This window comes from Ranitomeya imitator, chromosome 3 (assembly GCF_032444005.1).
Source record: "Ranitomeya imitator isolate aRanImi1 chromosome 3, aRanImi1.pri, whole genome shotgun sequence".
NCBI lineage: Eukaryota > Metazoa > Chordata > Amphibia > Anura > Dendrobatidae > Ranitomeya > Ranitomeya imitator.
This window is the reverse complement of record NC_091284.1, coordinates 189,496,701-189,568,789: the sequence shown is the minus strand read 5'-3', so window position 1 is coordinate 189,568,789 and position 72,089 is coordinate 189,496,701. Positions and strand designations below refer to the sequence as shown.

At 45.1% G+C, this 72,089-nt stretch overlaps 1 protein-coding gene across 1 annotated transcript; it reads right to left on the bottom strand.

Moving 5' to 3' along the window:
• Nucleotides 1–36,977: 36,977 nt before the first annotated feature.
• ADORA3 (adenosine A3 receptor) lies at nucleotides 36,978–67,634 on the bottom strand. The gene is made up of 2 exons (XM_069761722.1): nucleotides 67,073–67,634; nucleotides 36,978–37,775 (listed from the first exon to the last, which is right to left on the bottom strand). Exons 1-2 carry the CDS (start codon nucleotides 67,420–67,422, stop codon nucleotides 37,142–37,144), a joined length of 984 nt encoding a protein of 327 aa, XP_069617823.1. The 5' UTR covers nucleotides 67,423–67,634; the 3' UTR covers nucleotides 36,978–37,141.
• Nucleotides 67,635–72,089: the final 4,455 nt, after the last annotated feature.

Sequence of the window (72,089 nt, the reverse complement as noted above, 5' to 3'; positions counted from 1 at the left end):
CTGTAAATCATTCAGCTGCTGTGACGAAAACAACCATATATACTCGAGTATAAGCCGACCCCCCTAATTTTGCCACAAAAAACTGGGAAAACTTAATGACTCGAGTATAAGCCTAGGGTGGGAAATACAGCAGCCACCGGTAAATGTCAAAAGTAAAAATAGATACCAATAAAAGTAAAATTATTTGAGGCATCAGTAGGTTAAGTGTTTTTGAATATCCATACTGAATCAGGAGCCCCATATAATGCTCCATAAAGTTTATGATGGCCCCATAAGATGCTCCATATTAAAATATGCCCCATACAATCCTGCATAAAGGTTAATAATGGCCCCATAAGATGCTCCATAGACACATTTGCCCAATATAATGCTGCACAAATGCTTATTATGGCCCCATAAGATGCTCCATAAAGATATTTGCCCCATATAGTGCTGCACAAACCTTGATTATGGCCCCATAAGATGCTCCATACAGACACTTGCCCTATATACCGTAATGCTCCACAAACGCTAATTATGGCCCCAAACAGACACTTGCCCCATATAGTGCTGCACAAACGTTATGGCCCCATAGATGCTCCATACAAACACTTGCCCCATATAGTGCTGCACAAACTTTATGGCCCCATATAGTGCTGCACAAACGTTATGGCCCCATATAGAGCTGCACAAACGTTATGGCCCCATATAGTGCTGCACAAACGTTATGGCCCCATAGAGTGCTGCACAAACGTTATGGCCCCATAGATGCTCCATACAGACACTTGCCCTACATAGTGCTGCACAAACATTATGGCCCCATATAGTGCTGCACAAACGTTATGGCCCTATATAGTGTTGCACAAATGTTATGGCCCCATACAGTGCTGCACAAACATTATGGCCCCATATAGTGCTGCACAAACGCTATGGCCCCATATAGTGCTGCACAAATGTTATGGCCCCATAGATGCTCCATACAGACAATTGCCACATTTGCTGTTGCTGCGATAAAAAAATAGATCACATACTCACCTCTCTGTCGCTCAGGCCCCCAGCACTTTCAATATTCACCTGCTCCTCGTTCCGGCGCCACTCCATCTTCAGCGTCTTCTCCACTGACGTTCAGCAGAGGGCGCACTAACCACGTCACCGCGCCCTCTGACCTGAGCGTCACTGCTGAAGCCTGGACTGAGGAGCAGGTGACTATCGCACAGCGCAGCGCTCCCTCCCCGTTATACTCACCTGCTCCTGCCGCTGTGCAGTCCCTGCTTCCCCGACGCCGCAGCTTCATCCTGTACTGAGTGGTCACCGTAATCGCTCATTACAGTAATGAATATGCGGCTCCACCTCTATGGGAGGTGGAGCCACATATTCATTACTGTAATGAGCGGTACCATGTGACCGCTCAGTACAGGAAGAAGCTGCTGGTGCCGGGGAAGCATGGACCTGCAGGGACCACACCAGGAGTAGGTGAGTATTATTAGACAGCCCCCGCTCCCCTTCCCATGCTGACCCCTGGTTATGACTCGAGTATAAGCTGAGAGGGATACTTTCAGCCCAAAAAATGGGCTGAAAATCTTGGCTTATACTCTAGTATATATGGTAAATCTCCGAGCACTTACAAATACTCGGAGACCACCCGAGCGTGCTCGGGAAAACCCGAGGAAAGAGTATAATATACTCGCTCATCACTATTCTCAACACCTTCCACTATGTAATGAATAAAGATTTGCAACTGGAATATTTAATTCAGTGATATCTAGGATGTGGAATTTTAGTGTTCACTTTATTTTTTGGAGCATTGTATATACAGTGCATTGCGAAAGTATTCGGCTCCCTGGAACTTTTCAACCTTTTCCCACATATGCTTCAAACATAAGGATACCAAATGTAAATTTTTGGTGAAGAATCAACAACAAGTCGAACACAATTGTGAAGTTGAACAAAATGTATTGGTTATTTTAAATTTTTGTGGAAATTCAAAAGCTGAAAGGTGGGGCGTGCAATATTATTCAACTCCTTTAACTTAATACTTTGTTGTGCCCCCTTTTGCTGCGATTACAGCTGCAAGTCGCTTGGGGTATGTCTCTATGTCAGCTTTGTACATCGAGAGACTGAAATTCTTGCCAATTCTTCCTTGGCAAACAGCTTGAGGTCAGTGAGGTTTGATGGAGATAGTTTATGAACAGCAGTTTTCAGCTCTTTCCACAGATTCTCGATTGGATTGAGGTCTGGAATTTGACTTGGCCACCTGAATACGTTTATTTGTGAACCATTCCTTTGTAGATTTTGCTTAATGTTTGGGATCTTCCCATCAATTTTAAACATCTTTCTTGTCCCTGCTGAAGAAAAGCAAGCCCAAACCATGATGCTGCCACCACCATGTTTGACAGTGGGGATGGTGTATTCAGGGTGATGAGCTGTGTTGTCTTTATGCCAAACATATCGTTTGGCATTGTGGCCAAAAAGTTTGATTTTGGTTTCATCTGACCAGAGCACCTTCTTTCACATGTGTGGTGTGTCTCCCAGGTGGCTTGTTGCAAACTTTAAACAACACTTTTTATGGATATCTTTGAGAAATTGCTTTCTTCTTGCCACTCTTCCATAAAGGCCAGATTTGTGCAGTGTACGACTGATTGTTGTTCTATGTACAGACTGTCCCACCTCAGCTGTAGATCTCTGCAGTTCATCCAGAGTGATCATGGGCCTCTTGGCTGCATCTCTGATCAGTCGTCTCCTTGTTTGAGATGAAAGTTTAGAGGGACGGCCAGGTCTTGGTAGATTTGCAGTGGTATGATACTCCTTCCATTTCAATATGATTGCTTGCACAGTGCTCCTTGGGATGTTTAAAGTTTTGAATATCATTTTGTATCCAAATCCAGCTTTAAACTTCTCCACAACAGTATCACAGACCTGGCTGTTGTGTTTCTTGGTCTTCATGATGCTCTCTGTGCTTCAAACAGAACCCTGAGACTATCACAGAGCAGGTGCATTTATACAGAGACTTGATTACACACAGGTGGATTATATTTATCATCAATCGGCATTTAGGACAACATTGGATCATTCAGAGATCCACAATGAACTTCTGGAGTGAGTTTGCTGCACTGAAAGTAAAGGGCCGAATAATATTGCACGCTCCACTTTTCAGTTTTTGAATTTCCACAAAAATTTAAAATAACTTGTGATGAGCGAATATACTCGTTACTTGAGATTTCCCGAGCACACTCGGGTGTCCTCCAAACATTTTTTAGTGCTCGGAAATTTAGTTTTTATTCCGGCAGCTGAATGATTTACATCTGTTAGCCAGCATAAGTACATGTGGGGATTCCCTAGCAACCAGGCAAGCCCCATATGTACTTATGCTGGCTAACAGATGTAAATCATTCAGCTGTGGCAATAAAAACTAAATTTCCGAGCACTAAAAAATAGTCGGAGGACATCCGAGCGTGCTCGGGAAATCTCGAGTAACAAGTATATTCACTCATCACTAAAAATAACCATTAAATTTCATTCAACTTCACAATTGTGTTCTATTTGTTGTTGATTCTTCACCAAAAATTTATATTTGGTATCTTTATGCTTGAAGCATAATATGTGGGAAAAAGTTGAAAGGTTCCAGGGAGCCGAATACTTTCGCAAGGCACTGTATCTATATGTATCATGGCTCAATGTCGAGATCAACCCCATATCTGCACAATCTACCTCTATAGGGTTTGTCATCTAAATGTCTTTGACTTCACATTTGAGGAGTCCCCACCACTATCCATATCTACACAAACACCTACCACATAGGGGCAGATTATAGCCTGGGCGATCAAGCACACAACATTGTCCCACGAGCAGCAGCTCATTCTTAACCTGTTTACCTCCTTCTGATTGACAGCTGTTGATTTTGCTTTCATGTTGGGATTGTACCAGATACATGGTTAAGTCATGCTTATTATCAAAATATCTTAAATGATAGAAAATACATAATGAAATAATAAAACAAATATATTCCTCTATAGCGTTTATAAAATTAAATATTATATTAAGAAAAACAAATTATCAAGAAAACACACTCTTAAAAAAGCACATAGGCCAAAATGTTATATAATCATACCATGTATTGAAATGTTAGAGTATATAACCTAAATGGCATTAGAAAAGTGCTGATCTGTCCTGAAATATAAGAGGCTGTGACAGAAACAGTACGAAAATTAGATGACTCAAAATATATGAAAATTGATTTTACAGTTGGCAAAGATCTCAGAAGTGGTGAAACAGTTTCCAGCACACTCTGAAACTGGACTAGTTCCAAAAGATCTTGCTCTGTAGTGCTTTAAGCCATTCTTGCCCTTTTGTAACCCAGGCTGTATGAATTTTAGCTTGCTGTTAGCTCTCTCACATGCTCCCTGTGTGAAATGGAGTCTGGAAATGCTCTTGTGCCATGGCAGAGGAAGTATTTTTTCATGACTGCATTATGTGTTACCTTCCTCTATATCTGCAAGCACACCCCATTTAAAGTAAGTCTGTCATGTTAAATACCACTATTAATCTGCAGATATGGGGTTAATCTGCAGATTAATAGCGTTATGACACCATAAGGTGCCGGCACTGAGAACCCCACAGATGGGAAGAAATTTGCTTTATTTCTAGCCCCTCCCCCTGCCATGTTCTGCTTCCAGTCATAGGGGCGGATCTAGCACGGTTTCAGTCACTGCTCTGTGTATAGAGACAGGTGGCTGTAACCACGCCCCTGGAATTGACTGACAGCCAACTCTAATGCTGATCCTGCTGTCAATCAGTGCCAGAGGCGCGGTTATGGCCGTCACCGTCACTGGTGCCACCCCTATGACTGGCAGCCGAACACTGTCGGGTGGAGTAAACTTTACTTCCACCCCGGGCTCTCAGTGTCGGAACTGCAAGTTGTCAGAGCGCTATTAATCTGCATATTACTAAATTTAGTAGCAAAGCCACAAAAGAGGACTAAAAATCCTCCAAAAATTCAAAAATACAGCTGAAAAAGGGCAGCACCTGCCCAGGTCTCTGAACACAAGGAACTACAGGATGCAACCGACCCATATAGCAAAGATGTTGCAAAACACAGGTGCAAAATGCTAACTAGAAAGCCACTCACAACATACCAGTTCATGGAGGGGGTGACTGCTTAGTATACATTTGCACAATAGAGGCCTGTATAGGGCCTGTTCACTTGTAGGTAATGTGTAGTGTCTGGTTCTCAGCCTATTAGTCACGCCCATACTATTCAAATAGGTGGGCTGGCCAGCACTCTCTCAAAGCATCCCATGTGAACACCCCTGTATACAAGACCCAAGCGTGTTGGGCTTGGCTGCACCCTGAAAAATAAAGTGCACAAAATACATTTAATTATGTGAGGTATTGGTCGATATTTTGGCCAAGGTATGTGTTATGATCAGGCAGCCTTGGAACAACATGAAAAAACCTTCGCTGGAGTAGTGGTAACTAGAGTTGAGCGACCTTGACCTTTTTAGAGTCGAGCCGGGTTTCGCGAAACCCGACTATCTCAAAAGTCGAGTCGAGTGGAATCGGCCGATTATCGCGAAAAGTCGGGGATCGACCGAAACACGAAACCCAATGCAAGTCAATGGGGGAGCATAGTCGGCAGTGAGTAGAGGCCAGGAAAACATGTACAGAGCCCATTGTATTGGCAAAAACATCCATTCTTGCTACTGAAGCTTGTCAATCGTAATTTAGCTTATAATAATTGGAAGGCATTTGAAATTGGGGGTCATTTGGCTAAAGTTGTGGGGGGTAGGGCCGGTTCAAGTAATTAGTGTGCCCATTAAATCTGTACCACGTCACGGCAGTGGAGCAGGGAGAGGTAAGCATTTCAGCTTTGCAAGTGCTCTGATCCTGAGCAAGCGGTGGGGGGGGGCACTTGTTGGCATTGGCACTGGCACAGGGCCCCTCAACGTACAGCGGTGTGTTTGCACGGCGGGGGCGCCTCCCACCGGCAGCAACACTTTTGCGTACTATGAGGGGCCCTGTGCCAGTGACGTCGCCAACGAGTATTCCTCCCCCCACCTGATGAAGGAACCTGCACCTTCATCTGCACCTTCCTCTTTGTCCCCGTGTAAGGTGGTATGGTATGCGGGAAGGGGGACCTGACTTTCAGCAGGGTCACAATCTTGCAGTGTAGCGTGCACGGGGAATGTTGCATTATGGGTCAATGTACCAGCAGACTCATCTATCACTGGATGGGCAATGGGCAGGATGAGGGGGAAACAGATATGGGCCCAAAGAATAAAGTGGGCTAAATGCAGTTCAAAATTGGTAACAGGACTAACCAGGGGGCATTGTTTTGTTCAGTGGAGGACAACTGGAATGAGAGGCTGGAATGAGAGGCTGACACAGAGAGTAGGCCCAAATCAGTAAGTATTCTAAATGCAGTTCAAAATTGGCAACAGTAGTAAACCGGCGGCACAGCTTTGTTCACTGTAGGAGAACAGCAAGGAGCGGCAGACACAGATAGAAGGCCCCAACCCAACTAGTAGGCCAAATGCAGTGTTGTTTTCAACAACTACTAAACGAGAGCCAGAAGATCGAAGCAATGGAGAGTAAACCTGGGGAACACCTTGGAGCGGCAGACACCGTTAGTAGGCCCTACCGAAGTAGTAGCCCCAATGCAGTTTTCAAATTCCTAGAGGCTGAAAACAAGACTATTGACGCTCTGCTTTTTTCAAAGGAGGACAGCTGTATTGAGTGGCGCAGACAGACACAGGTAGTAGGACTTAAACCAAAAATGTGGCTCAATGCAGTTTAAAAAAGGTTACAGGGGTACACAGGCAGCATTGCTCTGGTCAGTGGAGGACAATTTCAATAGTGGACCGCAGTCAGACTTTGTACGCCTACTATTAAAAAAAGGATGCTCTATGCAATTAAAAATAGGTTCCAGGGGTCCACGGGCAGCAGTGGTGTGGTCAGTGGAGGAGTATTGGAAGGAGGGACCGCAGACAGGCGTAGTAGGCCTAACATAACAAAATTAGGCTGCAGGCACTTTAAAATTGGTTCCAGGGGTACACGGGCAGCAGTGGTGTGGTCAGCGGAGGACAATTTGAATTAGGGACTGCAGACAGACTTTGTAGGCTGTCCCCTGTGGACCATGCATCCAACACATTAACCTAGTGCGCCGTAATGGACACGTAACTTTTTGTGGACATGCCTACTGGTCCATGCGTCTCTTGTCAGGTGCACCTTTCTACTGTTTGATTGCCTGAGTGCTATGATAATGCAGACTTTTTCATGCCGGTGGAGGGCTGGGATGGCTTTTCTCGCAAAAGAAATGTCGACTGGGTAGCTTGAACCGTGGTACAGCGTAGTTCATCTGGGCTTTCTAAATATAAAACAAAGAAAAAAAGGAGGCTCCATGCACTTTCAGCTGGGTTCCAGGGGTACACGGCCAGCATTGGTCTGGTCAGTGGAGAACTATTGGAAGGAGGGACCGCAGACAGGCTTCGAAGGCCTAACATAATAAAATTGGGCTGTAAGCACTTTATAATTGGTTCCAGGGGTACACGGGCAGCAGTAGACAGGTCAGTGGAGGCCTAGTGGAAGGACGGACCGCAGACAGGCTTCGAAGGCCTAACATAATAAAATAGGGCTGTAGGCACTTTATAATTGGTTCCAGGGGAACACGGGCAGCAGTAGACAGGTCAGTGGAGGCCTAGTGGAAGGACGGACCGCAGACAGGCGTCGAAGGCCTAACATAATATAATTGGGCTGTAGGCACTTTAAAATTGGTTCCAGGGGTAAACGGGCAGCAGTAGACAGGTCAGTGGAGGCCTAGTGGAAGGACGGACCGCAGACAGGCTTCGAAGGCCTAACATAATATAATTGGGCTGTAGGCACTTTAAAATTGGTTCCAGGGGTACACGGGCAGCGGTAGGCAGGTCAGTGGAGGATTAGTGGAAGGACGGACCGCAGACAGGCTTCGAAGGCCTAATATAATAAAATTGGGCTGTAGGCACTTTAAAATTGGTTCCAGGGGTGCACGGGCAGCAGTAGACAGGTCAGTGGAGGCCTAGTGGAAGGAGGGACCGCAGACAGGCTTCGAAGGCCTAACATAATAAAATTGGGCTGTAGGCACTTTATAATTGGTTTCAGGGGTACACGGGCAGCAGTAGACAGGTCAGTGGAGGCCTAGTGGAAGGAGGGACCGCAGACAGGCTTCGAAGGCCTAACATAATAAAATTGGGCTGTAGGCACTTTATAATTGGTTCCAGGGGAACACGGGCAGCAGTAGACAGGTCAGTGGAGGCCTAGTGGAAGGACGGACCGCAGACAGGCTTCGAAGGCCTAACATAATAAAATTGGGCTGTAGGCACTTTGAATTCTCTTGCAGGGGTACACAGGCACCATTGGTGTTGTCAGCGGCTGCCGATTGTAATGAGTGTCTGCCAGTTAGTAGTCCCAAACAATAAATACATGTTAATGTCTCGCATTACAACAAAACGAAAACACAAAAGGGTGCAATCATTAGGTACAGGGGTGGGCTCCTCTGCGTAGTTTCAGAACTAGTAATTTGGCACAAAGTATTTACTTGGGTAAATATAGGACACTGCCCCTGACTATGTTAAGTACCATCATACATGTCAACACAATGGTATTGTCAGTGGCAGGAATTCACGGATGTCAGCGCATAGACTAAACATTGGTGGAACTGTGAGAGATAATTGTGCAAGTGGTAGAGCAATGTTTGAGCTGGGGGTGGGGGAACTTTCTTGTGGCCAGCGGTACAGGCCCAGGGCCCCTCATGTTACAACAGTGTGTATGACGTTGGGTGCGCACCACCACCGCCAGAGACACTTTATTGTACTATGAGGGATCCAGTGGCAGTGCCGTTGACCAAAAGCGGGCACACCCACCTCTTCAGATAAACAGCACTCTCACGGGTGCTTGCGCCAAGTGGCGATACCACGGGCCCGTGTGGGGAGTTTGGCCATTTAGGGAGGTGTAAACATGTCGTATGCTGGACAATCAGCTGCTGCAAATTACGAGATTGGTAAAGTCATTCAGAGTAGTCCACAGGCAATACCTTTTCATAGGAAAGCTAGGTGTCGGCCGGGCAAGGTGGGGCAAAAGAATTCAAAATCCAGTTGTGGTTCATTTTAATGAAGGTTAGATCATCAACATTTTGGGTAGCCAGACGAGTCCTTTTTTCGGTTAATATTGAACCTGCAGCACTGAATACTCTTTCTGATAGGACACTAGCTGCCGGGCAAGCAAGCTCCTGCAATGCATATTCTGCCAATTCTGGCCAGGTGTCTAATTTGGATGCCCAGTAATCAAATGGGAATGACGGTTGAGGTAGAACATCGATAAGGGATGAAAAATAGTTAGTAACCATACTGGACAAATGTTGTCTCCTGTCACTTTGAATTGATGCCTGTCCTGTCTGCGGTCATAGCAAAATCACTCCACAACCTGGTCAGAAAACCCCTCTGTCCAACGCCACTTCGGATTTCTGCACCTGTAACACTTCTGGTCTCCTGCCCCCTGCTGCTCGTGTGAGAACGATCACGGGCGCTGTGTGCTGGGAATGCCTGAAGCAAACGGTCAACAAGAGTTGATTGTTTGGTTGCTAATATTAGTTCCAAGTTCTCATGTGGCATAATATTTTGCTATTTGCCTTTATAGCGAGGATCAAGGAGGCAGGCCAACCAGTAATCGTCATCGTTCATCATTTTCGTAATGCGTGTGTCCCTTTTGAGGATACGTAAGGCATAATCCACCATGTGGGCCAAAGTTCCAGTTGTCAAATCTGCGGTTGTGCTTGGTTGAGGTGCAGTTTCAGGCAAATCTACGTCACTTGTGTCCCTCAGAAACCCAGAACCCGGCCTTGCCACGCCACCAATTTCCAGTGGCCCCGGAGAAGCTTCCTCATTAAAAAAATACTCATCCCCATCATCCTCCTCATCTTCCTCCTCCTGTTCGCCCGCTACCTCGTCCTGTACACTGCCCTGACCAGACAATGGCTGACTGCCATCAAGGCTTTCCTCTTCCTCGGCTGCAGATGCCGGCTCCTTTATGTGCGTCAAGCTTTGCATCAGCAGACGCATTAGGGGGATGCTCATGCTTATTATGGCGTTGTCTGCCCTAAACAGCCGTGTGCATTCCTCAAAACACTGAAGGACTTGACACATGTCTTGTATCTTCGACCACTGCACACCTGACAACTCCATGTCTGCCATCCTACTGCCTGCCCATGTATGTGTATCCTCCCACAAAAACATAACAACCCGCCTCTGTTCGCACAGTCTCTGAAGCATGTGCAGTGTTGAGTTCCACCTTGTTGCAACGTCTATGATTAGGTGATGCTGGGGAAGGTTCAAAGACCGCTGATAGGTCTGCATATGGCTGGAGTGTACGGGCGAACGGTGGATATGTGAGCAAAGTCCGCGCACTTTGAGGAGCAGGTCGGATAACTTTTCAGGAAGCACTGCACCACCAGGTTTAAGGTGTGAGCCAGGCAAGGAACGTGTTTCAGTTGGGAAAGGGAGATGGCAGCCATGAAATTCCTTCGTTATCACTCACTACCTTGCCTGCCTCAAGATCTACTGTGCCCAACCACGACTGCATTTCTCTCTGCAAGAACTCGGACAGAACTTCCGCGGTGTGTCTGTTGTCGCCCAAACACTTCATAGCCAATACAGCCTGCTGACGCTTGCCAGTAGCTGCCCCATAATGGGACAACTGGTGTGCAACAGTGCCAGCTGCGGATGGAGTGGTTTGGCGACTGCGGTCGGTGGACGAGCTCTCGCTTCTGCAGAAGGACGAGGAGGAGGAGGGGGTGCGAACACCTACAGCCAACTGTTTCCTAGACCGTGGGCTAGGCAGAACTGTCCCGAAATTGATGTCCCCTGTGGACCCTGCATCCACCACATTCACCCAGTGTGCCATGATGGACACGTAACGTGCCTGGCCATGCCTACTGGTCCATGCATCTGTTGTCAGGTGCACCTTTGTACTCACAGATTGCCTGAGTGCATGGATGATGCGCTCTTTAACATGCTGGTGGAGGGCTGGGATGGCTTTTCTCGAAAAGAAGTGTCGACTGGGTAGCTCGTAGCGTGGTACAGCGTAGTCCATCAGGGCTTTGAAAGCTTCACTTTCAACTAACCGGTAGGGCATCATCTCTAACGAGATAAGTCTAGCTATGTGGGCGTTCAAACCCTGTGTACGCGGATGCGAGGATAAGTACTTCCTTTTTCTAACCAGAGTCTCATGTAGGGTGAGCTGGACTGGAGAGCTGGAGATCGTGGAACTAGCGGGTGTGCCGGTGGACATGGCAGACTGAGAGACGGTTGGAGACGGTATTGTTTCCGCCGGTGCCCTAGATGCAGTGTTTCCTACTACGACACTGGTGATTCCCTGACCCTGACTGCTTTGGCCTGGCAAAGAAACCTGCACAGATACTGCAGGTGGTGCGGAAAATGGTGGCCTTAGAGTGACGGCAGGGATGTAGCATTGCTGACTAGCTTCATTGGCCGAGGGTGCTACAACCTTAAGGGACGTTTGGTAGTTAGTCCAGGCTTGCAAATGCATGGTGGTTAAATGTCTATGCATGCAACTTGTATTGAGACTTTTCAGATTCTGTCCTCTGCTTAAGGTAGTTGAACATTTTTGACAGATGACTTTGCGCTGATCAATTGGATGTTGTTTAAAAAAATGCCAGACTGCACTCTTTCGAGCCTCGGATCCCTTTTCAGGCATTGCAGACTGAGCTTTAACCGGATGGCCACGCTGACCTCCAACAGGTTTTGGCTTTGCCACGCATTTTGTCCCATCTACGGGCCCGGCAGATGGAACCTGTTGCGATGTTGATGCCTGCTGCGGCCCCTCCTCCTCCGCTTCAGAACTACTGCCGCCTGCACCCTGTTCCCCCAATGGCTGCCAATCAGGGTCAACAACTGGGTCATCTATAACCTCCTCTTCTAGCTCGTGTGCAACTTGGTCTGTGTCACCGTGTAAGTCAGTGGTAGAGCGTTCGTGATGGGGCAACATAGTCTCATCAGGGTCTGATTCTGGATCAGTACCCTGCGAGGGCAATGTTGTGGTCTGAGTCAAAGGACCAGCATGGTAGTCTGGCTGTGGCTGTGCATCAGTGGACTCCATGTCAGATTCAACTTGTAATGGGCATGGCCTGTTAACTGCTTCACTTTCTAAGCCAGGGACGGTATGTGTAAAGAGCTCCATGGAGTAACCCCTTGTGTCGCCTGCTGCATCCTTCTCTGTTGTTGTTTTTGCTGAAGAGGACAAGGAAGCGACTTGTCCCTGACCGTGAACATCCACTAACGACGCGCTGCTTTTACATTTACCAGTTTCAAAAGAGGAGGCAAAAGAGCTAGAGGCTGAGTCAGCAAGGTAAGCCAAAACTTGCTCTTGCTGCTCCGGCTTTAAAAGCGGGTTTCCTACTCCCAGAAAAGGGAGCGTTCGAGGCCTTCTGTAGCCAGAAGACGAACCTGGCTCCACAGCTCCAGACTTAGGTGCAATATTTTTTTTCCCACGACCACCTGATGCTCCACTACCACTACCATCATTACCAGCTGACAATGAACGCCCACGGCCACGACCTCTTCCACCAGACTTCCTCATTGTTTTAAAAACTTAACCAAAGTAACGGTATTTGTTGCTGTCAAACAACTTACATGGTGAGCTATAACTTCAGTATGATTTAGATATCCCTTTACAGGTGTGTGAGACCGCAAGGAAAATCAGGCACAATGTTACACACTCTGTTTTCGGTGGCACCAAATGAGAGAGATGCCACACACGCAGGACTGTCACTCAAGCACAAATGTCAATATTGATCTCCCACTGAATTTTTTTTATTTTTTCAAGGAGAATTTAGAAACCAAAAAAAAAAAAAGGCTTTCTATGGCCCACTATTTGAGAGAGAGAGATGACACACCCAGGAGTCAAGACTGGCACACAAGCAGAAAGGCCAATACTAATCTCCCACTGATTTTTTGTGATTTTTTTCAGGGAGAATTTAGAAACCAAATAAAAAAAAAAAATAGGCTTTCTATGGCCCACTATTTGAGAGACAGAGATGGCACACCCAGGAGTTAGAAATGGCACACAAGCAGAAAGGCTAATATTAATCTCCCACTGATTTTTTTATGTTTTCAGGGAGAATTTAGAAACCAAATTAAAAAAGAATTGGCTTTCTATGGCCCACTATTTGAGAGAGAGAGATGGCACACCCAGGAGTCAGGAGTGGCACACAAGCAGAAAGGCCAATATTAATCTCCCACTGATTTTTTTTTTTTATTTTTTCAGGGAGAATTTAGAAACCAAATAAAAAAAATGATTTTTTCAGGGAGAATTTAGAAACCAAATAAAAAAAAAATAGGCTTTCTATGGCCCACTATTTGAGAGAGAGAGATGGCACACCCTGAAGTCAAGACTGGCACACAAGCAGAAAGGGCAATATTAATCTCCCACTGATTTTTTTTTTTATTTTTTCAGGGAGAATTTAGAAACCCAATAAAAAAAAAAAGGCTTTCTATGGCCCACTATTTGAGAGAGAGAGATGGCACACCCTGGAGTCAAGACTGGCACACAAGCAGAAAGGCCAATATTAATCTCCCACTGATTTTTTTTATTTTTTCAGGGAGAATTTAGAAACCAAAAAAAATAAAAAAAAATAAATAGGCTTTCTATGGCCCACTATTTGAGAGAGAGATGGCACACTCAGGACTGGCACACAAGCCCAAAGGCCAATATTAATCTCCCACTTTTTTTTTTTTTCAGGGAGAATTTATAAACCCCACAAAAAAAAAACAGAAAAATAAAAAGGCTTTCTATGGCCCACTATGTGAGAGAGATGGCACACACAGGGATGGCACTCTAGCAGAAATGCCAATCTTAATCTCCCACAACTTATTTTTTTAGGGAGAATTAAAAAAAAAAAAAAAAACACACAAAAAAAAAACAGGGACTGTCCTACAATTACTATCTCCCTGCAGTAATCTCAGCCAGGTATGGCAGGCAGCAATAAGGAGTGGACTGATGCACAAATTAAATAAAAAGTGTGGACAAACAAACAAGATAGTTGTGCAGAAAGGAAGGAACAACAGGATTTGTGCTTTGAAAAAAGCAGTTGGTTTGCACAGCGGAGTACACACAGCAATGCAGCTATCAGGGAGCCTTCTAGGGCAGCCCAATGAGCTACAGCGCTGAGGAAAAAAAAATGTAGCTTCCACTGTCCCTGCAAACAAAAGGTGGTGTTGGACAGTGGAAATCGCTACAGCACAAGCGGTTTGGTGGTTAATGGACCCTGCCTAACACTATCCCTGCTTCTGACGAAGCGGCAGCAACCTCTCCCTAGGCTCAGATCAGCATAAGTAAGATGGCGGTCGGCGGGAACGCCTCTTTATAGCCCCTGTGACGCCGCAGACAGCAAGCCAATCACTGCAATGCCCTTCTCTAAGATGGTGGGGACCAGGACCTATGTCATCACACTGCCCACACTCTGCGTCCACCTTCATTGGCTGAGAAATGGCGCTTTTCACTTCATTGAAACGCGACTTTGGCGCGAAAGTCGCGTACCGCATGGCCGACCCCACACAGGGATCGGGTCGGGTTTCATGAAACCCGACTTTGTCAAAAGTCGGCGACTTTTGAAAATGAACGATCCGTTTCGCTCAACCCTAGTGGTAACTATACAGACCGCTAACCCTGAACTTATCACAGACACTAGAAGTAGCCGTGGGGTGTGCCTATCCAGACCTAGACACCTCGACACAACCGGAGGACTAATTATCTCTAAAGATAGAAAATAGGAAAACTGACTTGCCTCAGAGTAGACCCCCAAAGTATAGGCAGCCCCCCACAAATAATGACGGTGAGTAGGAGAGGAAAAGACACACGCAGGCGGAAAACAGATTTAGCAAAGGAGGCAACTTCTACCTAGATAGGGAAGTATAGTACAGGATACTGAGCGGTCTGCACAAAATCTACAAAATATCCAAAAAAACAAAAAACAAAAACTCCACCACCTAACTAAAGGTGTGGAGAGTATATCTGCAACTCCAGCGAATCCAACCAGACTAAGAAAATAACAGGACAGTCGAAGCTGGAACAAAATAGAAACTATAAACCGCACGAAAAAATAGACAAACAGCCTGTGAGCCCAAGGAAAAGAATAAGACACTTATCTTTAGCTAAAATGGCAGCAGGCAGGAGAGGCCAGGCAGAGAACCATTACTGGCAATAGAACATTGACAGCTGGCAGGGACTAATGAGTCCTGCAAAGCTAAATACCTCAGTCAGCTTTGCAATTAGCAGATACACCTGTCCAATCCTGCAGTCCAGGCACAACTGCATTACCATCTACAACCACCGGAGGGAGCCCAAAAGCCGAATTCACAACAGGTATGCAAACTCGCAACCCAACGTCAAGGGTGTTAGGTATCAAGTTCCCGCCTCTGCACAGGGGGAATCTCGAACCATTTCTGCTGCAGTCTCCCATTCTTCTCCAGCCGCAGTGGTTTCTGCTCAGCGGAGATGTCGGTCCCAGCGTCTTGCTCAGTCTCACTCTGTGCATAGGGTTACTGCTGCTTTTCCAGCTTCTGCCATTGATGCCAGTGCTGGGCAGTGGCGAGCAGATGCTTCTGGGACTAAGTCCTACTTTGCACACACTGAGCAAGATCTCTCAGTGGAGATCTTGGGTCACATGCTCAGGTACTGCAGCAATTCCATTGGTCCTTCTTTGAAAGGTCCTATACGTGCTGCAGCTATTTAAGGCTCGCATGGCCGCACGGCCATGCGCTAGTGTACATTTGTAAACGTGTGTGTGTTGTGAGTGAAAATCGCTCTTTAAATAACCCTCCCTATTGGATGACTGTTCGCGGAAGGTGTATGATTGCTATCTAGCGCCCGACTTACCCAACAGCACGTTACACACTAATACAGCATCTTGTTGCTGGGTCCGCCAGTGTGGCGCTGTGCGCTTACACAGCGCTTTCCTGACCCAAGCCTGGGTGGTTAGTGGCGTCCGCCAGTGCGGGACCGCACGCACTCTCGTGCATTCCTTTGTTATTATTTTGGTTACGCTGACACCCCAGTTGCGGTGTCGACCGCAAGTAGTCTACACAGACTCAGATCCCAAGTCTTAGGACTGAGCTCGGAGATTCCTTGCTTGTGCTCTTGTGTGTGGTACCGCGGCCCTGTGACTTAACAGGGTTCGCTTCCTTCACACAGGGTGAAGTTAACCCATGTGTATTCACATTGTATCGCCATATAGACCGTCATTACTTGGCAGCAGGTTCCATCTCTGCACGGTGGCCCCCGGGCTGCGAACGCACCATATTCTACCTATCTTATTATTTGGTGTTTTCCGCTAGCCCTAACATTACACTAGCGCCAGGGTCTGGCTAGTAATGATGGACAAACAGCAATCCTTGCAGTACATCCAGCAGCTGGAGGGTAGGTTGGCGGCTTTCGAGCCCACAACCTTAGCTGTGGATGTAACCGCAGTTGCTGTTCAAGCTGCTAGCGTGGCTGCAGCAACCTTGTCCACTGCCACCCCTGTACCGACTCTATCACACCTCCCACTGCCAGAAACATTTTCTGGTGATAGTAAGTCTTGTAGGGGTTTCGTGAGTCAGTGCTCTATACATCTCGAGCTTCTAGCCTCATTTCCCTACAGAGCGGGCAAAGGTGGGGTTTATTGTCACTCCTGTCGGACAGGGCGTTAGAGTGGGCTACGCCGCTGTGGGAGCATGGCGATCATGTGGTGCAGAGTGCCTCGTTTTTCCTGAGCACTCTGAAACAGGTCTTTTTAGGACCTCGTGTCACCCATGATACGGCGCTCCAACTGTTGGCATTGACTCAGGGCTCGTCCTTGGTCAGCCATTTTGCCGTCCACTTCCGCACCCTAGCATCTGAGCTGGAGTGGTCGGATAAAGCCCTAATTCCGATATTTTGGAGGGGGCTGGCTGACCACATGAAGGACGCCCTGGCCACTAGGGAGATTCCCGCCACACTGGAGGAGTTATTAGCTTTGTCCACTCGTATTGACCTCCGTTTTCACGAGCAGAGGTTAGAGCGAGCCCAGTGTAGGCAGAGGTTTCGGCTGGCTCCCACCTTCGCCAAACCTTTGGAATCTCCAGTCCAGGCCCCTGAGTCACATGCGGCTATGGAAGTGTCACGAGCGGGATCTAAGTCCCGGACCGCTTGTGCACTCCAGGTTTGCCATGTTTGCCAGCAGTCAGGACATCTTGCCACCAGATGCTCCCAGCGGAGGAACAGCATCAAGTGGTAGCAGGTGGAGGTACAATAGACACGGCAACGTTTGCCTCCAAATTGTCCTTTAAGGGGACAATAACAATAGGCTCATTCACTCACTCGGTCGAGCTCTGCATGGATTCTGGGGCGGAGGGCAGTTTTATGTTTTCTGCCTTCGCCCAACGTCACGCAATACCCCTGGTTATGCTAGCTCAACCAGTAACGGTACGAGTGGTGAATGGGTCGACACTGCCCTCACAGATAACACATCAGACCATCCCTTTTACTCTGTCCATGTCGCCATCCCATCAGGAGATTATATCTCTGCTCGGCATTCCTGAGGGAATTGATGAGGTCCTGTTGGGAATACCTTGGCTGCGGTACCACTCTCCTCATATCGAGTGGTCCTCAGGCAGAATTCGGGGATGGGGTGAATCTTGTGGGGGTAGGTGTCAGAGGGAGTGCGTTCAGGTTGCTACTACAGAGGTACCCGCAGATTTATCCTCTCTCCCCAAGCAATATTGGTCTTATGCAGACGCATTCTCCAAAAAGGCGGCGGAGACCCTTCCGCCCCATCACCCCTGTGACAGTCCTATTGATCTCTTGCCTGGTGCTGAGCCTCCCCGGGGTCGAGTTTATCTGTTATCTCTCCCGGAGATGGAGGCAATGTCACAGTACATCCAGGAAAATCTGGCAAGGGGATTCATTAAGAAGTCAGTGTCACCTGCTGGGGCAGGGTTCTTCTTCGTGCAGAAGAAGAATGGGGAATTGCATCCATGCATAGACTACAGGGGTCTTAACACCATCACCGTTAAGAATAAGTATCCTTTGCCCATGATATCTGAGCTCTTTGATAGGCTTCGGGGAGCAAGGGTATTTACTAAATTAGATCTGCGGGGTGCTTACAACCTGATTCGCATCCGTGAGGGGGACGAATGGAAGACAGCTTTTATCACCAGGGATGGGCACTATGAATATCTGGTGATGCCCTTCGGGCTCTGTAATGCCCCAGCCGTTTTCCAAGACTTTGTGAACGACATCTTCCGGGATATGCTCTCCACCTCGGTCGTAGTCTATCTGGATGATATTCTCATCTACTCTCCAGATATTGACTCCCACCGGAGAGATGTTTGCAAAGTCTTCGACCTCCTATGGGCAAACTCCCTCTACGCCAAGTTGGAGAAGTGTATGTTTGAGCAGGAGTCCTTACCATAGCTAGGCTATATCATCTCCGCCGAGGGATTGGCTATGGATCCTGCCAAACTACAGGCTGTGATGGACTGGCAGGAACCCCATTCTCTTAAAGCGGTGCAGCGCTTTATGGGGTTCATTAATTATTATCACCAGTTCATTCCGCACTTCTCAACTTTGGTAGCTCCCTTGGTTGCCCTCACCAAGAAGGGGGCAAATCCCAAATTGTGGTCTGGGGAGGTCTCCAAGGCCTTTAACTCCATAAAGTCACACTTTGCTAGCGCTCCCATCCTACATCGCCCCGATGTAGATAAGCCATTTATCATGGAGGTGGATGCCTCATCTGTTGGTGCTGGAGCAGTCCTCTTCCAAAAGTATGCTCAAGGTCGGAAGCATCCTTGCTTCTTCTTTTCTAAGACCTTCTCACCAGCAGAGAGGAATTATTCCATCGGGGACAAGGAGTTGCTAGCTATGAAGTTGGATTTCTAGGAGTGGAGACATCTCTTGGAGGGAGCTCGTTTTCCCTTCCAAGTCTTCACAGATCATAAAAATTTGGTGTACCTGCAGACAGCCCAGCGGTTAAATTCTTGCCAGGCCAGATGGTCCTTGTTCTTCTCCCGGTTTCATTTCACCCTCCATTTTCTTTCTGGGGAGAAGAATATTCGGGCCGATGCTCTCTCTCGCTTTGTTGTGTCATCTGAGGAGGAGGAGCCTCGGCTTATTGTCCCTTCAGAGAGCCTGAGAACGATGGCTCCGGTTTCGCTAGAGTCTGTGCCCCCAGGCAAGACTTTCGTTCCTTCTAATTTGCGACCAAAGGTTCTCTCTTGGGCTCACTCGTCCATGGTGGGTGGACACTTTGGGACCAAGAGGACATCTGAGCTCTTGTCGAGGACGTACTGGTGGCCGCATATGGCTCGTGATGTCACAGACTATGTTCGGGCATGTGTTTCCTGCGCCAAGAACAAGTCTCCTCGGCAACGGCCAGCTGGGTTGCTTTACCCCATGCCGGTGGCGGACAGGCCCTGGGAGATGGTCAAGATGGATTTTGTGGTGGGCTTACCCAAGTCTCGTAACTGCACCATTATCTGGGTGATCACCGACCATTTTTCCAAAATGGTGCACTTGGTGCCTCTTCCACGGCTACCTTCTGCATGGGCTCTGGCTGTGTTGTTCATCAAGCATATCTTTCGCCTACATGGTATGACAGACAAAATTGTTAGTGACCGGGGTCCCCAGTTTGCATGTCGATTCTGGAGAGAGCTTTGTCGTCTACTCAGTATTGAGTTGAATCTCTCTTCGGCATATCGTCCCGAGATGAATGGGTTGGTAGAGAGGGCCAACCAGACCCTGGTCACATATTTACAACATTTTGTTTCTGCCAGGCAGGATGACTGGGCATCCTTGCTACCATGGGCAGAGTTTGTGCTTAACAACACCGTAGCCGACTGCACCGGTCAGACTCCAATCCTCCTAAATTACGGCCAGCATCCGCGTGTCCCTGTGCCCATGCCCGTGTCTTCCACCGACTCCAGGGTGGCAGACTGGGCTGTGGAGGCATGGGACATTTGGGACCGCACTCAGGATGCCATTTGGGCCTCCAAGGAGAGAATGAGGTCCTCTGCCGATGCTCATCGGCGCCCCGCTCCGACCCTTGCTCCTGGCGACTTAGTGTGGCTCTCCGCCTGTAACATCATGCTGCGTGTTGAGTCCACTAAGTTTGCACCTCGCTACTTGGGTCCCTTCATTGTCCTCGAACAGGTTAACCCTGTGGTCTACTGTCTGGCCCTTCCTCCATGCCTGGGTATCACCGACACCTTTCATGTGTCCCTCTTGAAACCCGTATACATGTCCCAGTTTTCTGAGTCATCCGCCGGGACATCGGGTTCATCTACGGACGATTACGAGGTGAACGCTATTTTGGGTTGCAAGGTGGTACGTGGCAAAAAATTTTACTTGGTGGATTGGAAGGGTTATGGCCCAAAGGACAGGTCTTGGGAACCTGCTGAACACATTCAAGCTCCACAGCTCATTGCTGCCTTCGAGCGTAGCGAGGTCCAGGGAGGGGGGGCCCTAGGAGGGGGGTAATGTTAGGTGTCGAGTTCCCGCCTCTGCACAGGGGGAATCTCGAACCATTTCTGCTGTGGTCTCCCATTCTTCTCCAGCCGCAGTGGAGTCTGCTCAGCGGAGTCATCGGTCCCAGCGTCTTGCTCAGTCTCACTCTGTGCATAGGGTTACTGCTGCTTTTCCAGCTTCTGCCTTTAAAGCCAGTGCTGGGCAGCGGCGAGCAGACACTTCTGGGACTAAGTCCTACTTTGCACACACTGAGCATGCCCAGGGCAAGATCTCTCAGTGGAGATCTAGGGTCACATGCTCAGGTACTGCAGCGACTTCCATTGGTCCTTCTCACAGAAGGTCCTGTAGGTACTAGGACTAAGTTCTGCTTTGCACACTGAGCATGCCCAGGGCAAGATCTGTCAGTGGAGATCTAGGGTCACATGCTCAGGTACTGCAGCAATTCCATTGGTCCTTCTTTAAAAGGTCTTATACGTGCTGCAACTATTTTAAGGCTCGCATGGCCACATGGCCATGCGCTAGTGTACATTTGTAAACGTGTGTGTGTTGTGAGTGAAAATCGCTCTTTAAATAACTCTCCCTATTGGATGACTGTTCGCGGAAGGTGTATGATTGCTATCTAGCGCCCGACTTACCCAACAGCATGTTACACACTAATACAGCGTCTAGTTGCTGTGTCCGCCAGTGTGGCGCCGTGCGCTTTCACAGCGCTTTCCTGACCCAAGCCTGGGTGGTGAGTGGCATCCGCCAGTGCGGCACCGCACGCACTCTCGTACATTCCTTTATTATTATTTTGGTTACGCTGACACCCCAGTTGCGGTGTCGACCGCAAGTAGTCTACACAGACTCAGATCCCAAGTCTTAGGACTGAGCTAGGAGACTCCTTGCTTGTGCTCTTGTGTGTGGTACTGCGGCCCTGTGACTTAACAGGGTTCGCTTCCTTCACCCAGGGTGAAGTTAACCCGTGTGTATTCACATTGTACCACCATATAGTCCGTCATTACTTGGCAGCAGGTTCCATCTCTGCACGGTGGCCCCCGGGCTGCGAACTCACCTTATTCTACCTATCTTATTATTTGATGCGTTCCGCTAGCCCTAACAAAGGGTCTTCACGTTTGCGAGTCCTATCATTAAACTTAATAGCAAAGCCACAAAAGAGGACTAAAAATCCTCCAAAAATTAAAAAAATAGAGCTGAAAAAGGGCAGCACCGGTATTTTGCACCTGTTTTTTGCAACATCTTTGCTATATAGGCTGGCTGCATCCTGTAGTGCATTTGTACAGAGACCCGGGCAGGTAAGCAGTGTGTTAGGACTGGCGGAACGCACCAAGAAAGATGTAATAGATGCGTTCGCAGTCCGGGGTCCACCGTGCAGGTGAAAACCTGCTGCTAGTAAATGGCAGCGTAATATGGCGGTGGAAGCGAACCCGGTAAAGCCACAGGTCCTCAATACCGCACTAAAGAGTGCAAGCAAGGAGTCAGCGGACACAACCCCAAGACTCAGGATTGAAGTCCGATTAGACCACTTGCTGACACAACACCGCAACTGGGTGTGTTAGGTAACAATTATTATTAGAGCACCGAAGTGCGAACTGTGCCGTGCTGGCAAACACCACTAAGCACCCAGGCGTGGGTCAGGAAGCGCACTACTGGCGTGTGGCGCCGCACTGGCAGACACAGCAATAGACGCTGATACGTGTGTGACACGTTGAGTGGTTAGTCGGGCGCTAGATAGCAGCCATACTCCATACACGAACAGTCATACAATAGGGTAGGGGTATTTAATGAACGACTTGCACTCACAACAAACACACGTATACAATTGTACACTAGCGCATGGCCGTGCGGTCATGCGCAGTTTATATAGTTGCAGCACAGGAAGTAGCTGCAGAAGTTGCCAAGAGGACCAATGGGATGTGCTGCAGTGCCTGAGCATGTGACTCTCGATCTCCAACGGGAGATCTTGCCCTGGGCATGCTCAGTGTGTGCAAATAAGGACTTAGTCTCAAAGAAGCCCGCTCGCTGCTGCCCAGCACTGGCTTTAATGGCAAAAGCTGGAGAAGCAACAGCAAGCCTAAGCACCGAGTGAGACTGAGCCAGACGCAAGGACCGTCGTCTCTGCTGAGCAGGTTTACCTGCGGCAGGAGAGGAATGGGAGACCGCAGCAGAAGCGGCCCGAGATTCCCCCTGTGCAGAAGCGGGAACTCGACCCCTAACATGGCCCCCCCTCCTTGGGCCTCGCTACGTTCGAAGGCAGCAATGAGCTGCGGAGCCCGAATGTGCTCAGCAGGCTCCCAGGATCTATCCTCAGGACCGTAACCCCTCCATCCACCAAATAAAATTTTTTGCCACGAACCACCTTGTACCCCAAGATAGCGTTCACCTCGTAATCGTCCGTAGACGAACCCGACGTCCCAGTAGATGACTCAGAAAACCGGGACATGTACACGGGCTTAAGGAGGGACACATGAAAGGTGTCGGTGATACCTAGGCGTGGAGAAAGGGCCAGACGGTAAACCACAGGATTAACCTGTTCGAGGACCTTAAAAGGACCTAAGTAGCGAGGTGCAAACTTGGTAGACTCAACTCGCAGCCTGATGTTACGGGCGGAGAGCCACACCAAGTCGCCAGGAGCAAAGGTTGGAGCGGGGCGCCGATGTGCGTCGGCGGAGGACCTCATTCTCTCCTTGGAAGCCCGAATGGCATCCTGAGTGTGATCCCAAATGTCCCGTGCCTCCACAGCCCAGTCTGCCACCCTGGAATCGGCGGAAGACACGGGCATGGGCACAGGTACCCGCGGATGCTGACCATAGTTAAGGAGGAATGGGGTCTGTCCAGTGGAGTCAGCTACAGCATTGTTAAGAGCAAACTCCGCCCACGGTAGCAAAGATGCCCAGTCATCTTGCCTAGCAGAGACAAAATGTCGCAGATATGTGACCAAGGTCTGGTTGGCTCTCTCCACCAACCCATTCGTCTCGGGATGATATGCTGAAGAGAGATTTAACTCGATACTGAGAAGATGACAAAGCTCTCTCCAGAACCGAGACGCAAACTGGGGACCCCGGTCACTGACAATTTTGTCTGGCATACCGTGAAGGCGGAAGATGTGTTTAATAAACAACGCTGCCAAGGCCCGTGCAGAAGGTAGCCGAGGAAGCGGCACCAAATGCACCATTTTAGAAAAATGGTCGGTGATTACCCAAATGATGGTACAGCCACGAGACTTGGGCAAACCCACCACAAAGTCCATCCCGACCATCTCCCAGGGCCTGTCTGCCACCGGCAGAGGGTATAACAAACCAGCTGGCCGTTGACGGAGAGACTTATTTTTGGCACAAGAGACACATGCCCGAACGTAGTCTCCGACGTCACGAACCATATGTGGCCACCAGTACATTCTCGCCAGCAACTCAGATGTCCTCTTTGCCCCAAAGTGTCCACCCACTCTGGACGAATGAGCCCAAGAGAGAACCTCCGGTCGCAAATTGATGGGAACAAAAGTCTTGCCCGGAGGCACAGACTCAAGCGAAACCGGAGCTACGGTTCTCAGACTCTCCGAAGGGACAATAAGCCACGGCTCCTCCTCCTCCGTTGACACAAGGGAGCGAGAGAGAGCGTCAGCACGAATGTTCTTCTCCCCGGCAAGATAATGTAGAGTGAAGTGGAACTGGGAGAAAAACAAGGACCATCTGGCCTGACGAGAATTCAGCCGCTGGGCTGTACGCAAATAGACCAAATTTTTGTGGTCCGTGAAGACTTGGAATGGAAACCGAGCACCCTCCAAAAGATGTCTCCACTCCGAAAAGGCCAACTTCATTGCTAGCAACTCCCTATCCCCGATGGAGTAATTTCTCTCCGCTGGTGTGAAGGTCTTTGAGAAGAAGAAGCATGGATGCTTCCGACCTTGAGCATCCTTTTGATAGAGAACTGCTCCAGCACCAACGGATGAGGCATCCACCTCCATAAGGAATGGCTTATCCACATCGGGACGATGTAAGATGGGAGCGCTAGCAAAATGGGACTTTATAGAAGTGAAGGCCTTGGAGACCTCTTCCGACCACAATTTGGGATTCGCTCCCTTCTTGGTGAGGGATACCAAGGGAGCTACCAAAGTGGAGAAGTGGGGGATGAACTGGCGATAGTAATTTATGAACCCCATAAAGCGCTGCACCGCTTTAAGAGAATGGGGTTCTTGCCAGTCCATCACAGCCTGTAGTTTGGCAGGATCCATAGCCAATCCCTGGGCCGAGATGATATAGCCCAGGAAAGGTAAAGACTCCTGCTCAAACACACACTTCTCCAACTTTGCGTAAAGAGAATTCGCCCGTAAGAGTTCGAAGACTCTGCCAACATCTCTCCGGTGGGAGTCAATATTTGGAGAGAAGATGAGAATATCATCCAGATAGACTACAACCGAGGTGGAAAGCATATCCCGGAAGATATCGTTGACAAAGTCCTGAAAAACGGCTGGGGCATTACAGAGCCCGAAGGGCATCACCAGGTACTCATAGTGCCCGTCCCTGGTATTGAAAGCCGTTTTCCATTCATCCCCCTCACGGATGCGAATCAGGTTGTAGGCACCCCGCAGATCTAGTTTGGTGAATATCTTAGCTCCCCTTAGCCTATCAAAGAGCTCCGATATCAGGGGCAACGGGTACTTATTTTTAATGGTAATAGCATTGAGACCCCTGTAATCAATGCAAGGACGTAATTCCCCGTTCTTCTTCTGTACGAAGAAGAATCCCGCCCCTGCAGGAGACACTGACTTCCTAATGAACCCTCTTGCCAAATTCTCCTGAATGTATTGAGACATAGCCACTGTCTCTGGGAGAGAGAGGGGATATACCCTTCCCCGAGGAGGTTCAGCTCCAGGCAAGAGGTCAATAGGACAGTCGTAGGGGCGATGAGGCGGTAGAGTCTCATCAGCCTTTTTAGAGAATACATCAGCATAGCACCAATAGCACTTGGGAAGAGAAGAAAGGTCTGCGGGTACCTCGGTAGTAGAAACCTGTACACACTCACTCACACACCTGCCCATACAAGACTTACTCCAACCCAATATTCTCCCTGAGGACCACTCAATATGTGGGGAGTGGAAACGGAGCCAGGGTATTCCCAGCAAAATCTCATCCATTCCCTCGGGAAGAACAAGAAGGGAAATAATCTCCTGGTGGGAAGGGGACATGGACAGCGAGAATGGAACTGTCTGGTGTGTGATTTGCAGTGGAAGTGTCGCCCCATTCACAACTCTAACTGTTACAGGCTTGGCGAGCATGACCAGTGGTATAGCATGGCGCAGAGCAAAAGCAGAGGACATGAAGTTTCCCTCTGCTCCTGAATCCACACAAAGCTCGACTGTTAGAGTGGAGGAGCCTAACAGGATTGTCCCTTTAAAGGACAGTTTGGAGGAAAATGCAGCTGTGTCTAGTGAACCTCCCCCAATGGTTACTAGACGCGAACGTTTCCCGACCGCCGCGGACATTTATTGGAGTAATGTCCTAGTTGATGACAGTTTTTACAAACCACGGGTACTCGAGCGGCCTGAGACTTAGGTCCCGCTTGAGAAACCTCCATGGCCTCATGGGAGTCAGACGCCAAGACAGGAGATTCAAGAGGTCTGGCGAAGGTGGGAGCCAGCCGAAACCTCTGCCTACACTGGGTCCGCTCCAGCCTCTGCTCGTGAAAACGGAGGTCGATGCAGATAGATACAGAAATAAGTTCCTCCAGTGTGGCGGGTATCTCCCTGGTGGCCAAGGCGTCCTTCACATGGTCTGCCAGTCCCCTCCAGAACACCGGAATAAGAACTTTGTCTGGCCACTCTAACTCTGAAGCTAGAGTCCGGAACTGGATGGCAAACTGGCTGACCACGGACGAGCCCTGAGTAATAGACAACAACTGGAGCGCGGTATCGTGGGTAACACGAGGTCCTAAAAAGACCTGCTTCAGAGTGTCCAGGAAGAGAGGAGCACTCTGTACCACACGATCATCTCGCTCCCAAAGTGGCGTTGCCCACTCCAACGCCCTGCCCAACAAGAGAGATAGAATAAATCCCACTCTCGCCCGTTCCGTAGGGAAACGTGACGCCAGGAGCTCAAGGTGTATGGAGCACTGGCTCACAAATCCGCGACATTGTTTACTGTCGCCAGCAAACTTGTCAGGAAGCGGGAGACGGGATAAAGTCGGAGCAGGGGTGGCAGCGGACAAACTGGCTGCGGCTACACTTGCAGCCTGAACAGCGACAGCAGTGACATCCACAGCTGAGGTTGAACGCTCTAGAGCCGCCAACCTTCCCTCCAGCTGCTGGATGTACCGCTGTAAACGCTGATCGTCCGCCATTTACTAGCCAGACCCTGGCGCTAGTGTTCTGTTAGGATTGGCGGAACGCACCAAGAAAGATGTAATAGATGCGTTCGCAGTCCGGGGTCCACCGTGCAGGTGAAAACCTGCTGCTAGTAAATGGCAGCGTAATATGGCGGTGGAAGCGAACCCGGTAAAGCCACAGGTCCGCAATACCGCACTAAAGAGTGCAAGCAAGGAGTCAGCGGACACAACCCCAAGACTCAGGATTGAAGTCCGATTAGACCACTTGCTGACACAACACCGCAACTGGGTGTGTTAGGTAACAATTATTATTAGAGCACCGAAGTGCGAACTGTGCCGTGCTGGCAAACACCACTAAGCACCCAGGCGTGGATCAGGAAGCGCACTACTGGCGCGTGGCGCCGCACTGGCGGACACAGCAATAGACGCTGATACGTGTGTGACACGTTGAGTGGTTAGTCGGGCGCTAGATAGCAGCCATACTCCATACGCGAACAGTCATACAATAGGGTAGGGGTATTTAATGAACGACTTGCACTCACAACAAACACACGTATACAATTGTACACTAGCGCATGGCCGTGCGGTCATGCGCAGTTTATATAGTTGCAGCACAGGAAGTATCTGCAGAAGTTTTGCCCTTTCAGGACCTACCAAGAGGACCAATGGGATGTGCTGCAGTGCCTGAGCATGTGACTCTCGATCTCCAACGGGAGATCTTGCCCTGGGCATGCTCAGTGTGTGCAAATAAGGACTTAGTCCCAGAGAAGCCCGCTCGCTGCTGCCCAGCACTGGCTTTAATGGCAAAAGCTGGAGAAGCAACAGCAAGCCTAAGCACCGAGTGAGACTGAGCCAGACGCAAGGACCGTCGTCTCTGCTGAGCAGGTTTACCTGCGGCAGGAGAGGAATGGGAGACCGCAGCAGAAGCGGCCCGAGATTCCCCCTGTGCAGAAGCGGGAACTTGACCGCTAACACAGTGCTGCCCTTAATCTGCATATTAACCCCATATCTGCAAATTAATAATGTTATTTTACATGACAGGTTCTGTTTAACTTCATTGACATCATCTCTTTCTGAAAGTATATTTGGGGTCTAATTAATTATCTGCATTCTCTTAAGTATTTTTTTTTATTCATTGCTGTTTTTTGTCCCCAAATTTTCCTGGGTTTATAAATTTTGTTCAAATTATAAAATGCTCTTTTTATGTCTTTTACCTTTTTTGCACATTCTAAGAGCAAAAAGTCATAAGCTATAAAGACCCACTAAGTGTTAAATAGACTTTGAAACAAAAAACATCCTTAGAACAAGAAAACATTTTCAGAAAATGGGTGCAAATTAAATAAGGAACCGGGCCCTTGGTCTTTTGGGTTCATCCAGATGTCCTGCCAAGAGGGTTGTAAACCTTAAAAGTTTACTAATTGAAGACTCTTCATTAACTATTGCCAATTGTATAAATGTTTAAATTCCCCTATTTGTAGAGTTATGGAACATGGAAAAAAAATCAATGTTATTCTATCATTGTGTGTCCATCTGCATTTTTTTTCCAGCTCAGATCTGATCATGAACAGAATCGTAAATGGGATCGCATTGGCAATAAATTCAATGGGTGCGAGAGAAAAATCACACAACATTCGGACCATGCGAGTGCTGTCAGATTTTTACACACCAATGCCCTTTGAAAAGCTAGCAATTCTGCAGCCGCATACAGTAAAATCACAGTGGGACCCAACAGGAAAACATAGATTACTTTTAGTATATACTTATAGAATAGACAGATATAAAGATGTCAGTGACTTATATAATTAGTACAGTGCATGAGTAGCTTACTGTACATGTGTCTAGTTATTAAATGTTTACTTTTCTGAAAAAACTAACTCCCACATAATTTTCTTAACCAGCAGAGGGAAAGCCAACGGCTGTGGGCTGATGTTTATAGCCTGGGAAGGGGGTAATACCCATGGAGCTTCCAAGGCTACTAATATCAGCTCACAGCTGGGGGACCCCCCAAAAAAATGAAGTAGGGCCCCCCTATAAATATTAACCAGCAAACAATAGGCAGACAGCTGTGGGATACAATTAATAGCCTAGGAAGGGGCGATGGATATTGCCCCCCCCCAGGCTAAAAACATTAGCTCTCAGCTACCTCAGAAAAGGCACACCTACAGTTGTGCTCAAAAGTTTACATACCCCGGCAGAATTTTTGCTTTCTTGGCCTTTTTTCAGAGAATATGAATGATAACATCAGTACTTTTTTGCCACTCATGGTTAGTGGTTGGGTGAAGCCATTTATTGTCAAACTACTGTGGTTTCTCTTTTTAAATTGTAATGACAACCCAAAACATCCAAATGACTCTGATCAAAAGTTCACATACCCCATTTCTTTATACCATATATTGCCCCCTCTAACATCAATGACAGCTTGAAGTCTTTTGTGGTATTTGTGGATAAGGTTCTTTATTTTCTTGGGTGGTAAAGCTGTCCACTTTTCTTGGCAAAAAGCCTCCAGTTCCTGTAAATTCCTGGGCTGTCTAGCATGAACTGCATGATTGAGATCTCCCCAGAGTGGCTCAATGATATTGAGGTCAAGAGACTGAGATGGCCACTTCACTTTTTTCTGCTGTAGCCAATGACAGGTAGACTTGGTCTTGTGTTTTGGATCATTGTCATGTTGGAACATCTAAGTACGTCCCATGTGCAGCTTCCAGGCTGATGAGTGCAAATTTGCCCCAGTATTTGCTGATAACATGCTGCATTCATCTTTCCTTCAACTTTGACCAAGTTTTCTGTGCCTTTGTAGCTCACACATCCCCAAAACATCAGCAATCCACCTCCATACTTTACAGTAGGAATGGTGTTCCTTTCATCATAGGCCTTGTTGACATCTCTCTAAATGTAACATTTATGCTTGTGGCCAAAAAGTTCAACTTTGGTCTCATAACTCCAAATTCCCTTGTTCCAGAAGTTTTGAGGCTTGTCTCTGTGCTGTTTTGCGTATTGTAGGTGAGATACTTTGTGGCATTTGCACAGCAATGGCTTTCTTCTGGTGACTCGACCATGCAGCCCATTTTTCTTCAAGTGCCTCCTTCTTGTGCATCTTGAAACTGCCACACCGCTAGTTTTCAGAGAGTCCTGTATTTCAGCTGATGTCATTTGTGGGTTTTTCTTTGCATCCCAAACAATTTTCGTTGCAGTTGTGGACAACATTTTTGTTGGTCTACCTGACCGTGGTTTTGTTTTTATAGAACCCCTGATCTTCCATTTGTTAATCACAGTTTGAACGCTGCTGACTGGCATTATCAATTCCTTGGATATCGTTTTGTATCCCTTTCCTGTTCTATACAGTTCAACTACCTTTTCCCGTAGATCCATTGACAATTCTTTTGCTTTCCTCATGACTTACAATTCAGAAACGTCTGTGGCTGGATGAAAGATGCAAGAGTCTGTCTGGACCAAGAAACTCACTCAGCTTTTATGCACACACATTGATTACAAGCAAACAGATCACAGGTGAGGATGTTATCTTTAGTAGCCATTCAAACCCATTTGTGTCAACTTCTGAGCATGTTATCAGGCCAAAGTCACCAGGGTATGTAAACTTTTGATCAGGGTCATTTGGATGTTTTGGGTTGTCATTATGATTTAAAAAGAGAAAACACGGTAGTTTGACAATAAATGGCTTCACCCAACTACTAGCCATGAGTGGAGAAAAAGTTTAGATGTTACCATTCATATTTAGTGATGAGCGAGTATACTCGTTACTCGGTTTTCCCCGAGCATGCTCGGGTGGTCTCCAAGTATTTTGGCATGCTCGGAGATTTAGTTTTCGTCACCGCAGCTGCATGAATTGCGGCTCCTAGACAGCCTGAATACATGTGGAGGTTGCCTGTTTGTTAGGGAATTCCCACATGTATTCAAACTGTCTAGCAGCCGCAAATCATGCAGCTACGGTGCCGAAAACTAAATCTCCTAGCACACCAAAATACTCGGAGACCACCCGAGCATGGTCCGGGAAACCCGAGTAACGAGTATACTCGCTCATCACTATTCATATTCTCTTAAAAAAGGCGTAGAAAACAAATATTCTTCGGTGGTATGTAAACTTTTGAGCACAACTGTATAAGATGTACCAATTCTGGCACGTAGCTTCACTCTTCCCACTTGCCCTGATGCGGTGGCCGGTGGGGTGATAGTTACGGAGGTTGATGTCACCTTTGTATTGTCAAGTGACATCAAGCCCAGAGGTTAGTAATGGAGAGGTGTCTATAAGATGCTTCCGTTACTAACCCAATAGTCATATTGTATAAAAACACATACACACAAAATAAAGCCCTTTAATTGAAAAAATAACATCAACTCCTTTAATAAATCTTAATTACCGCATTTTTCGGACCATAAGATGCACTTTTTTCATCCAAATTTGGGAGGAAAGTGTGAGTGCATCTTATGGTCCGAATGTAACATGTGGAGAGGGGGCAGCGGCGGAGTGGGATCACACCCCCAGGAGGCAGGAAAATGTCACTGCTGAAGTAATCCAGCGCTGGGGAAACCACAGCTTAAAGTGAAGGAATATTCATTAGACGCTTCCCCGCCCACCTGTCAGCGCTGTGTAGTGGGCAGGGAGCAGCAAATGAATATTCCTTCACTGAAACAGCGGACACACATGGTTTCCCAAGTGCCAGATTCCTGCAGCCGCTGGGGAGATCGTGTGGTGTGGAAGGAGGCGGCAGGAACAGGGTGCCACAGGAAGGATCGCTGCATACCTGACAGCACAGCGCAGATAGGACCTGTGGTGAGGTCATGAAGAAGGCAGGCTGGAGCATCACATGACAGCACAGAGCCCTCCCTCTTCATGGTGTCATTACAGGTCCTTCAGACGCTGCACTAGAATCTGCAAGCTTCCTCTTATGACCTGTGGTGAGGCAATAAGAGGGAGGGCTCTGTGCGGTCATGGGATGCTCCAGCTCTTCAATACCTCACCACAGCATGGCTGGCTGGCTGCGGGACCTGCATAGCTGTGCAAGTAAGAATTAAAAGGTTAGTCATTACAACACATAAAAAGCACTCTGCCACTCATATGGTGAACTATAACTCCCAGCATGCCATAGGATCTACAGGACATGCTGGAAGTTATAGTTCTTCAAGCAGCACTCCAGTGTTATTTTTCAGTGCTGGAGCAGTGCTTTAAATATAAGCCCTGTGCCCCCATTCTTATACTCACCCTCCCTTCATATAGTACTTTACAAACACCTCAATGGTCCTGCAGCACCATTTCTACCCATAGCTTCTAACATAATAACATACTATTATATATAATAACACTCATATAATAGTATGTTATTTAGGTTATTAAATATTTTACCACATTTTTTTGCTTCAAATATTTTTTTCTCTATTTTCCACCTCTGAAACCTAGGTACATCTTATAGTCCGATGCTTCTCATAGTCTGAAAAATACGGTAAACCATACTTACAGCATCTCCAGTTCCAGTGAAGCCATTGTCCCCTGCAAAAGAATTAGAATAACAAACAACAATATTTCTCACCTGTTTGCTGAGAAGATAGAAAAATATTTAGAATTGCGACACATTCATTCCTGCAGTGAGAGTGTCATCAGTTTATATTCCCAGACTCTTCTGTCTCTCTGAGATTTGAAGCTACCTTTTAACACAAGTAATTTCATGTCCATAATGTTATGATTTGGGAGACAAAAATGTATTGCCACAGGTAGATCCATTCTTTTTTCTCTTATTGTGTGGTGGTGAGAATTCATTCTTGTTCTAAGCTTTTGTCCTGTCTCCCCCACATACAGACCCCCAGTTGGACATTTAGTTCAAATAATTAGGTACACCACATTAGAAGTGGCACAGCTGAAAGTACCTGGGATCTTGTAGTCCTGATGTGAATTGGGGATCTTTATCTTGTCTGTGGTCATTATAATTGGACAGGTATTACATTTTTTCTGGTTGCAAGGAAAGGTACCTGCAGCTGTTGGAGAGGACAGGGAGCTTCTGACAATGATACTTCTTAGATTTGGGGCTGCCTAAAACACAGTAGTGGGGGGTCTGGAAAAATGGATTATAAGCGGGCATCTTTTTGCAGTAAAGGTTGTAATTTCTGTGCAGCTCCCCTTAGCACCTCCAGATTTGGATTGTAGGTAACTACTAGAGGTACCCGGTTATTTTCTTCTTTAGCTTTGTAATGTAGCAGGTGATTCCTTGATATTCTGGTGGCTCTTGTAATCTGGTTTTCAATTGTTCTTGGATGGTAGCCCTGATTCAAAAAGGTCTTTCTGGGGCGACCAAGGTGTTCATCCCTATCCATTGGGTTGGAACATATACGATTGTATCTGATGGCTTGGCTGTAGACAATAGAGATTTTTATGTGTTTTGGATGGAAACAGTCCCATTTAAGGTATGTTGGACGGTCGATTGGCTTCTGATACAGGGATGTCTCTATTTTATTGTTCTGCAGCTTAATGATGGTGTCCAAAAAGTTAATTTCGGTGCAGGAGTAGTTGAGTGTCAAGTTGATGGTAGGATGAAATTGATTAAACTGTTAATGGAATGTCTTTAGCTGTGGCTCAGACTCCGTCCAGATGATTAAAATGTAATTAATGTAGCGGTAGTACGCCGCGGCCAGAGGCCTGATGGGACATGAGGACAAAAAGTCGCTTTCAAGCTTGGCCATGAAAAGATTTGCATACTGTGGGGCCATTTTACTTCCCATTGCTGTGCCAGTCTCCTGTAGATAGATCTTCTTGTCAAATTCAAAGCAATTGTGGGTGAGGATGAATTTTATAAGTTTCACCACAGAATTTGCATCAGTACCTGCATTTTCCAGGAAGAATTTGCAGGCATTTAATCCATCCTGGTGCGGGATATTGGAGTACAAAGATTCCACATCCATGGTGGCCAGGATGGTTCCTTCTGGTAGAGGACCTATTGCTGATAGTTTATTCAATAGGTCAGTTGTGTCCTGAATGATGCTGGGTGTATCCTTTACCAGGGGTTTAAGAATACCCTCTACCCAACCAGATATCTGCTCAGTAGGGGTGCCCACACATGAGACACATTTTCTAAATATTTTTCTATCTACTTGCTAACACGGTACCAAGATATATTTCTTTACTGAGAAGATAATAATCCATTTGCCCACGACAGGTCTAGCTCTGGTATTTCTAGATGGCAGGCATCTGCTACCGCTGCTCAGCGTCTCGTGGTGAACTCCTACAACCTGTCTCATGTCACCCTGCGAAAGTTCTTATGCTTGCGGTGCCATCAGAAAGTTCCTGGGAGTTCACAGCCAATGAACTCACTACACCTAACCAACGTCGGCACCTGGACAGTAGTGTCTATCGGATAGCTGCTAATGCACAGTCGTGGCTGGCACCACTGTGAGACAGTTTTTTTTAAATTAATTTATTTATAGCATCAAATAAAATTATTATATGCATATTTTACAAGCGATCATGCTGCAGAGCAGGGGCCGCCGGCGCCTGACTGATGAAGGTGTTTTTTTTTTCAATATATACAGTAGAAATCTTCTTCAAATCGCAGAAAGACAGGAGAGTCTGGGAATATAAACTGATGACGACCTTTGACACTCTTAATGCAGGAATGAATGTGTCACATGGATTTATGTCTTTTTACATCAACTAAGGAACTTGCCCCTCAGACCATGAAGGGTCATTACAACAGAGACCCTAATCACAGGACAATAAAACAATCCTTATCTAAGAATTGGCCCAATATTTATGGACGTAACTGTTTATCACCCATGGTAATTCTGCTTCATGTCACCTGGCTTATCCATGGTTTTTTTTCCCCCTTTTTTTTTTCTTCCTATACTATGTTGTGCATAAATATGTGATTCTTCAGAATTTGTTTTAGTCTTTGCCTGATGAAGAGACCTGTGTAGTGTCGAAAGCTTGCAATTTGTTACCATCTTTTCAGTTAGCCATTAAAAGGTATCAACCACTGAGGACTCTCAATTCTAAATATTTTACTATATAGCAGTACATCTGTGAACTCATGATTGCATCAAAAAAAATGTATCTCCCTGATATCAGGAACACTCATGCAGTCCCTCATAAGGACACTGCCACCACCATGTTTCACTTTAGGCTGATGTATTTTTCTAAATTCATATTCACAGTATTATGAGTGGTGACTGTAACTGCTCCCTACACACCCATATGACTGAAAGCGATCGACTACAGGGAAGACTTACAGAACATTCACTTTTTCCCTGTAACTTACATAACAGCAGGCAGGTCTGATTTTAATACTATTCCCCTTCAGAATAACCCTATATCTGCTGGTAAACAGCATTCCTGACATGACAGGTTTCCTTTAAATTCATATAGTGAAACACATTTTTAAATGTACGGTAATCTCTTTTTATTTTCTGATTGAAATCATTAGACCTTGGAGCGCAAAGTATATAATATAGATGCAGAACCTGTCACAATACAGAATTTAAACTTTATTTACAGAAAACTAGTCACCTTCTCTAATATTGTACCTGTTGCTACATGATTTTGTTTTACTGTGAAAACATTATTTCAGCAGTTTAAATAATAAATGAGTTTTCACAATATATATTCAGAAGTGGTGAGAGTTAACAATAAAAGAGTGCAGCAGGAACCAAGATCGAATCCAGAGAAAATATGGCAGAACTGAACTAGTAAAAAGTTCAACACATAAGTCATAGTGTACTAATTAGAGGATCTAGAAATAGGAAACATATGTGTGGTTCTCATCACATATGGATGAGTATATATAGTGTTGGGCTGGGATGCTAAGGACCCTCGAGTTACATTGTTCAGCTACAGGTAAATATCACATCACCTTCATTCACAAATTTACCTATGTTTTTATATGTACATTATATTAGACTAGCTAGTTTATTCACATAGTGAAACAAGTGAATTGTGCCAGCTACTTGTGATAGGGTATGTTCCCATGGTCAGTAAATGCTGTGGGTTGGACACTGCGTACATCTGCAGCCCCCAACCCGCAGCAGCCAGATGTTACAGCATAGTGGATTGGATTTCAAGAAATTCCATGCCCACTATGCGTGCACCAACGCCTCTGGCTTAGCTGCGGAGAAGGACATGCATCGCATCTTTCCAGACTGCAGCATGTCTATTTATCTTGTGGAGACGCTCAGTCTCCGCAAGATAAATGTCACTAGTGCAATGTATTGGGCACGATGAGTCTGCCCGGTTCAATGAACACGTGTGGAATCACCTGCGTTCAAAAGCTGGCAGAGCTTTGAATGGAGCGGACATGTGTTGCGTCCAAAGCGCTGTCGATTACTGACCATGGGGACGTAGCCATAGAGATGAGTGGATATTCACATGTTTCTTTTTTGGCCAGTCTGAATTTGTATGTTTTTATGTATTTACAGCTCTTTCACGTAAATTTTATTAGGCAAAGCTGCATACATATTCCATATCGTTGGTGGCCTTTTTGTTTTGCCGTTTTATTCATGTCACAACTTTGTGATTCTTAATCTATGACAGTGGTGTACCTACCATAGAGGAACACCAGTACAACTAAGATAGGACCCAATATCAGAAGGAAACCCAGCACTAAACTACTTCTCAAACCTGTCTCTTTTTTTCTACAGCTGCCGGGGGGGACTAAATTGGATGGAATATAAGAACTTCTATTGTCAGTCACTGATGAGAGGGGACGAAAAGAAACTGAAGGATGCGTCCTTCAGATTTAGATTTTAAAGTTGATAATCTTCAAGGACCCGACTGTTCCCTAGATTGGGATTCTGAAGTGCCATTTGAATGGAGTTTTGGTCCCACATGTGTACCCCCAAGATTGTTTGAGACTCTATGAAATAGCAGAGTTCAGCAATGGAATCCTGGTGCACATGAAGGACCATTCCTCCAAACATGATACGTCACAGCCCTGTTCTTGACACTGTTGTCTCTGCGATTGAACTCCAACAATTATGAAGTTATCACTTATTATCTGCCTGCCTGTATGTTCTTAGCTCCATGAAAAATACAAACATCCTGGATAACCATGTAAATGTTTGGCCACACCAAGGGGGCACTGAGTGCCTGGACATGGTTTCTTCAGTCATTCTGACAGACTCTCTTTAACATGAAAATTGTTTTAATTTTTTTTTTCAATCTTTGTTGTGATATTTATTCCTTACAGAATCCAACATGGTACAAAATATCCAGCTGCTGCTCCTCCCAAAATTATTATAAGTCCCTGTGCATGCATATTGTTGGCATATTGCTATCTGCATTTATCTGGATCAGTGTCTTATTGTCCTTTCTATTCCATGATCACTCCTGAGATATTTCATCCAGCGTATGCTCGCCACTTGAACTTTCAGCCAACCTAACTCTGTGTAGCAGGTATTCTTTTATGATCTGAATATAACTGTCTTTAAACTTTTTTATTTGAAAAGCGTAGATGATGGGATTCATTGCAGAGTTGGCATGAGACAGTAATATAGCAAAAAAGATGGCCGGCTGGAACACACTGGAATGTTTTATAGAAGGACTAAAAAGGATAAGGCAGTTTATTATGGACAGTGGCATCCAGCTAAGGACAAACAGCAACAAGACAATGGACAGAGATTTTGCCGTCTTGTATTCCTTGCCATAAAACAGTCCTTTGCCTTTGGTGTTGGATGTACCTTTTGCTAAATGTTTCCTGATCAGGTAGAAAATCTCAATATATAAACCCACCATAATCAACAAGGGGAGAAAAACCCATCCAAAAATATTGAAGTAAACCATGTAATCCATTCTCATAACACTTTCAAATTCACATTTTAGGTAATTTTTCTCTTCATCCTTTAATTTAGATCGATTGTTCCATCCAAACATTGGCACCATCCCCACTATGAGTGACACTGTCCAGACACAGCAGATCGATACGTAGATTCTCCTAAGGGTGATCACAGATTTGTACCTGTAACAGAAAACTGCTGTTAATCTTTGCCGTAAATCATTACTATCTTTTTACACTATTAAGATTTTACCTTTTATTTTGTAAGAAAGATAAGATTGTTTCATGAATGCTTGAGACAAATTGCTTGGCTTAATGTGTCGAAAAAGATGGTGCAAACAAAGCATAGATAATCATTTAAAGTGTTTATTTCAAGAACAAAATACATTTTAATTAATTGATCTTAGACTATAATAAGTTCGACAGTTGGATCTTATGTTAAATATTGTCAAAAAATAATCTTATAAATGTGCCCTGTGATATAATGGCTGTGTGTGACCATGCATATATATGGTCGGATATACCACAACTCCAGGGCAGGGGAGGAATCAAAACAGTGTACAAATATTACAGCAGGGGATCACACCGGTTTCTTTCTGAGATGTAAAGCAAGTTTTTAAACAAGGAGAGAAATGTTTTTCCTTACAGAAACCTGCATCTATGATCCCGTGCTGTCCTGTCTGTATACTCTTTTGCTTCCTCCCCTGCCCATGGTATGATAATAATAATAATAAATCTTTATTTTTATATAGCGCTAACATATTCCGCAGCGCTTTACAGTTTTGCACACATTATCATCACTGTCCCGTTGGGGCTCACAATCTAAATTTCCTATCAGTATGTCTTTGGAATGTGGGAGGAAACCGGAGTACCCGGAGGAAACCCACGCAAACACGGAGAGAACATACAAACTCTTTGCAGATGGTGTCCTTGGAGGGGTTCGAACCCAGGACTCCAGCGCTGCAAGGCTGCAGTGCTAACCACTGCGCCACCGTGCTGCCCATGATGATCAGACCATGTTCCTGTACGGTCAGACACAGCTATTACACAGTACAGCAGGGGCACATTTATAAGATTATCTCAGCACAGGAACATTTTTTTAACACATCAAACTGTGGAAATTATTTTTTTTGCAAGATCTATTTATTAAAGTGTTTTTTTGTTCATGGGGAAAAACTTCAAATTAATTGACTTCTTTGAATGCTAAATATTTTAAATTCCCATTAAATAAATGTTCCTCTGTTGTTCTTCTTGAAAATTAATAAAGAAATTGACAATTATTTATTTTAACCAGGATTATCGATACTCACTTCAACACTAAGCAATGACTGGACAGTGTCAGTCTATATATATTCCCAAATGGAATTACAGAGGAATTTCACATCACTGAGGTCTAAGAAAATTGTTATTTTAAGGGAGTTTTCTGTTGAACAAAATATACAGTACAGAGATATCCAGGATGAAAACCTCTTACAGAGTGCTCTGGACCTCAGACTTGGCCAAAAGTTCACCTTCCAACAAGACTTGGCTTCAGAACAACTCTGTGACCATTCTTGACTGGCCCGGCCAGAGCCCTGACCTAAACCCAATTGAGCATCTCTGGAGAGACCTGAAAATGGCTGTCCACCAACATTCACCATCCAACCTGACGGAACTGGAGAGGATCTGCAAGGAAGAATAGCAGAGGAGCCCCAAATCCAGGTGTGAAAAACTTGTTGCATCGTTCCCAAGAAAACTCATGGCTGTACTTGCTCAAAAGAATGCTTCTACTTAATACTGAGTAAAGGGTCTTAATAATTATAACCATGCGATATTTCAGTTTTTCTTTTTTTAGTAAATTTGCAAAAAGATGGGGTGCAGAGTGTACATTAATGTGAAAAAAATGAACTTTTTTGAATTTACCAAATGGCTGCAATGAAACAGAGTGAAAAATTTAAACGGGTCTGAATACTTTCCGTACCCACTGTACATAAATGAGCTGTAAATAGTCAATCACACAAAATAATATAATGAGGTGCCCCGTCACCTGTTTGCTGCACTGTCCTTTGTCCCAGCCTCCTTTATGTCTTGTCCTATGCTCAAAACAGGAGCTTTTATGTTTCAGCATGTGATTAGAGCACTGAGTGAAGGGGATTTGCTATCTGCTTATTTCAATACCTAAAAGTACCTGATGAAGGCTCCGGTGCGGAGCTGTAAATTGGTTTGGGATTGTGATCCTAAATTAAAGGCACTTATTTTAATTACCACATCCTCACTAACATCTTTGGCAGCGCACCAACATAACTTTTATACATATATATTTTTATATAGAAATACCTAGACCAACCACCTACTCTTTGCATCCAGTGTCTATTAAAGGGAAGGTATTAACATTTTGCGAACCGGACGGGAAGGAACGAATACCAGTAGATGGGGGCATCTGTCCTAATTGTGCTAAATTAGCAAACGATAAAACTTGCTATTACAGCTTAATTATGGATAATTTGGTTTGGCTAAAACCCCCTTTAAAGGGAATGCTAAGGTACTCTGAGAAACTATCAGCTTCCCCTTAAATACTGTCATTAATTACAATTAAATATTACTTTGTATATTGTTACAATAGTATCTCTACCACATTATCTATTTTGACTCAGTAATCTAGAAGTGCAGATCTGCATCCCAAAAGAAATATCCGTTATGGGCCACTGCAAACTCCTATTCTGTACCCTGCTTTTTACACACAAAAGGGAAATGTTTGTAAAGAATTATACATATGTTCAAAGAATTTACAAGAAATTAGATAAAGAGGTTTCACAACAACACAACAGGCTGTAACTTACAAAACTACAAATGTTCAACACCAAATAGAATTAGAGTTTGAAAAGGTTTGTTGTTTAGCTTTCTATTCAAAGAGGTTGTTTTTTAATGTGAATGACTAAGTATTTGTAAATGGAAAATACAACTGTGGCAGATATAGTTAAGTGGTGTGGTTACTTGGTAAATTCCCCCCTAACAGAACCCAGCATATCAAAACAAGAAATTGAAGCACGAGGGAGGTAATTTGCATATTGCCGATGCATTCTGGGAAGAGTGAAGAGTCACCACGAGTCTGAAGATCTTTGGGTTTAGCTGGATCAAGCAGCTTGAATAAAATTGTCAAACCAGGAATTGAATGTTGAAAGAGGTAATTTGTATATTCCAGATGCATTCTGGGAACAGTGAAGAGTCTCCGCAAGTCTGAAAATATTTGGGTGTAGCTGGATCAAGCTGCTTGAAGAAAAAAGCCAAATTGCTTGTCTGACAGAGCGCGAATCTTTACAACAATTCATTTTGTTCAATATGGAGAAGGAGATTACCCACATGGTGTTCTGCACTGTGCTATTATGTTTACAGACTTTTCAGAGGAAATGACAAAATGTATGTCCCAGAAATGCAAGCTTAAGACTCTGTTAGAGAAAAAGGTGCAGTCTTGAGGGAGAATAGCTACATAAGCTCAAAGAACATGAGGATTTTCTTGACAGAGCAGAATAATCTCTTCAGAATGTTGCAAGAGAAGAGCTTTTCAGTGTTCATGCAGAAGCTAATGGTAGAGAAAAATTACGAATGCAGAAGAAGAGAAATAGAAGCATGTGACTCAAAGAAGCATAAGGATGAGGAAGCAGTCAGCACCCATACCACAGGAGAACTGCCAGGCTCTCACACAGGACAACGACAAAGATATACATAAAATATTGCTTAAAATGATGTAATAAAGGACCTGGACATCCGCGTCTGATTGGTTGAGGCCGCCAGGCCTCGACCAATCAGCAACGGGCACAGTATCGACGTAGATGTCATAATGGTTGCCATGGTGACGATGATGTCATAAAGGTTGACTCGACCAATCAGCAACGGGCACAGTCTGCCGCGAATTCTGGAATCATCAGTGTCCATATACTACGGGGACATGCATATTCTAGAATACCCGATGCGTTAGAATCGGGCCACAATCTAGTCTATATATATAATTGTCTAAGGGTTTTTCTGTCTGTCTGTCTGTCCTGGAAATCTCGCGTCTCTGATTGGTCGAGGCCGCCTGGCCTCGACCAATCAGCAACGGGCACAGCATGGCGACGATGATGTCATAAAGGTTGCCTCGACCAATCAGCGACGGGCACAGTCTGCCACGAATTCGCCTCGACCAATCAGCGACGGGCGCAGTATCGACATAGATGTCATAATGGTTGCCATGGCGACGATGATGTCATAAAGGTTGCCTCGACCAATCAGCAACGGGCACAGTCTGCCGCGAATTCTGGAATCATTGTCCATATACTACGGGGACATGCATATTCTAGAATACCCGATGCGTTAGAATCGGGCCACAATCTAGTTTATTAGAAACAGACTTAACAGACTTAATTGTCTAAGGGTCACTTCCAACTGTCTGTCTTTCTGTCTTTCTTTCTGTCTGTCACGGATATTCATTGGTCGTGCCTCTGTCTCTCATGGAAATCCAAGTCGCTGATTGGTCGTGGCAAACCGCCCACGACCATTGCTACGACCAATCAGCGACGGCCATAGTCTGGCAGTGAAATGGCCGTTGCTTTACTGCCCTACAGTCAGCGCTGAGCGCTCACAATGGGTTAATGCCAATGTAAAACGGACCGCAGTGTAACGCACTCCATTAACGCTGCTATTAACCCTGTGTGACCAACTTTTTACTATTGATGCTGAGTATGCAGCATCAATAGTAAAAAGATCTAATGTTACAAAAATAGCAATAACAAAAAAAAAGATTATTCTCACCCTCCGACGTCGCGCTGTCCTCGGCAGTGCAAGCGGCAGGTTCCAGTGCCAAGGATGCAATGCGAGAAGGACCTGCCATGACGTCACGGTCATGTGACCGTAGATGTCATCACAGGTCCTATGCTGATACCAACCCTGGAACTGGAAGCTGCCGCATGCACCGCACACAGGTGCCAGGACTTCAAGGGCCCTTCGGAAGGTGAGTATATGTTTATTTTTTATTTTAAGTCTTTTTTAACCACGCATATAGTGCCCACATTGCTATATACTATGTGGGCTGTGTATACTACGTGGGCTGTGTTACATACTGCGTGGGCTCTGTTATATAGTACATCTCTGCTATATACTATCTAGCTGGGCAACGTGGCTGTGCAATATACTACGTGGCTCTGTTATATACTACGTGGCTGTGCAATATACTACTTAGCTATGCAATATACTACGTGCCTCTACAATATACTACGTGGCTATGTTATATACTACGTGGCTCTGCTATATAGTACGTCGCTGACCAATATACTACATAGCTGTGCAATACACTACGTAACTGTGTTATATACTACGTGGCCAGGGTCGGACTGGCCCACCGGGATACTGGTGAAATGCCTGGTGGGCCCCGACCCAGAGAGGAGGAGGAGGAGGAAAAAGAAAAAGAGACGCGAGCCCTTTAAATCTTCGGGTGGCCGACCGCCGCCACGACCAGGGGCCCCCCCGGTGCCAGCGCTGGCATTGGGCCCTCCTTCTAATACTCACCTCTCCTGGTTCCTGCGGCAGCTGGCTGCAGTGTCTTCAGCGCCCTCTGACTCTGCAACATCTCAGGGCAGAGGGTGCGATGACGTCATCACTGCGCACTCAGCCTCTCTGTCCTGAGCATTGCAGAGGCGGAGAGATGCTGAGTGCACCGGACCTGCGCTGGGAATGGGAGAGGTGAAGATTTTACTTTTTTTTTTCTTTATGTCAGACTCAGACAGTCTGGTAGTAATATGCTGGACACACTGCGGCAGATTGCTGGACACACTGGGGCAGATTGCTGGACACTGTCTGGGGGCAATGCTAGACACACTGGGACAATGCTGGAGACCCTGGGGCAGATTGCTGGACACACTGGGGCAATGCTGGACACTGGGGCAGATTGCTGGACACACTGGGGGCAGTGCTGGACATACTGGGGCAGATTGCTGGACACACTGGGGGTAATATGCTGGACACACTGGGGCAGATTGCTGGACAACCTGGGGGTAATATGCTGGACACACTGGGGGTAATATGCTTGGCACACTGGGGCAGATTGCTGGACACACTGGGGCAGATTGCTGGACACACTGTCTGGGGGCAATGCTGGAGACACAGGCAGATTGCTGGACACACTGGGGCAATGCTGGACACTGGGGCATATTGCTGGACACACTGTGGGCAATGCTGGACAATTGGACATACTGGGGCAGATTGCTGGACACACTGGGGGCAGTGCTGGACATACTGGGGCAGATTGCTGGACACACTGGGGGCAATGCTGGACACACTGGGGGTAATATGCTGGACACACTGGGGGTAATATGCTGGACACAGTGGGGCAGATTGCTGGACACAATGTCTGGGGGCAATGCTGGACACTCTGGGGCAATATGCTGGACATACTGGGGCAGATCTGGACACACTGGGGCAATATGCTGGACACACTGTCTGGGGGAAATGCCAGACACACTGGGGCAATATGCTTGACATACTGGGGAAGATTGCTGGACACACTGTCTGGGGGCAATGCTGGACATACTGGGGCAGATTGCTGGACACACTGTGGGTAATATGCTGGACACACTGGGGGTAATATGCTGGACACACTGGGGCAGATTGCTGGACACACTGTCTGGGGGCAATGCTGGACACTCTGGGGCAATATGCTGGACATACTGGGGCAGATTGTTGAACACACTGTCTGGGGGCAAATCTGGACACACTGGGTGAATATGCTGGACATACTGGGGCAGATTGCTGAACACACTGTCTGGGGGAAATGCTGGACACACTGGGGCAATATGCTTGACATACTGGGGAAGATTGCTGGACACACTGCCTGGGGGAAATACTGAACACACTGGGGCAATATGCTTGACATACTGGGGATGATTGCTGGACACACTGTCTGGGGGCAATGCTGGACATACTGGGGCAGATTGCTGGACACACTGGGGGTAATATGTTGGACACACTGGGGGTAATATGTTGGACACACTGGGGGTAATATGCTGGACACACTGGGGCAGATTACTGGACACACTGGGGCAGATTGCCAGACACACTGGGGCAGATTGCCAGACACACTGGGGCAGATTGCTGGACACACTGTCCGGGGGCAATACTGGACACACTGAGGCAATATGCTTGACTTACTGGGGCAGATTGCTGGACACACTGTCTGGGGGCAATGCTGGACACACTGGGGCAGATTGCTGGACACTGGAGCAATATGCTGGACATACTGGGGCAGGTTGCTGGACACACTGGGTGTAATATGCTGGACACACTAGGGGTAATATGCTGGACACACAGGGGCAGATTGCTGGACACACTGGGGGCAGGACTGGAGGCATGGGCAGAATGTAGATACGGGGCATGATTGGAGACACAGGGCAGAATGAAAGACATGGGGCAGGATTGGATCATGGGGCAGGATGGATACGATGGAGACAGATGGGGCAGGATGGGGAGATCATATGGGGTAGAATGGATACTCATGAGGGCAGGATGCGAGAACATATGGCTGGAGCCAGGAATGAGATAAACTGGGCCAGGGTGGGGAATATTATTACCATAGAGGCTAATTAACCCCTTTCTGACCGTTGACGTACTATCCCATCGAGGTGACCTGGGCCTATTTGACCCTCAATGGAATAGTACGTCATAGTGATCGGCCGCGCTCTCAGGGGGAGCGCGGCTGATCGCGGCCGGGTGTCAGCTGACTATCGCAGCTTACATCCGGCAATATGTGCCAGGAGTGGTCACGGACCGCCCCTGGCACATTAACCCTCGGCACACCGCGATCAAACACCTGCGGGCTTCCCTGAGACCTTCGCAGCAACGCAATCACATACCTCCGCCTCCTCCTCCTCCTTGCAGGCCCGGATCCAAAATGGCCACGGCATCTGGGTCCTGCAGGGAGGGAGGTGTGTTATGACCTGGTGGTCAGGACAATAATGGACCTGGTGGTTAAGAGCACACGGAACGACCTGATAGTTACTGATAATAAGGACGAGCTCTGGGACGTGGGAACTCTGCTAACCGCAATCCCTAATCCTATCAAACACACTAGAAATAGCCGTGGATTGCACCTAACGCTCCCTATGCAACTCGGCACAGCCTAAGGAACTAGCTAGCCCTGAAGATAGAAAAATAAAGCCTACCTTGCCTCAGAGAAATTCCCCAAAGGAAAAGGCAGCCCCCCACATATAATGACTGTGAGTAAAGATGAAAATACAAACACAGAGATTAAATAGATTTAGCAAAGTGAGGCCCGACTTACTGAACAGACCGAGGATAGGAAAGGTTACTTTGCGGTCAGCACAAAAACCTACAAAAAGACCACGCAGAGGGCTCCCTCTGCGTCCCAGAGCTTCCAGCAAGCAAGACAACAAATTAAATAGCAAGCTGGACAGAAAAATAGCAAACCAAAGAAATACAAGCTGGAACTTAGCTTTTGCTGGGAAGACAGGTCACAAGAACGATCCAGGAGTGAACTAGACCAATACTGGAACATTGACAGGTGGCGTGGAGCAAAGATCAAAGTGGAGTTAAATAGAGCGGCAGCTAACGAATTAACCTCGTCACCTGTGGAAGGAAACTCAGAAACACCCACCAGAGGAAGTCCATGGACAGAACCAGCCGAAGTACCATTCATGACCACAGGAGGGAGCCCGACAACAGAATTCACAACAGTACCCCCCCTTGAGGAGGGGTCACCGAACCCTCACCAGAGCTCCCAGGCCGACCAGGATGAGCCAAATGAAAGGCACGAACCAGATCGGCAGCATGAACATCAGAGGCAAAAACCCAGGAATTATCTTCCTGACCATAACCCTTCCACTTGACCAGGTACTGGAGTTTCTGTCTCGAAACACGAGAATCCAAAATCTTCTCCACCACATACTCCAACTCCCCCTCAACCAACACCAGGGCAGGAGGATCAACGGATGGAACCACAGGCGCCACGTATCTCCGCAACAATGACCATGGAACACATTATGGATGGCAAAAGAAGCAGGAAGGGCCAAACGAAATGACACAGGATTGATAACCTCAGAAATCTTATACGGACCAATGAAACGAGGTTTAAACTTAGGAGAGGAAACCTTCATAGGAACATAACGAGACGACAACCAAACCAAATCCCCAACACGAAGTCGGGGACCCACACAGCGCCGGCGGTTAGCGAAACGTTGAGCCTTCTCCTGGGACAATGTCAAATTGTCCACCACATGAGTCCAAATCTGCTGCAACCTATCCACCACAGTATCTACACCAGGACAGTCCGAAGACTCAACCTGCCCTGAAGAGAAACGAGGATGGAAACCAGAATTGCAGAAAAACGGCGAGACCAAAGTAGCCGAGCTGGCCCGATTATTAAGGGCGAACTCAGCCAACGGCAAAAAGGACACCCAATCATCCTGATCAGCAGAAACAAAGCATCTCAGATATGTTTCCAAAGTTTGATTCGTTCGTTCGGTTTGGCCATTTGTCTGAGGATGGAAAGCCGAGGAAAAAGACAAATCAATGCCCATCCTAGCACAAAAGGATCACCAAAACCTCGAAACAAACTGGGAACCTCTGTCAGAAACGATGTTCTCCGGGATACCATGTAAACGAACCACATGCTGGAAAAATAATGGCACCAAATCAGAGGAGGAAGGCAATTTAGACAAAGGTACCAAATGGACCATCTTAGAAAAGCGATCACAAACCACCCAAATGACCGACATCTTTTGAGAGACGGGGAGATCCGAAATAAAATCCATAGAAATATGCGTCCAGGGCCTCTTCGGGACCGGCAAGGGCAAAAGCAACCCACTGGCACGAGAACAGCAGGGCTTAGCCTGAGCACAAGTCCCACAGGACTGCACAAAAGAACGCACATCCCGTGACAAAGACGGCCACCAGAAGGATCTAGCCACCAAATCTCTGGTACCAAAGATTCCAGGATGCCCAGCCAACACTGAACAATGAATCTCAGAGATAACTCTACTAGTCCATCTATCAGGGACAAACAGTTTCTCCGCTGGGCAACGGTCAGGTCTATCAGCCTGAAATTTTTGCAGCACCCACCGCAAATCAGGGGAGATGGCAGACAAAATTACCCCCTCTTTGAGAATACCCGCCGGCTCAGGAACACCCAGAGAGTCAGGGACAAAACTCCTTGACAGGGCATCAGCCTTCACATTCTTAGAGCCCGGATGGTACGAAACCACAAAATCAAAACGGGAGAAAAATAACGACCATCAAGCCTGTCTCGGATTCAACCGTTTGGCAGACTCAAGATAAGTCAAATTCTTGTGATCTGTCAAGACCACCACGTGATGCTTGGCTCCTTCCAGCCAATGACGCCACTCCTCGAATGCCCACTTCATGGCCAACAACTCACGATTACCAACATCATAGTTACGCTCAGCAGGCGAAAACTTTCTAGAAAAGAAAGCACATGGCTTAATCACCGAGCCATCAGAACTTCTTTGCGACAAAACAGCCCCTGCTCCAATCTCAGAAGCATCAACCTCAACCTGAAACGGGAGCGAGACATCTGGCTGGCATAACACAGGGGCAAAAGAAAAACGACGCTTCAACTCCTGAAAAGCCTCTACAGCTGCAGAAGACCAATTGACCACATCAGCACCCTTCTTGGTCAAATCAGTCAACGGTTTAGCAACAGTAGAAAAATTAGCGGTGAAGCGCCGATAAAAATTAGCAAAGCCCAGGAACTTTTGCAGGCTCTTCACAGATGTCGGCTGAGTCCAATCGTAAATGGCCTGGACTTTAACAGGGTCCATCTCGATAGTAGAAGGGGAAAAAATGAACCCCAAAAATGAAACCTTCTGAACTCCAAAGAGACACTTTGACCCCTTCACAAACAAGGAATTCGCACGAAGGACCTGGAACACCATTCTGACCTGCTTCACATGAGACTCCCAATCATCCGAAAAGACCAAAATATCATCCAAATACACAATCAGGAATTTATCCAGGTCCTCTCGGAAGATGTCATGCATAAAGGACTGAAATACTGATGGAGCATTGGAAAGCCCGAATGGCATAACCAGGTACTCAAAATGGCCCTCGGGCGTATTAAATGCTGTTTTCCATTCATCGCCTTGTTTAATACGCACAAGATTATACGCCCCTCGAAGATCTATCTTGGTGAACCAACTAGCCCCTTTAATACGAGCAAACAAATCAGACAGCAACGGCAAAGGATACTGAAATTTGACTGTAATTTTATTAAGAAGGCGGTAATCAATACACGGTCTCAAAGAACCATCCTTCTTGGCCACAAAAAAGAACCCTGCTCCTAACGGTGATGACGACGGGCGAATATGGCCTTTCTCCAAGGACTCCTTTATATAACTGCGCATAGCGGCGTGCTCTGGCACAGATAAATTGAACAATCGGCCCTTAGGAAACTTACTACTAGGAATCAAATTAATTGCACAATCGCAATCCCTATGAGGAGGTAGGGCACTGGCTTTGCGCTCATCAAATACATCCCGATAATCCGACAAAAACTCTGGAACTTCAGAAGGAGTGGAAGACGAAATAGACAAAAATGGAACATCACCATGTGCCCCCTGGCAACCCCAGCTGGACACAGACATAGATTTCCAGTCCAATACTGGATTATGAACCTGTAGCCATGGCAACCCCAAAACGACCACATCATGCAGATTATGCAACACCAGAAAGCGGATATCCTCCTGATGTGCAGGAGCCATGCACATTGTCAATTGGGTCCAGTACTGAGGCTTATTCTTGGCCAAAGGCGTAGCATCAATTCCTCTCAATGGAATAGGATACTGCAAGGGCTCCAAGAAAAAACCACAGCGCCTAGCATACTCCAAGTCCATCAAATTCAGGGCAGCGCCTGAATCCACAAATGCCATAACAGAATAGGATAACAAAGAGCAAATCAGAGTAACAGACAATAGAAATTTAGACTGTACCGTACCAATGGTGGCAGACCTAGCGAACCGCTTAGTGCGCTTAGGACAATCGGAGATAGCATGAGAGGAATCACCACAGTAAAAACATAGCCCATTCCGACGTCTGTGTTCCTGCCGTTCAGCTCTGGTCAAAGTCCTATCACATTGCATAGGCTCAGGCCCATGCTCAGATAGTACCGCCAAATGGTGCACAGCTTTACGCTCACGCAAGCGTCGATCAATCTGAATGGCCAAGGACATAGACTCATTCAGACCAGCAGGCATGGGAAACCCCACCATGACATCCTTAAGGGCTTCAGAGAGACCCTTTCTGAAGATTGCTGCCAGGGCACATTCATTCCACTGAGTGAGCACAGACCACTTTCTAAACTTCTGACAATATATCTCCGCTTCATCCTGACACAGAGCCAACAAGATTTTCTCTGCATGATCCACTGAATTAGGTTCGTCATAAAGCAATCCAAGCGCCAGGAAAAACGCATCAACATCACGCAATGCCGGATCTCCTGGCGCAAGGGAAAATGCCCAGTCTTGAGGGTCACTACGTAACAAAGAAATAATGATCTTTACTTGTTGAACAGGGTCACCTGAGGAGCGAGGTTTCAAGGCAAGAAACAATTTACAATTATTTTTGAAATTCAAGAACTTAGATCTATCACCAAAAAACAAATCAGGAATTGGAATCCTAGGCTATGACATCGGATTCCGAACCACAGAATCTTGAATGTTTTGTACCCTTGTAGTGAGATTATCCATCCAAGAGGACAGACCTTGAATGTCCATGTTTACACCAGTGTCCTGAACCACCCAGAGGTAAAGGGGAAAAGAGAGACAAAACACACTGCAAAGAAAAAAAAATGGTCTCAGAACTTCTCTTATCCCTCTATTGAGATGCATTAGTACTTTGGGCCACCTGTACTGTTATGACCTGGTGGTCAGGACAATAATGGACCTGGTGGTTAAGAGCACACGGAACAACCTGATAGTTACTGATAATAAGGACGAGCTCTGGGACGTGGGAACTCTGCTGACCGCAATCCCTAATCCTATCAAACACACTAGAAATAGCTGTGGATTGCACCTAACGCTCCCTATGCAACTCGGCACAGCCTAAGGAACTAGCTAGCCCTGAAGATAGAAAAATAAAGCCTACCTTGCCTCAGAGAAATTCCCCAAAGGAAAAGGCAGCCCCCCACATATAATGACTGTGAGTAAAGATGAAAATACAAACACAGAGATTAAATAGATTTAGCAAAGTGAGGCCCGACTTACTAAACAGACCGAGGATAGGAAAGGTTACTTTGCGGTCAGCACAAAAACCTACAAAAAGACCACGCAGAGGGCGCAAAAAGACCCTCCGCACCGACTCACGGTGCGGAGGCGCTCCCTCTGCGTCCCAGAGCTTCCAGCAAGCAAGACAACAATAAAAATAACAAGCTGGACAGAAAAATAGCAAACCAAAGAAATACAAGCTGGAACTTAGTTTCTGCTGGGAAGACAGGTCACAAGAACGATCCAGGAGTGAACTAGACCAATATTGGAACATTGACCGGTGGCGTGGAGCAAAGATCTAAGTGGAGTTAAATAGAGTAGCAGCTAACGAATTAACCTCGTCACCTGTGGAAGGAAACTCAGAAACACCCACCAGAGGAAGTCCATGGACAGAACCAGCCGAAGTACCATTCATGACCACAGGAGGGAGCCCGACAACAGAATTCACAACAGAGGTGGCTTACCAAGTGCCTGCTCAGAGCAGGCGCTTGGTAAGCCTGCAGTGCTGTAAGTCAGATCGCTGATCTAACAGAGTGCTGTGCAAGCTGTCAGATCAGCGATCTGTGATGTCCCCCCCGGGACAAAGTAAAAAAGTTAAAAAATAAATTTCCACATGTGTAAAAAAAAAAAAAAAATTCCTAAATAAAGAAAAAAAATATATATTATTCCCATAAATACATTTCTTTATCTAAATAAAAAAAACAAACAATAAAAGTACACATATTTAGTATCGCCACGTCCGTAATGACCCAACCTATAAAACTGTCCCACTAGTTAACCCCTTCAGTAAACACCGTAAGAAAAAAAAAACGAGGCAAAAAACAACGCTTTATTATCATACCGCAGAACAAAAAGTGGAATAACACACGATCAAAAAGACAGATATAAATAACCTTGGTACCACTGAAAACTTCATCTTGTCCTGCAAAAAATAAGCTGCCATGCAGCATCATCAGCAAAAAAATAAAAAAGTTATAGTCCTCAGAATAAAGTGATGCAAAAATAATTATTTTTTCTATAAAATAGTTTTTATCGTATAAAAGCACCAAAACATAAAAAAATGATATAAATGAGGTATCGCTGTAATCGTCCTGACCCGAAGAATAAAACTGCTTTATCAATTTTTCCAAACGCGGAACGGTATAAACGCCTCCCCCAAAAGAAATTCATGAATAGCTGGTTTTTGGTCATTCTGCCTCACAAAAATCGGAATAAAAAGTGATTAAGAACTGTTACGTGTCCGAAAATGTTACCAATAAAAACGGCAACTCGTCCCGCAAAAAACAAGACCTCACATGACTCTGTGGACTCAAATATGGAAAACTTGTAGCTCTCAAAATGTGGTAATGCAAAAAATATTTTTTGCAATAAAAAGCGTCTTTCAGTGTGTGACGGCTGCCAATCATAAAAATCCGCTAAAAAACCCGCTATAAAAGTAAATCAAACCTCCTTCATCACCCCCTTAGTTAGGGAAAAATTAAAAATTTTTAAAAATATATTTATTTCCATTTTCCCATTAGAGTTAGGGCTAGGATTAGGGCTAGGGTTAGGGTTAGTGCTAGGGTTTGGGCTAGAGTTAGGGCTAGGGTTAGGGCTAGGGCTAAGGTTAGGGTTAGGGTTGGGTCTAGGGTTAAGGCTACAGTTAAAGTTGGGGCTAAAGTTAGGGTTAGGGTTGGGGCTAAAGTTAGGGTTAGGGTTTGGATTACGTTTACGGTTGGAAATAGGGTTGGGATTAGAGTTAGGGGTGTGGTTAGGGTTACCATTGGGATTAGGGTTAGGGGTGTTTGGATTAGGGTTTCAGTTATAATTGGGGGGTTTCCACTGTTTAGGCACATCAAGGGCTCTCCAAACGCGACATGGCGTCCGATCTCAATTCCAGCCAATTCTGCGTTGAAAAAGTAAAACAGTGCTCCTTCCCTTCCGAGCTCTCCCGTGTGCACAAACAGTGGTTTACCCCCACATATAGGGTATCGGCGTACTCAGGACAAATTGTACAACAACTTTTGGGGTCCATTTTCTCCTGTTACCCTTGGTAAAATAAAACAAATTGGAGCTGAAGTAAATTTTTTGTGAAAAAAAGTTAAATGTTCATTTTTATTTAAACATTCCAAAAATTCCTGTGACAGGCAGTTCAGGAGGCTTTCCGGCACCTGCTCTCAGCAGGCACTGACAGGCCGCCTCCCTGCAGGACCCAGAAGGACCCCGTGGCAATTTTGTATCCGGGGGCCTGCAGGGAGGAGACAGGAAGAGACACGCTTTTCTGAAGGTCTCAGGGAAGCACGCAGGGAGCCTCTTTCCTGCGCGATGCTTCCCTATGGCACCGAAGTGCTGCGATCATGTTTGATCGCAGTGTACTGGGGGTTAAAGTGCCGGGAGCGGTCCGTGACCGATCCTGGCACATAGTTCCGGATGTCAGCTGTGATAATCAGCTGACACCCAGCCACGATCGGCCGCGCTCCCCTTGTGAGCGTGGCTGATCGCTTATGATGTACTATCCCGTCCATGGGAATTAAGTCCCAGGTCACATGGACGGGATAGTACGTCCAATGGTAGAAAGGGGTTAAACACTTGCTAAAAAGAAAAAAAAAAGGGACAGCACCTTGGAGGACGGCACCCTGGAGGACGTCCTTCCTTGACCTATAGCGGGACAGGATCATAGAGAGGTTAAAAGGACCCTCCCACCTCCACCCTCCAGTGTTGTTTCAAAGTACCACCGAAGGATGGAAATAAATGGTCTATACATGCCCTTACAAACACGTGTGTAGTAAACCCTTTAACGCCTCCATCTTAATTTCGAGCCATGGTGACCCAAAGGATGAACGATCTGCCAGTAGCTTAATCCCGTGCAAGCCTAAAAAGGGAACATAAGGGAGGGAACTATGGGTGCTGTCCTGAGGGACTACCTGGAAACCGAATTACCGGTAAGTGTAATTCCCTTTTTCCATTACGTCCCTCAGGCCAGCACCCTGGAGAATACCAAAGCAACTCTCCCAGGGTGGGTACAGAAGCCAGGAATCAAAGTCCAAGGCAAAAACCGGACTAGATGATAAATAAATGATCTGAAAGATCAGAAAAACCATAGATATCTAAAGAGATCTGCAAAGAGAATCACCGTAGTGTCTGATATACATCTATAATGGCCAATTTCAGTATGAAATGTGGTAAACGAAATAAGCATCAGAAGTAGAGAGTGAAATACACCCATTGTACTCCAATACCAATAATGAACCACAGCAAGTTATTTATTGTGATAGATACTTATAGACATCACAGCCCCAGAATAGGGTTAGAAAACTTTATTGCCCAGCAAAATATGGTGATAGTCCCAGCCACCACACCATGAGGACTGTACCGACCAATAATAAGCTCCATGTGCTTATAACAGGACTGTTCCTTCATCGGTCCTTCTGGGCTCAGGTTAAACCTTGGTTACAGACCAGCTTACCATACTACAAGGAGACCTGCAGGACAGAGGCTCTGGACTGCGGGAAGATCAAACCAATAATAGTTAGTACATGGATAATGGCAGAGCATTGGGATGTACGCACATTACTCATCCAGGAGATCACGTCTATTCCAAATCCTTAGATGTCTAACCCCAAGTAAGGGTTAAATATTGTTGAAACTAAGGAATACACCATCCGGTAGGTAATATCTCCTGCCATTACCAACGTCGGGCTTCTCATTAGAAGCGCTGAAAGAAACGTGGATCATTACTCCTGTTTTACTGATGTTAGACACAGGGAGTCTGGACTCTGAATCGATGAAGGTGGTCTCTCATACAACGTCCCTGTAGGGACAGGAAAAACACTGGAGGGTGGAGGTGGGAGGGTCCTTTTAACCTCTCTATGATCCTGTCCCGCTATAGGTCAAGGAAGGACGTCATCCAGGGTGCTGGCCTGAGGGACGTAATGGAAAAGTGTATTAAATGGAACGAGAAGGGTATATCTAAGAAGAATATAATGCTATCTTCAGGGAATGCAGGGCAAGCTGAAGTCAGTATGAAGAGAAGCTTGCAATGGAGACCAAAAGCAATAAAAAGGGATTTTGGGGGTAGCAGTATGTAAAAATAAAAAGAAAGTCAAAGATGCTATAGGAGTTTTACAGGATGAAAAGGGTGAAGTGGTAAAAAATGATGTTGAAAAGGTTGAACCTTTAAATTCCTATTTTGCATCTGTGTTTTTTAAGAAAGCAAATGTAACATCAACTGATCCTTAAACAGTTCATAATTTTATAAATAAATACGCATGTTTACAGGATGTACAATAAATGCTGGATTGGTTTTGGTCCGACTTTTATGTTTCATACCAATTCCTATAACAGAGCAATGTGCCTTTTTCCTAATACTGACTATTATAATATCATTTCATATGAGCAAGAGTTTGGGTTTTTTCCCCTAAAGTTTCCAGTTTACTGTAAAGACACCTACAATGGATCTTTTACCAAGGTGTGATGTCCATGTAAAAGCAGGGAATTGTTGAGACAGGTCAGTATTGATCCGGGACTTTATTCTGATTTCCATATTTGGATTCAGGGCCACCATCAGGGCATTACTGCCCTTATTGGCCTATGGGTCCAATCAGGAGGGGGCCCGGTGCGGGCACCCTTCATCACCAGGCCCCAGGGGCAGGATTCGGCCGTTCGCTCACTGAATGTGGGTCCTCAGATGTATGTTATGTTAAAATTTATTGCCACGCAGGACCCGCTTCCTGCATTGCAATATGAGCCGCCAGTCAATCAGAGGCTGGCAGCTGATGTTGCCGCTCACGTCGCCTGCGTAGGAAGTCACTCTCATGCATCGGTGGGTCTGCGCATTAAATGGTTGAGGAAGAGGACGTTGCTGGACCATGGCCAGGTTAGGAGAACCCTTTTTTCTTTTCTACTGAAATCCACAATATGGAGAGACAGGATGGAGACATATAGTCTCCCAAAAGTTGTTGTCCAATTTGTCCTGAGTACGCTGATACCCCATATGTGCGGGGGAACCACTGTTTGGGCGCATGGCAGAGCTCGGAAGGGAAGGAGCGCCATTTGGAATACAGACTTAGATGGATTGATCTGCAGGCGTCACGTTGCATTTGCAGAGCCCCTGATGTACCCAAACAGTACAAACCCCCCACAAGTGACCTCATATTGGAAACTAGACCTCCCAAGGAACTTATCTAGATGTGTTGTGAGAACTTTGAACCCCCAAGTGTTTCACTACAGTTTATAACGCAGAACCGTGAAAATAAAAATTATTTTTTTTTTCACAAAAATGATTTTTTAGCCCCCAGTTTTGTATTTTCACAAGGGTAACAGGATAAATTGGACCCCAAAAGCTGTTGTCCAATTTGTCCGGAGTATGCTGATACCCCATATGTGGGGGGGAACCACTGTTTGGGCGCATGGCAGAGCTCGGAAGGGAAGGAGCGCCATTTGGAAAGCAGACTTAGATGGATTGGTCTGCAGGCGTCACATTGTATTTGCAGAGCCCCTGATGTACCCAAACAGTAGAAAACCCCCACAGGTGACCCCATATTGGAAACTAGACCTCCCAAGAAACTTATCTAGATGTGTTGTGAGAACTTTGAACCCCCAAGTGTTTCACTGCAGTTTACAACGCAGAGCCGTGAAAATAAAAAAATCTTATTTTTCCCACAAAAATGATTTTTAGCCCCCCAAATTTTTATTTTCCCTAGGATAACAAGAGAACTTGGACCCCAAAAGTTGTTGTACAATTTGTCCTGAGTATGCTGATACCCCATATGTTGGGGTGAACCCCTGTTTGGGCGCATCGGAGAGCTCGGAAGGGAAGGAGCACTGTTTTACTTTTTCAACGCAGAATTGGCTGGAATTGAGATCGGACGCCATGTCGCATTTGGAAAGCCCCTGATGTGCCTGAACAGTGGAAACTCCCCAATTCTACCAGAAACCCTAATCCAACAACACCCCTAATCCTAATCCCAACAGTAACCCTAACCACACCCCTAACCCTGACACACCCCTAATTCTAATCCCAACCCTAATCCCAACCGTAAATGTAATCCAAACCCTAACCCTAATTTTATTTTTCAAAAACCTGACCGGCACATCCAAACATAGACTCAGTGTGAACAGGTGCTGAACCTAGAGTCACCAACTCGTATATAGTTAAGTAAATAAGGCAGCACACTGCAGCACTAGAACATACAAACTTGAAAAACGAAATTTGAACTGCATTACTGCACTAGAAATATGAAAAATGAGAGCTTTTAGCGCATAAAAATGGCCAATTTTGTGTACCTGGTAGCCCCGTTACGGCATCTCTCTTATACCAGGTCCTAAACTTGCCTTACCTCGCTGAGAATAAACGTCTCCATCTGAATGGGTACATGTGAAAACCTCTTACTAGACTAAAATTCTCTCTCTCTGTGGAGGGGTATTGGACCTGCTGTAATTAAAACACCTGAAGCTAGGAGGCGGAGTGCACGATCAGAAGGCTAAAGAATACATTTCAAAAACCTGACCGGCACATCCAAACATAGACTCAGTGTGAACAGGTGCTGAACCTAGAGTCGCCAACTCGTATATAGTTAAGTAAATAAGGCAGCACACTGCAGCGCTAGAACATACAAACTTGAAAAACGAAATTTGAACTGCATTACTGCACTAGAAATATGAAAAATGAGAGCTTTTAGCGCATAAAAATGGCCAATTTTATGTGTACCTGGTAGCCCCGTTACGGCATCTCTCTTATACCAGGTCCTAAACTTGCCTTACCTCGCTGAGAATAAACGTCTCCATCTGAATGGGTACATGTGAAAACCTCTTACTAGACTAAAATTCTCTCTCTCTGTGGAGGGGTATTGGACCTGCTGTAATTAAAACACCTGAAGCTAGGAGGCGGAGTGCACGATCAGAAGGCTAAAGAATACATTTCAAAAACCTGACCGACACATCCAAACATAGACTCAGTGTGAACAGGTGCTGAACCTAGAGTCACCAACTCGTGTATAGTTAAGTAAATAAGGCAGCACACTGCAGCGCTAGAACATACAAACTTGAAAAACGAAATTTGAACTGCATTACTGCACTAGAAATATGAAAAATGAGAGCTTTTAGCGCATAAAAATGGCCAATTTTATGTGTACCTGGTAGCCCCGTTATGGCATCTCTCTTATACCAGGTCCTAAACTTGCCTTACCTCGCTGAGAATAAACGTCTCCATCTGAATGGGTACATGTGAAAACCTCTTACTAGACTAAAATTCTCTCTCTCTGTGGAGGGGTATTGGACCTGCTGTAATTAAAACACCTGAAGCTCTAGGTTCAGCACCTGTTCACACTGAGTCTATGTTTGGATGTGCCGGTCCGGTTTTTGAAATTTATTCTTTAGCCTTCTGATCGTGCACTCCGCCTCCTAGCTTCAGGTGTTTTAATTATAGCAGGTCCAATACCCCTCCACAGAGAGAGAGAATTTCAGTCTAGTAAGAGGTTTTCACATGTACCCATTCAGATGGAGACGTTTATTCTCAGCGAGGTAAGGCAAGTTTAGGACCTGGTATAAGAGAGATGCCGTAACGGGGCTACCAGGTACACATAAAATTGGCCATTTTTATGCGCTAAAAGCTCTCATTTTTCATATTTCTAGTGCAGTAATGCAGTTCAAATTTCGTTTTTCAAGTTTGTATGCTCTAGCGCTGCAGTGTGCTGCCTTATTTTCTTAACTATATACGAGTTGACGACTCTAGGTTCAGCACCTGTTCACAATGAGTCTATGTTTGGATGTGCCGGTCAGGTTTTTGAAATGTATTCTTTAGCCTTCTGATCGTGCACTCCGCCTCCTAGCTTCAGGTGTTTTAATTACAGCAGGTCCAATACCCCTCCACAGAGAGAGAGAATTTTAGTCTAGTAAGAGGTTTTCACATGTACCCATTCAGATGGAGACGTTTATTCTCAGTGAGGTAAGGCAAGTTTAGGACCTGGTATAAGAGAGATGCCGTAACGGGGCTACCAGGTACACATAAAATTGGCCATTTTTATGCGCTAAAAGCTCTCATTTTTCATATTTCTAGTGCAGTAATGCAGTTCAAATTTCGTTTTTCAAGTTTGTATGTTCTAGCGCTGCAGTGTGCTGCTTTATTTACCTAACCCTAATTTTAGCCCCAACCCTAACCCTAACTTTAGCTCCAACCCTAACCCTAACTTTAGCTCCAACCCTAGCCCTAACCCTAGCCCTAACCCTAGCCCCAACCCTAGCCCTAACCCCAACCCTAGCCCCGACCCTAGCCCTAACCCTAACCCTAGCCCTAACCCTAACTCTAGCCCTAACTCTAGCCCTAACCCTAACCCTAGCCCTAATGGGAAAATGGAAATAAATACATTTTTTTAATTTTATTATTTTTCCCTAACTAAGGGGGTTATGAAAGGGGGTTTGATTTACTTTTATAGCGTTTTTTATATCGGATTTTTATGATTGGCAACTGTCACACACTAAAAGACGCTTTTTTATAGCAAAAAAGTTTTTGCGTCTCCACATTTTGAGACCTATATTTTTCCATATTTTGGTCCACAGAGTCATCTGAGGTCTTGTTTTTTTGCGGGACGAGTTGCCGTTTTTATTGGTAACATTTTCGGACACGTAACAGTTCTTGATCACTTTTTATTCCGATTTTTGTGAGGCAGAATGACCAAAAACCAGCTATTCATGAATTTCTTTTGGGGGAGGCGTTATACCGTTCCGCGTTTGGTAAAATTGATAAAGCAGTTTTATTTATTGGGTCAGTACGATTACAGCGATATCTCATTTATATCTTTGTTTTATGTTTTGGCGCTTTTGTACGATAAAAGCTATTTTATAGAAAAAATAATTATTTTGGCATCGCTTTATTCTGAGGACTATAACTCTTATATTTTTTTTGCTTATGATGCTGTGCACCTTGTACCGGTCGTCTCAGGGAAGCACGCAGGGAGCCCCCTCCCTGCGCGATGCTTCCCTGTACCGCCGGCACACCGCGATCATGTTTGATCGCGGTGTGCCGGGGGTTAATGTGCCGGGAGCGGTCCGTGACCGCTCCTGGCACATAGTGCCGGATGTCAACTGCGGTAGTCAGCTGACACCCGGCAGCGATCGGCCGCACTCCCCCCGTGAGCGCGGCCGATCGCTATGACGTACTATCCCGTCAGTGGGAATTAAGGCCCACCCCACCTCGACGGGATAGTACGTCATATGGGATTAAGGGGTTAAAGAATAATAAGTAAAAATATACCTAAAAAGAATATTGCATATTTTAACAAATGTTTGATAGGTTAAAGTAGAGCAGGGCACTGACAAAAGAGTCTACTTTGCTGTGGAAGCAGGCTTAGAAAATCTTTTGGTCAGAAGAAAAGCTGCTGGCTATGCATTTAATCCGATGTTTGATTGGAACTGTAAGGCCGGCATCACACTCGGCGTAAGACAATACGGTCCATATATTACAGCCGTAATACGCAGAAAAGTCCCCAAAATAGTGGTCAGTAGCTCCTCCGTAGGCAGGGTGTGTCAGTGTATTTTGCGCATGGCATCCTCCGTATGTAATTCGTATGGCATCCGTACTGCGTGTTTTTCTTGCAGGATTGCAAAACCAACATACGGATATACAAGGGATCCATGTGTAAAAAAAAAACATAAAAACATATATACTGTCATATATATATATATATATATATATATATATATATATATATATGTCAGTAGACACATATATGTGTATATTAATATTTCATACAACGCTAGATAGCTTTAAAGCCGGTAATTCAATTGCCGGTTTTTGCCATCTCCTTCCTAAACCCGACATGATATGAGACATGGTTTACATACAGTAAACTATCTCATATCCCCATTTTTTTTGCATATTCCACACTACTAATGTTAGTAGTGTGTATATGCAAAATTTGGCCATTCTGGCGTTTAAATTAAAGGGTTAAATGGCGGAAAAAATTGGCGTGGTCTCCCGCGCAATTTTCTCCGCCAGAGTAGTAAAGCCAGTGACTGAGGGCAGATATTAATAGCCTGGAGAGGGTCCATGGTTATTGCCCCCCCCCCCCCCCGGCTAAAAACATCTGCCCCCAGCCACCCCAGAAAAGGCACATCTAGAAGATGCGCCTATTCTGGCACTTGGCCACTCTCTTCCCATTCCCGTGTAGCGGTGGGATATGGGGTAATGAAGGGTTAATGCCACCTTGCTATTGTAGGCCTGGATTGTCTGCCATGCAGTAGCTATTAGGAGAGGTTTTCTCATTAAGCACTAGGCACTTTAATGACATGGCAGCTAGGGTCAATATACCGTTCTACATATAATAAAGTAGGGAGACAGTGATATCTATACGCACTAAGGACGCACTATCAGGTATCTTAATGGGTCTATTACAGCATTGCACTATACGTCTCTACCTCCTTGCCTCTGGGCATTTTCTGCTACTAATTTGAAGACTTAATGCGGTTGTTTTGCATGGCTGTGCACCTGCGGTCATATTTTGCATGTGCGTTTTTCTGAGGACACTATATTTTAATTTAACCTCTAATATGTAACCAAAAGTTTTTTTCTGTGTATTTAATAATAAAAATTTGAGAATTTTTAACTTATTACAGTTTCTTCCTATATTCTCTTGTTGGTTTTCTCTATATCTCTGGGAAGAGTCATTTGAATAGGCCAGTTCTATATGTGATTCTATTCTACTGTAAGCTGTCAGTGTGATTTTACTGTACACCGCAATGAATTACCGGCTTTTCTCTCTAACACCGCTGCGTATTTCTCACAAGTCACACTGCTGGTCCGTGTGTAATCCGTATTTTTCTGGCTTCCATAGACTTTCATTGGCGTTTTTTTTTGCGCAATACGGTGACAAACGCAGCATGCTGCGATTTTCTACGGCCGTAGGAAGCCGTATAATACGGATGCGTAATATACGGCTGACCCATTGGGAATAATTGGGACGTTTGTTAGGCGTGTTTTACGGACGTATTTTATGCGCTCTTACGTCCGTAAAACTCGCTATTGTGACGCCGGCCTAAATGTGTGATTGGTGAGGACGTGGTACAGAAGTGGAGTTTTTCTTAGAGTGGACGGTGGGGCTGTGGAAGGCTAAAGGGTTGAAGCCTGGGTGGAGACTCACGGGGCCCAAAAATGTTGCCAGTATGGGGTCCTGAAATTTCTGGTGGCAGACCTGTTTTTAGTTGGGAAGAATTTTTTCCCCTAATATGGACTAAGCAGGGTATGTGCACATAGGGTCTTTAAGACACCAGTACAAGGTGAAAGGGCTTTAGAGCTGACAGCCTTTTTCCTGATGCGCATTTGCCTGTATTTTTCCATCTCCTATGTCTTTTTGCTGTGAGCGGCTTCATATGGAGAAGCGGCCCAAAAATGAACTTGTTACTTTTTTGAACCGTTTCAAGATTTTAAAGCGGTTAAAACAAGTGACATAAAACTAAACTTATGTCTAACAGTGTGATTTTGACATTGCTGTACCCTTTGTTCATTTTTGTCTGCACTTTTGCAGCACTTTTTCAAGCGAACAAGAGGCAGAATCCGACTGAAAAAACATTATGTTCACATACCCTTACCATCTGTATCATGGAGTATTTGCCTTCCTCTGGATCAGCAAGTTGTTATTATAGATTACACTGTCCTTTCAACCTGACATACTACGATACTATGAAGCTCTAATATTATCTATCAAGTAATAAAGCTTACCGTACTCATAGTTGTATCATGTAACCTACCATCACATCTCTCACTAGTGATTGATGGCTGCTGTATGCAGTCTATTGCAGACTGGACAGCAAACACACCAAATGTACAATCAATTGTATAAGTTATTACCCTGGAGGTCACTATTTCTCCTGTCTCTTACCTTCTCTTACTTAACCTTTTGTATATCAGTATTATTGCTTGCCTATTATCTCTTTTTCTACATTTCATATTTAAATGATGACTTTTCCCCTTACCTTTGAGGCTTCTAGCAATATTGGTCACCTCTGAGGCACGCTAAGCCAAATGGTATTTTCAAAAGTTTAAGGAAACTTTTAATTTCTTTGTTTTATTCATTTTTATTTTGGTATTTTATTGTAATATTTTTTCTACAGATGGAGGTGACTGGAGGATATACAACACTCTTAATTGCAGGGTAAAACTGGACTTTTGTTACTTAAGCCCACCATAGGAAATTAATCTGAAATTATTCCACTCATACAGAACCTACGAATCAATACTTTCTAATATGATAATTATAAAACATATGATAAGAAATAGAAAATACTAGCAAACAATGCACCAAAGTCGACTCTTCAGAGGATTATTTTCTACTGGACCTTTTGGAACCGGTTATCTGATCTGGGATCATTTGGTGACAAGCACATGTATTTCATGTAAGTGTTGTTCATATAATTGATTTCCATTAGTAGAAGAATGAGGTTCAATCAGACGCTGTCAACTGTATCATCAGAATTTGTAGAGCTTGATTCTTTTCTCAAATTAGCTTATTTACTGGAAAACAAACGCAGTCACTAAAATGTAAGGTATTAAAAGTGCTAAAACTAATACGTGTTTTGCTTTGAACCAAAGTCTTCAGGTAAGGCTGGGGTCACACTTGCGTGTGCAATGAGAGAAACTTGCATGAGTCTCTCACATTGATACCCGGCACTGCACTCGGGACCAGAGGGTGCGGCTGCATGTATTTCTAAATTTAGAAAAAGGGGTGCTCACTGTATTATAAGGTGCTCAGGAGAAAAAACATGGAAATATCAGAAAAGAACTCCGGCACACAAAAGGGAGTGATCCAAATGAATAATAAAGTTTATTTAATCTTTGTGATATCTCATAATTCAAAAATTAGATTCTGCACACGGTAGCAAAACAAAATGAATGTATCAGGTATCAGAATACTAAAGAAACATAATTAAAGAAACATAATTAAACATATGATCACTTGCGCCTGCGCAATGGGCACATCAACCTTCCGGTCACCCGGAAGCTCTTCCTCCACCGCGAGCCCACGGCTCATATATAAGCACTTACATGTGGCTTCACTATACTGCACTATGGATAGACCACCCGGATATTTGCCTACTATAAGGTATGACACCTATTATTTCAGGTTTTTATTTTGCGGCTGTGACCTGTTTTAGCCCTATACCTTTGTCTATGCTTGCTTTACCACCCTGTCACTCAGCATCTCTGTGGCATGTGTCTATGTATCCATATAAGAACCTGCCTCATTTAAATTATGGTTATGTTTCTTTAATTATGTTTCTTTAGTATTCACACGTTCCTGTATACAGATTATTGCGGTATATGCCATGTACTTTCTGGCGGATTATGTAAATAGGTTATTTGACCAATATGTTTGGTGCTCTACCTTTGCTTTGTCTGATTTCTATGTATATCTACAGACTTATACACATTGTGTTATATGTCTATATCTACATATGGATAGAATACACCCCGTAGAGAGTCAGGGGCATTTATGGTTGATTGTTGCCATATTATCTTTATTTTTCGTTTTATGTTTTTTCGCTTTACATTTATATGACATGTGTAGTCGGACTCTAATTGTAATTCATATAATTACAGATACATGTATATCTTGATAAAGGCTTATAGTCAGCCGAAACGTTGAAATTGATACCTGAGACGAAACTGATACCTGATACATTCATTTTGTTTTGCTACCGTGTGCAGAATCTAATTTTTGAATTATGAGATATCAAGAAGATTAAATAAACTTTATTATTCATTTGGATCACTCTTTTGTGTGCCGGATTTCTTTTCTGATATTTGCATGTATTTCTATGCAGCTGAACACTCTGGTCCCGAGTGCCGGCGGCAGTGCCGGATATTGTTGCGAGAGACTCGTGCGAGTTTCTCGCATTCACTTGCAAGTGTGACCCCGGCCTATGAAGCTTGATAGGACCTCATTCTTCTACTATTGGGCTTCATCTGCTGTACCAACAGGACCCATATTAAGGGAGATCAAGATAAAAAAGGAAGGCAGCAGCCAGTGAATACAGAATTGTGACAAGCTTTTTCACTTAGCTTACAAGGTGAGCCCAGAAATATATGTCTCTTCCCCTCTCTTATAACCAAATGGTATAGTGGTGTTTGAGTAGGGGGCATCTCCCTATCTCTCCTTTTTTACATATAACATTATTCATATCATCAGCATAGCTTCAGAATTTTTTTCAGCAAATTTGCCATCTGTGACTTTAACGAGCTTGAAAAATTCCCTGTGCTTGCCACAGAAATAAACCAAAATCTTCATAATGACCATTCAAAAGTACTACCACTGTTTGTCGGAAACAGATATCCTCACAGCATTATATGCAGACCATACTTGCATACATTTTTAGGCCTCTTTCACACGTCAGTGTCTCCGGTACGTGTAGTGACAATTTTCTCACGTACCGGAGACACTGATGTAGACCAATTAGAATCTATGTGTTTCTGCACATGTGCATGTTTTCACACACACCATGTGTCCGTGTGCAAAACACGTAGACATGTCCGTTTTTTACTGGCAGCATGGACCACAATACGGACAGCACACGTGCACACGGAGAACAGTGTGCACTCTCCTCCGTGTGCACGTACCGCCCGCAGGAGAGACAGTGCTACAGTAAGTGCTGTCCCCCCTGCGTGTGGTGCTGAAGCCGGCATTCATTCCTTCTCCCCAGCAGCGTTCGCTGGAGAGAAGGAATGAAAAATCAAGGTTTTTTTTTCTCCCTTAAAAATAAAGTTTGTGAGTCACCACCCGTTTCAAATCCCTGGTGCGCCCCCTCCCCCCCCCCGCCCCGCGTGCCGGGAAATACTCACCCAGCTGCTGTGATGTATGCTCTCAGCACCGGCAGCAGGTCCTGTGTGAGCGTTCACATGGTACCGCTCATTACAGTGATGAATATGCGCATATTCATCACTGTAATGAGCGGTACCATGTGACCGCTCACACAGGACCCGCTGCCGGTGCTGAGAGCATACATCGCAGGAGCTGGGTAAGTATTTCTCGGCAAGCAGGGGGGTGCACAGGGGATGGGAGGCGGGTGGTGACTCACAAACTTTATTTTTAAGGGAAAAAAAACCTTGATTTTTCATTCCTTCTCTCCAGCGAACGCTGCTGGGGAGAAGGAATGAATGCCGGCTTCAGCACCACACACAGGGGACAGTGCTTAACTGTAGCGCTGTCTCCTGCACGGTCCATGTGGTCCTCAGTTGGCACACGGGCAGCACACGGCTGCCGCACGTGTGCCACACTGATGTGCTACATGGACACACAGACACGGATAATTCCGGTACCGATTTCTCCGGTACCGGAATTATCTGGATGTGTGAAAGAGGCCTTAAAGGAAGGTATATCAGGATCAAAACTATATAAAAAAGAGAGAGGACTCCTGCAATATATAATGCCTACAATATTATGAAGTCACAACCTCCAAATAATAAAATATGAATTTTTTTATGAAAACATTTAAAATTGCAAAATAATTGCAACACACATGCGAAGAAAATCAACATATATATAATAACAAATAGTAAGGTTCTCAGTGAAGGCTCATAAAGAGGGATACCCACAGCACAGAAGGAATATTGGGCAGTAAAAGGTACCGTAAATCACTAGCAAAATACATGGTATAGGGAATAAGAACATAAGGTGTTAACTTATCTTCAATATGTATGTATTAATAAAAATAGTCAACCCTACATAATAGATAAAATGCCCATATTGCAAAGAGCAGCATAGAAAATACTACCATGCATGGTATGATAAATACAGTAAGTATGTCACAAGTGTATTTTGCACACCCCATGCATATGCAACATAGCCATCATAGCATTAAATAGCAAGGAGCTCAACTCCCAGAGTAAGACCACGTGAAACGCGCGTCAGGGTTGTGAGGCACATGCTATAAACATGGGATTGCTATGTGGCATATGCATGGATGCGCTATTTACACTTGTAACACGCTTACCATTCCATGCATGGTGGCATTTTGTTTGTTCTGTAATAATGATCTGAAAATAATGTTGGATGTGAAATTTAGTCCTTTCGCATAGATTATGTATAGCAATAGTTACGTGTTTTTTTTATATCCTGATGGGGCAGAGATAATGAACATCTCAGTGATTCTCTATACAAGACTAGTAATGCAGCATGCACATAACAACAAATACAGTTCTCATGAAAATGAAGTATAGACAACTATAGGTAAAGGATAGAAAGAAAATTATACAATGATCGTTGACCTTACCTTGTGGGTATTTTAACTCTCAGGTATCTATCAATGGATATCGCAAGCAGGGATAAGATGGAGGCATTGGTCAAAATAATCACTAAACAGCACATAAACAAGCAGGAGTAGAAATGTAATTGTTTACCCAGGCTTATTACAATGGCAAGGGGCATAACCAGGATGCCAACAGCAAGGTCTGCAAATGCAAGAGACACAATGAAGAAAAAAGTTGTATTCTGTAGGCTTGGGTTTGCTTTCACTGCCCAAATAACCAGGATGTTGCCCAAAACAGCTGATATTCCAATCACAGTCTCTATGGCAATGTATGCCTGGCTGTAGGGGTCTAAATGTGTTGTTTCATTTGCCATGTCCAGTGATAATGTAGAAGTTACTAAAGAGATTCCACAGCATACATCCAAAGAAGAAAGGAGGTAATCACTGAAACAGGGTTTGATGCGTAGGAACCCTGCTTATTGTTCCATTGCACTGACTTGTCAAAAATAAATCTTGCTTTTCTTTTCTTGTTTCAAAGAGAAAAAAAAACTGTCAGTTCCTCAAAATAGACAGGAATCAAAGGGTAAATCCTACTGTCATTCCTTGTTTTCTGAAAGGAAGTCAATGCTGTGCTTTGAAAAGTAAAGAACCTGCAGGATGCCACAATCAGGTGCGGCAGCTAGTTGTAGTAAGAAAGCTTAGGGAAGTCACGCTTATTATCTATGGTTTTATATACCTCCACAGCTTTAGAGAAGTTGCCGTAACGGAAGCAAGTGTTTCCCTTTTCATGAAAAATAACTAAAGGATTAATACCATCCAGAGTTGCAAAGACTGTGCTTTAAAGGATCAATAACTATACAAAAACAAACATTCCCTCTTTAGGGCTGGTTCAGATCACCACATGAAAAAAACATTTTATTTTTATCCCAAAAATCTGACAACTTCCATACATATTATATGCCTTCCATGTGCCATGTGTATGTCCGTTTTTACATCTATATGACACCCGTATGGCATCTGTGTTTGTAGATCAGTTTTCCCCAACTCCGGTCCTCAAGAGCCACCAACAGGTCGTGTATTCAGGATTTCCTTAGTATTGCACAGGTGATTGAATGCTTGCCTGTCCAGGTGATGCAATTATCACCTGTGCAATACTAAGGAAATCCTGAAAACATGACCTGTCGTGGCTCTTGAGGACCGGAGTTGGGGAACACTGTTGTAGATCAACTGTTTAAAATGTACCTGATCAGCAACAGTTTCCAGAAGTCTATAGTTGCATAAAAAAATGGATCCCATAAGGATCATCTGTATTGTATCTGAAATTTACAGAATTGCAATGTATCTTTAACAGTCAGATGCAATACAGATAGATGATCCGTATGGGATCCAATTTTTTACGCACCCATAGATTTCAATGGGCGAGTCTCATCCCAAATGCAAAAGAGAATATTACGTGTTGCGATATTTTTCAATTGGACATTTGGTTCATGTGAAAAAACTGTCAGCTGAACACCTCTACTAAATAACATTGATCCATGTGTTGTCAAATTTCAGCACACGTTCCTAGAACACGCTCATCTGCTAAGCCCTTAATATTCTTCTTTTACCGATCGGATTAATTCTTTTTATATTTTGATAGCTCGTGTGTTTCTGAATGCAGCGATATCAAATATGTGCATTTTTTATTATTGTTTTATTTTAAATGGGGCTAAAGGAGGTGATTTGAATTTTTATGTTTCTTTAATTTTTTATATTTTTAAACACATTTTCTTTTCTTTTTACTTGTTTCAATAGTGTCTTTGGAGACTTGAAGCTGAGATCTTCTAATCGCTTGTGCTACACATAGCAGGGCTAGAAATGATCATCCTAGCAAGGTTTGAAATGACACCTGCTATGAACGCCAGCCACGGGGCACTTATAACATATCTGCAATTACAAGGACAGGGGTCTTCTGCAGACCTCCAGTTATCACAAAAATCCATTGGCATCCCCCCCCAATCATGTGACAGGGGTGCCGATGGGTGAGGTTTGTAATGTTCTTCAGGATGACAGAGACGATCTCACGAAAGAGATTGACAGCGTCATTTAACATGTTAACAGCTGAAGGTGGATCGTGATTCATATGTCATAGGTCATGAATGAGTTAAAACTGTGAGATAAAAGAAAAACATACTTAATGTGTCTATAGAATTTAGACATTTTTCTCTAACCTCGTTTTATGTTTTATACTGTGAAAGCAACCTCCCCACTCTCTGTCTGTTATATACCAGTAACAATAAGCCTTGCCCCTTTAGTGAAGCCCTGACCTTTTAATCAGCTACAAGTTAAAAATTAACAGGATCGGAGGAAAAAAATGATACGTTTCAACAAAATTGTTTAAAAGTATGCAAAAATATTCTGCAGATTGTTGAAGATTTTCTTCTGTCTACTTTTATTAATTTCTCAGTTTTCTGTTCCTTTCATTTTTAGATTTACATTTTTTATCCTTTATCCAGGGCCGGACTGGCCATTTGGCAATTCTGGCAAATGCCAGAAGGGTTGGTCTGGTCGTGGGCTGCCTTGTGTGCTTCATTGTTAACAGAATCAATGTTCTCAAGGCACCCATACTGTTAACAGTTGTGACGGAGCACAAAGCCGGTCACTCCGTCACTTACCTCAGCATGCCGTGGGTATAATTAGAAATATTGGTCTTGTAGTAAATCTTGCTTTCTTCCATCCAGGGTAATATTAGTGATATATCCCATCTGGTTATTGGGGATGGGGACACCATAGGCCTGTGTGATTTCAAATGCCAGGGCTGAATTTCATCCCCAGTCCATACCTGCCTTTATCCTTTTATCCTTTATCAGTTAAAGAGAATCTATCACCACATTTTTGCTACGTCATCTGAGCATAGCACACTGTGTGCAGAATTATTAGGCAAGTTGTATTTTAGAGGATTATTTTTATTATTGATCAACAACTATGTTCTCAATCAACCCAAAAGACTCATAAATATCAAAGCTTAATATTTTTGAAAGTTGGAGTGGGGTTTTATTAGATTTGGCTAGGAGGATATCTGTGCAGGTAACTATTAATGTGCAGAATTATTAGGCAACTTAATAAAAACCAAATATATTCCCATCTCAATTGTTTATTTTCACCAGGTAAACCAATATAACTGCACAAAATTTAGAAATAAACATTTCTGACATGCAAAACCAAAACCCCCCAAAAATTAGTGACCAATATAGCCACTTTTCTTTATGATGACACTCAACAGCCTTCCATCCATAGATTCTGTCAGTTGCTTGATCTGTTTACGAACAACATTGCGTGCAGCAGCCACCACAGCCTCACAGACACTGATCCAAGAGGTGTACTGTTTTCCCTCCCTGTAGATCTCACATTTTATGAGGGACCACAGGTTCTCTATGGGGTTCATATCAGGTGAACAAGGGGGCCATGTCATTATTTTTTCTTGCTTGAGACCTTTACTGGCCAGCCACGCTGTGGAGTAGTTGGAGGCATGTGATGGAGCATTGCCCTGCATGAAAATCATGTTTTTCTTGAACGATACTGACTTCTTTCTGTACCACTGCTTGAAGAAGTTGTCTTCCAGAAACTGGCAGCAGGTCTGGGAGTTGAGCTTCACTCCATCCTCAACCCGAAAAGGTCTCACAAGTTCATCTTTGATGATACCAGCCCTTACCAGTACCCCACCTCCACCTTGCTGGCATCTGAGTCGGAGTGGAGCTCTCTGCCCTTTACTGATCCAGCCTCTGGCCTATCAAGTGTCACTCTCATTTCATCAGTCCATAAAACCTTTGAAAAGTCAGTCTTAAGATACAGTTAGGGCCAGAAATATTTGGACAGTGACACAAGTTTTGTTATTTTAGCTGTTTACAAAAACATGTTCAGAAATACAATTATATATATAATATGGGCTGAAAGTGCACACTCCCAGTGGCAATATAATAGTTTCCACATCCAAATCGGAGAAAGGGTTTAGGAATCATAGCTCTGTAATGCATAGCGTCCTCTTTTTCAAGGGACCAAAAGTAATTGGACAATGGACTCTAAGGGCTGCAATTAACTCTGAAGGCGTCTCCCTCGTTAACCTGTAATCAATGAAGTAGTTAAAAGGTCAGGGGTGGATTCCAGGTGTGTGGTTTTGCATTTGGAAGCTGTTGCTGTGAGCAGACAACATGCGGTCAAAGGAACTCTCAATTGAGGTGAAGCAGAACATCCTGAGGCTGAAAAAAAAGAAAAAAATCCATCAGAGAGATAGCAGACATGCTTGGAGTAGCAAAATCAACAGTTGGGTACATTCTGAGAAAAAAGGAATTGACTGGTGAGCTTGGGAACTCAAAAACGCCTGGGCGTCCACGGATGACAACAGTGTTGGATGATCGCCGCATATTTAATTTGGTGAAGAAGAACCCGTTCACAACATCAACTGAAGTCCAGAACACTCTCAGTGAAGTAGGTGTATCTGTCTCTAAGTCAACAGTAAAGAGAAGACTCCATGACAGTAAATACAAAGGGTTCACATCTAGATGCAAACCATTCATCAATACCAAAAATAGACAGGCCAGAGTTAAATTTGCAGAAAAACACCTCAAGAAGCCAGCTCAGTTCTGGAAAAGTATTCTATGGACAGATGAGAAAAAGATCAACCTGTACCAGAATGATGGGAAGAAAAAAGTTTGGAGAAGAAAGGGAACGGCACATGATCCAAGGCACACCACATCCTCTGTAAAACATGGTGGAGGCAACGTGATGGCATGGGCATGCATGGCTTTCAATGGCACTGGGTCACTTGTGTTTATTGATGACATAAGAGCAGACAAGAGTAGCCGGATGAATTCTGAAGTGTACCGGGATATACTTTCAGCCCAGATTCAGCCAAATGCTGCAAAGTTGATTGGACGGCGCTTCATAGTACAGATGGACAATGACCCCAAGCATACAGCCAAAGCTACCCAGGAGTTCATGAGTGCCAAAAAGTGGAACATTCTGCAATGGCCAAGTCAATCTCCAGATCTAAACCCAATTGAGC

Bases quoted from the DNA above. Each gene is read 5' to 3' on its own strand.
- ADORA3 (XM_069761722.1), bottom strand. From the start codon at position 67,422: ATGGCAAATGAAACAACACATTTAGACCCCTACAGCCAGGCATACATT. The intron at 37,776-67,072 runs GTAAGGTCAACG...TTTCTGTTACAG, and splicing joins AGAGTTAAAATACCCACAAG to GTACAAATCTGTGATCACCC.